The 72,089-nt window shown below is 35.7% G+C and overlaps 3 protein-coding genes across 3 annotated transcripts; all 3 read left to right on the top strand.

Annotated features, from left to right (window-relative positions):
* Positions 1-6,469: 6,469 nt before the first annotated feature.
* LOC122754946 (olfactory receptor 2B11-like) lies at positions 6,470-33,081 on the top strand. The gene is given in 5 exon segments (XM_044003374.1): positions 6,470-6,520; positions 10,488-10,599; positions 32,098-32,635; positions 32,637-32,768; positions 32,770-33,081. Coding segments are annotated over 3 exon segments (963 nt in total). The 5' UTR covers positions 6,470-6,520; positions 10,488-10,599; positions 32,098-32,116.
* An 18,569-nt stretch (positions 33,082-51,650) lies between these two features.
* Positions 51,651-52,589, top strand: LOC122755889 (putative olfactory receptor 2W6). Its single transcript, XM_044004817.1, has one exon. The coding sequence runs from the start codon at positions 51,651-51,653 to the stop codon at positions 52,587-52,589; it is 939 nt and encodes a 312-aa protein (XP_043860752.1).
* A 13,829-nt stretch (positions 52,590-66,418) lies between these two features.
* LOC122754947 (olfactory receptor 2W1-like) lies at positions 66,419-67,348 on the top strand. Its single transcript, XM_044003375.1, has one exon. It carries the CDS (start codon positions 66,419-66,421, stop codon positions 67,346-67,348), a length of 930 nt encoding a protein of 309 aa, XP_043859310.1.
* Positions 67,349-72,089: the final 4,741 nt, after the last annotated feature.

Below are 72,089 nucleotides of genomic sequence, written 5' to 3' on the forward strand. Positions count from 1 at the left end.
TCAGGTCTTTTCATCACAAATGCCTGAAAGTCCTCTTTTTCATTGAATTCCCATTTTTCCCCTGAAGCATTATACCCATTTTTACTGGGTAGGTGATTCTTGGTTGTAATCCCAGTTCATTTGCCCACCAGAATATCATCTTCCATGCCCTCTGAACCTTTAATATAGAAGCTGCTAGATATTGTGTTATCCTGACTGAGGCTCCACAATACTTGAATTGTTTATTTCTGGCTGCTTGCAATATTTTCTCCTTGACCTGGGAACTCTGGAATTTGGCTATAATATTCCTGGAAATTTTCATTTTGGGACCTCTTTCAGGAGGTGATGGTTAGATTCTTTCAATTTCTATTTTACCTTCTGCTTCTAGAATATCAGGGCAATTTTCCCTGACACTTTGTAGTCCAATAATTTTCAAATTCTCCCTCCTGAATCTATTTTCCAGGTTAGTTGTTTTTCCAAGTAGATATTTCACATTGCCTTCTATTTTTTCATTCTTTTGGTTTTTCTTTACCGTGTCTTGGTTTCTCATAAGGTCACTAATTTCCATTTGTTCAATCCTAATTCTTAGGCAATTATTTTCCTCAGAGAGCTTTTGTACTTCCCTTTCCATTTAGCCAATTTGACTTTTTTCTCATGTCTTTCCTGCATCCCCCTCATTTCTCTTTCCATTTTTTCCTCTACCTCTCTAACTTTATCTTCAAAGTCCTTTTTGAGTGTTTCTATAGCCTGAGACCAATTCATATTTTTCTTGGAAGCTTTAGATATAGGGGCCCTGATGTTGACATCTTCCTCTGAGGGTACACCTTGATATTCCTTGTCACTAAAGAAACTTTCTATGGTCCTTACCTTTCTCTGTCTGCTCATCTTACCTTTCTTTTAATTGACTTTTAGCTCTTTAAAGTGGGGCACTATTTCCAGGCTGCAGTATCCCAAGCTTCAGAAGTCCCAGGTGGTATGATTTAAGGAGGAGCAGGTTCTTCACTTGCCTGGCCTGTTCCCTAGTCCATAGTAGATGACCCCAGACCAACTTGCTAATCAACCAGCTTTGTGTGTTGTGGTTGTCAGCTCTAATGAGCTTGTGCTCCTCCCAGACCTGGGCCACTGCTACTGAAGCGTACCTCCTGATTCCCAGCAGGGGTGAAAACCCCATGTTCTGCCTTAGCATCATCAGAGACCCCTGTCATCTCCCCCTTGCCAAGAGCTCAGCCCTCTCACCAGACTGTGAGTAATCTCACAGACGACACTGGCACTACAGCTGATTCACAGGCTCTGGGTGTCTCTTCTTCTTTTGAGGCCTTCCTGGGACTGGATCTGTATCAGGATGACTGTGGGGTTGGGCTCCACTCCTCCCTCCTTATGACCTTCCAAGCTGCCCTTGGTTGGAAAATGATCTCAGCACATTTTCTCTTGGTTTTACTGCTCCAGGAATTGTCCTATGGCATTATTTGGATGGTTTTTGGAGCGATCATGTCATGAGTTCAAGAGCTCACTTCTCATTTTATTTTTTAAATCCTTTTTGAGATCTTCCAAGAAGGCTTTTTGGTCTTGAGACAAATTCATCTCCTCCCTTGAGGCTTTACATGTAGGCATTTTGTCAGTGTTGTCCTCATCTGAGTTTGTGTTTTGGTCTTCTCTGTTGCCACAGAAGCTCTCAATAGTAAGGGCCCTTTTCTGTTTCTTACTCCTACAGTAGCCTATTTTTTGACTTTTAAAGTTAAGGTCTCTTCCTGTGACACAGGCGCCACTATTGCAAGCTTCTTGTGCTGGGTAACAGGGGCCTAGTTACTGGCTTTCTACTCTGAGGCCTCTTTGGCTTGCAGATTCCTCACCACCCGAGGCTTGCTCCTTGGATTGGCTTGGCCTAGTTGTACCTGTTCTATGGTGGTTCTCTAGGTGGCAGTTTGCCCTCTCAGTAGGGGCTGGCAGGTCTCCCAACTGGTCTGCTGTAACACCAGCCTGATGAGCCAGGACCAAGTAACCTCAGCTGCTGATCTGTGCTGTGTCCAGGAGCCTCCTGCTGAATTGCCCAGACACCCTTTGAGTTGTGCTGCTCTTCCCTGTAGCCCAAGTGAGACAGATCTTTCCTGAAGTCTTCTAAATTATCTCAAGTTGGAAGATTGTTTCTCTCTGTCTTTTTCTAGGTTCTGTAGCTCCAGAATCCATTTAGAAGCTTGATTTAATATTATTTCTGAGAGAAACTCAGAAGAGCACAGGCAACTTCCTGGTTTCTCTCTGCCATCTTGGCTTTGCCTCCTGAGATCAATTTTTTCCCTGCCAAATTTATTTGTAATAAAATATTTTAGATTGCAATTCCCTTGAGTAATCCATGCCCTGGTTGGGAGAAGAGATATTTCTTATTTCATTATGCAATGAATCTTTGTCCCTTGCTATGGCACCATCAATCCAAAACCGAGTTCATGTTGACTTCAGGTTACAAATGTCTGAAATCCTACAGACTTCTTACCTTCATGTGTATAGAGCATTTAAAGCTATCTTATTTTTCATTCTTGGACAAGCTAGTCTAGTAGATGATGCCATCTACCTTTTTCTTTCCATATTTTATACCTATCAGTCCCTTTTTCAAAGTTGATGGAAAGATAAGCTTGGGAACCAAGGTTAGCACAGATTGCCATGGTACCTTTTCCTATGTCTTTTGAACCTTCCTCCATTCTAAGTATGGTTAAAAGGCCTCTTACATATATATCAGAAATGAAGACAGTTCTTCAGATAGGTAACAACATGGATAGCAATGACTCATATTAAATGATACGAAGATATTTGCCACTACCAAGGAAGATGTCCAACAGAGAATCCAGATAGATGCAAGATTTTCTATTTATGATAAAGTCCTGAATTTGTTTCTGTTTATAGATGACATTGTGATGACTGAAGCCCCAAACATAACATGTTATGAATATATACAAAGTATATAAATGTAAATCAAAGTATATTTGGAGGAGAGAGAGACACTAATGTTCTAATACTTGATATAAATAAATTGCTCTAAGGGGTCTAATATTCAAGACAAAGGGGAAATTTAAAAGATCAAGTGTTATTCCCAAATGAATATGGTCAAAATAAATAATTCTTCAAAGAAGAATTGCAACTTATTAATGACAATTTGGAAGGAGATAAGATAGAGGAGAAAAAGGAAGAAGCACATCCCAGTTTTCCCTTTCTAATATTACTCCAGAAACAACCAAAAAGGCATCATATTGAGTAGCAATCTTGGAAATCTAAGGACAAATCACTGTGGTTCATTTTTCTAATCCCCATTGGCTTTGAGGAAGTTGTCTTCACGAACAAAGATCTGTGGATATGTGGGGTCTAGTCTAGCCAGCAAAGTGCTACGTAGAAACTTCAAACACAAGAAATTAACTGGAACTTATAATTGTGCATAAGGGCAAGAAGAAGTGATGAATCCAGCATTGAGGAGTAGGATAGCGAAGCAAACAGGAACAGGTGACAATTGGCAGCTGTCACTCACACTTGAGATATGACTCTTATGTCCAGTGTAGAATGAGGAGGGGACCTACAATTTGGGGAAGGCAACTAGTACGAAAAGCAACTTCAGGCTTTTGACTGTGTACTGGGCAAGGAGTAGGGACAGAAAAAAATCGCATATGTGTGTCTCTGACCTTGGAGCTACACATCTGGCATATCTCAAGATCTAGTTCCCAGCCTGGTCTGAAACTTGTAACTGAATAACCAGGGCAGAGAGGAAGAAAACTACAGTTTGTATCTCTGGACCTGCAGAGCCTTCCAGTTAGTAGACAATGGCTGAGGCCAAGTAATTTTCTCCTAGGTGGTCTAGTAGATAGGGTGCTGGACCTAGAGTCAGGGAGACCTGAGTTCAATTCAGCCTCAGATACTAGCTGTATGACCCTAGGAAAGTCACTTAACCCTGTTTGCCTCAGTTTCCTCATCTATAAAATGATCTAGAAAAGGAAATGGAAGAACATTTTAGTATCTTTGCTAAGAAAACCCCAAATGAGGTCATGAAAAGTTGCACATTACTGAAAAATGACTAAACAACAATGTATACATATATATACATTATACCCATATATGTATACATAATATGTAGGCATGGGATTTGTTTTACTTAACTGTATATTTGCTATAATCTTTTCAAGATTTTTGTTTTCTCAATGGGGTAAGAAACAGGACAATAAAATAATTAAAACAACTAAACTAAAATGCACCAAAATATCAAAGTTTTGTAAAGTCTATTTGAATTAGATTCATTTTTTAAAAAAGTACTCTCATCTAAAAAAAGGAGTTCCCAAGTTGAAAAGTAAGGGATTTATACTGAAGTATTAGTTTGGGAAAAAAATCATCCTGAAAAACAATGGAATATTTCACCAAATTATTCACAGTAAGCCAAATGCTAATTAAAATATCCTGAACTTTCAGTTCTCACTTGTAATATTCATAAAAATGACTGAAGTTGGACATAGTCAATGTTTTAAGGGTTTTGGAGCATTGACCTACCAATATACTGTCAATAGAGAATATTGGACTATGGATTGATTGTGAAAGCAAATTGGAATAATTCTTTTTATTTCGTTTGTTTTGTTTTGTTTTGTTTGTTTTTTGCGGGGCAATGGGGGTTAAGTGACTTGCCCAGGGTCACACACAGCTAGTAAGTGTCAAATGTCTGAGGCCGGATTTGAACTCAGGTCCTCCTGAATCCAGGGCCAGTGCTTTATCCACTGCGCCACCTAGCTGCCACTCGGAAAAATTCTTTAAAAGGAATTAAATATCCATATTAGAGATTCTTCTACTTGGCATGTGTGAAATCAAAAACAGAAAAAATGGACCTGTAAATATATTATATAATACAATATACATTGTAGCAGTATTTTGTGGTAGAAAAATCCTGCAAATAAAAGTGCCCATTGATCAGGGAATGGCTAAATAAATTGTGATATGTGAATGCAATATTGTTTTACCAAAATAAATAGTAAATATGAAGAATAAAGAGAGGCATAAGGATATATACTTACCTTATAATTTATTGTCGTGGAAGAAAGAACTAGCACAAAATCATACACAAGTACAATTATATAAATGAAGATAATAAAAGTGCAGAAATGAAAGCTATGTAGTTATAATGCACAAACTTGGTCTTGGAGAAGAGTTGATAAAATGCATATGCCCCAGTTTATTGCAAAGGTGGGAAACTATGACTGAAATAATGTATAATATTTGATGTGGTTTGTATGGCAATTGGTTAGGTTGAACCACTTTTTTTTTAATAGAATTTTATTTTCCAAAATATTTATAATAACAAAATTTTAACATCAATTTAAAAAAAACTTTGTGTTCCAACTTCTCTTTCCCCCTCCATTCCCACTCCCCACCCACAAGAACTCAAGAAATTCAAAATAAGTTATACATGAGTAGTCATGGAAAAATTCCCATATTAGCTAGTTGTGAGAGAAAACAATCAAAAAACCCCAAAACTTCAGATTAAGGAATTGTCAGAGAGGAAATGAAAAAAAGATTTTAAAATGTGTTTCCATCTGTTTTCAGATACTATCAGTTCTTTCTCTGCAGATGAGCTGCAATCTTCATAAGTCTTTCAGGGTTATATTGGGTCAATGACCCAATATAACTCTAGTCCACTTCTTAACCTAGGGTTCTAACGGGGTCCATGGATAGATAACAGGGGATCTTTGAGCTCTTCATGGGAAATGGTTTTAAATGAATACAGTCAAATCATAGGATTACAAAGGAAACGAAAGATTAGTGAAAATAAAGATGTTATCTTTTCCCATTAGGAGGAAATATGCATTTATTAAACACCTACAATGTGCTAACCACTCTGCTATACTCTTTCAAATATGATCTCCTCTGATCTTCACAACAACTGGGGGTGAGGGTGAGTGGGTGGTATTATTATCCCCATTTTATGGCTGTGGAAACTGAGGCAGATAGAGGTTAAATGACTTACTGTGGGTCACACAGCTAATAATCTGGATTTGAACTCGGGTTTTCCTAACTCCAGGTCCAGCGTTACATCCACTGTGGCACCAGCTGCCTCTAAAGGAATCCATAGGCTTTCCTAGACTGCCCAAGGGGTCCACGACACATGAAAGGTTAAGAACTCCTGTTCTAGTTCAACATCTTCATTTTATGAATGAGGAAACTGAGCCCCAGAGAGGGACAGGGATTTGTCCAAGGTCACATGGATAATAAGTGATAGAATCAAAAGTAAAATTCAAGATTAGCAATATTATAAGATGATCTGCTGCGAATGACTTAGTTATTTTCTTTCTTTCTTTCTCTCTTTGTTTTAAGTAAGGCAACTGGTGTTGAACCACTTTTTATAAAACAAAAACATCTTTGTTTCAAGGGTAGGCTTGCTGGTTGGGAAGTTGAAAGGAAATATTCAGAATTGAATGTGTTGTAAAAAATCAGAGGCACTGATCGTAAAAGAAAACAATCTGTGCAACAGTCAAAGAAGAGATCATAACATTTACCATGGAGTGGAGCAAGGAAAAGACTTCATCAGGTAATATTTTATCTATGATATAAATAATGAAAAGGAATGTGATAAGTGGAATGATAGGAGACTGCATAGGTAGGGTAAAGAGACTAAGGGAAGATGTGTAAATAAAAGCCTCAAGCATGTTTGTGGATTTCTGAGCAATCTAATTTGTCTACAAAACAAGGAATACATGAGTAAATTTAAGTGAGCTTAGAGGTGAGGTAGTTTTGATGACAAAATGCAAGGGAAAGATCTTTATAATTCTATGTGACATATAGTGATTTGTGCTCAAATGTTATGAGAGCTCATATATATATACATATACATATACACACACACACATCTACACACATACATACATACACGTATGCCATAGCCATAGTCACCACTTTATGGCTATAACTCATATTCTCTCAGAATTCTTTGGGTAACTTTACATGGCAGGTATTCACTGCAATGACCTACCACTATAACCTCTGTGTTCTGCCTGGTATGTTTTCCATCTATAAAATTAATCTCATTTACTCTTCAATATGAACTATTTGCCAAATAATAAGGCATTAGAAGAGAAAAGCAGGGATAATCATAACTATTACTCAATAGAAGACACGAAATACTGAAAATCAGCTCACTCATAACCCACTAATGCACACATAATCTGTGGGGGATAAGTGGGCAAAAACTTAAAGAAATCTTAGCAGGGAGACATATTAGAGGGAAAACCCATGCCTCTGAAGCAAGTTATATCTCTTGACAATATGGCTTGAATCCCTTGTTTTTTGTGGGGTTGAGTGTTTAGGGATGGGGAGTGGAAAATAGAATGTATTCTGTCACCTACTGGACAAAAATGTTTTTTTCCTGGGCATCCGAAGTTTTTTTGTTTGTTTGTTTTTTTCAGCAGGTTCCTGAGAAAGTGTTATTATCCCTCTCTTTCAAGTAGTTTCCTTTAATTGAAAACTTGCCACAATCTTCAATTTGCTTTGGGGCTCTGAGGAATTTTTCCCTTCTTCTTGAGCTGTAGGTGGAAGTAGGGAGCAATTATACCAGCCAGCTTTCCATAGTGCCAAAGGATTTAGCTCCCTATTAGTGAGCCTCTAGCACTGCAGAGACCATTAGGGCTCAGTCAGTCCTCAGCTAACTGAGGCCCTATTAGCTTGCTATATCTGTTATCTATAAGTAGCTTGTTTCTTGTGTCTTGTTTCTCACTCCTTCTGTACTCAATTTTCTTTTTCTGCCTCTATTTTCATCTATTTATCTCCTGTCAGTCTGATATTCATATTTTTCTTATAGTTTCTAATGTCTCAAATGAATACTTCCTCATAAGCAGTGATGGTACTATAATTTACAAAATGATAAGGCAAAGGAAAAATAATCATAACATTTACTCAGAAGGGAAAAGTAGATCATGCTAGATACCTGCTCTCCCCATGGAGTGTGTGCAAAGGGAAAGGTTCTATTTTTTTTAGGGGGGGTTGTAACAACTGTCCTATATAGTAAATACCTATGCTAAAATCTAAGTAAAGTTTTCTGAATAATAATCACTGGGCATACATTCTATGCAAACTTTTGAGGTCCTAGAAACCTCAGCTCTTCAGAGTTGCCCCTAAAATTCTGATAGAAGTAGTTGGCTAGCCTCTAGGGACCAAAACAATCAGTGTTTTTAAACATTCAGGATACATTATATGATTTTAAATACTCTCACAATCCTAGCCCCTACACTTTAAATGAATTCTAGCTTGTCATGGTCATCTCTAAAATGAGTTATCTGAAATTGAAAGTCATATTCCAGATGAATTTTTATTTGTTGGAATCGCAATCCATTGTAATGTTGCACAGTATCTCAGGGACAGTTTTAAGCATGCAAGACAGCTCTGTTACTCACTACCTCATTCTGGATTCTAGTTCAGGGAAGACTAAAGGGGGAACCCAAGCCTGAGGAGTTGTATTCCATCATGAAGAGTTGTGGCATGCTTTAGGTTATGTACTGAACAAGGAACAATTTCAGAAGTAGTCATTGATGGCTTGGGCCCTAGGAAAAGAACAGAGTCTTAGTTTCTAGACTAATCTGAAGTCTACAGTGAAGTAACCAGGGTAAAAATCTCAGTCAATAAAGATTTCTACAGCTTTGTCAGCTAAATAAATATAGCATTCTAGTGGTGGCTAATTCTAGCAGCTATCTACTGAAACCCAAGGGGGCAGGTAGGTAGTGCAGTGAATAGAGCATTGGTTCTGGATTCAGGAGGACCTGAGTTCAAATCTGACCTCAGACACTTGACACTTAGTAGCTGTGTGATCCTGGGCAAGTTACTTAAACCCAATACGTCAAACATTCAAGGCTATTGCAGTCATATTAATGTATATCTTGTCACTGGATGGCTCTGGAGGAGGCAGTGAGGCTGGTGACTTTGCATAGCCCTTCCTCACTTAAATCCATTTCATTGCAAGTCATGACGTCTGTCATAATCTTCTTTGAGAATGAAGAACAAACAATAACAACAACAACTGAAACCCTAAATAGGCGGGACTGTTGCTTAACCCCAAATAGGTCAGGTACTTACGGAACTCAGAACAGGGTGGACAGAAATGTGGGAGTACTGAAAACTTACAGATCTCAAGTCCCTGAAATACTGTAATAACACAACAGTTAATGCCAAAGAAAACAGCAGCAGGGCCAGCCTAGATATTTTTTCTACATGTGTGCAGAGTCCTCCATGAAAATAAATTCTAAAGTCAAGAAGTAGGCTAGAAGAATGGGCAAATAATAAAAGAATCGTATCACATAAAGCTACTATTTGAATTCCTAGAAAAGATGAAGCAAGAGGTCTTTTTTAAAAAAGAATTCAAAATATTTTATAAATGAAACAAGAATTCTAGAAAGAAAAATACAAAAAGAAATGAAAGCTATGGGGGAAAGGTGGAAAGGAAATTAACTGCTTAGCATAATAGATACAAATAATAACCCAAGGAACTTCCAGGTTTGCCTATATTTAAGAGGAAGTTTCACCTAAAATTATTTCATTTTCACATATAAAATGTACAAAATTATTTCTTAAATTAATAGGGGTTATTATGATATGAATAATTTAATTGCTTCATTCAATTAATTGTGGTAATTTGGAGTTTATTCTGGTACTTAGGATATTTTTAGCCAACCTGTCAAACTATCAATTTAAAGAAAAGAATTGAAGAAACATCTGTCAGTTTAGAGGTTTCCATCTATATTACTTCACTGGGTTCTAATAACTGCCTTTTAAAATCAGGATAAATTTTAAGGTGTTTTTAAGAAAGAGAAATACTTTTATAAAGGAATGTCCAAGTACTAGTGGATATCTGTCCCTGGGAATAAGATCACCTTAGAAAGGCTAAGGTTGGACTCTTAATTCATTTTCATTTTGATTGGACTCTCTTAATTCATTTTCCCATACAAGAAATCTACCCACCTGGTTCCATGTATTAGGCTATTAATAGTGGTATAGGGTTTTAGGTCCAGAATTGATGTGTTAAATTCATGTCCTAACTATGCCTTAAGGGCAATCAATCTGTGCATACCTTTTGGTAGCAATACCACCACTTGGTCCCAAAGAGATCATGAAAAGAAAAAAATGATGTACATGTACAAAAATATTTATAATAACTCTTTTTTTGTGGTGCTAATGAATTAGAAGTTAAGGGGATGTCGATCAATTGGAGAATAAATGAACAAGTTCTCTTAACAGTTGCCATATTCACTACAATTTTAACAGAAGGTATTGGGTGGAATGTATAAATACATTGAGTAATCAACTTCAAAAGTATCTATTAAAGACGTCGCTTATAATAAAATCTTTTTTAACTACTAGCCAATATGATTGTTATGGAATACTATTTGCTATAATAAATGATGAGCAGTTGGATTTCTCATATGCAAATCCACCCAAAGCTATGAGTAGAACTTGCTATTTAAAACCTCATGGGACTGTAACTGATATTATTATTCTGTGTCTGATTTCAGGACTGATCATCATGGAATGGTATTAAACCAATGATCCTATAGAGTTGACATCCATGAACTCAGGTGGAGTTCTAATAGGAAAGGCTGGGAGAATGACTCAGCATGAGCTAAGGTAAGATTCTCCTGACCCAATTATGCCAATATTACATTTCCTTTTTCTTTTTTTAAGTATTTTATTATTTTCCAGTTACAAATAAGGATAGTTTTCAACATTTGTTTTCACAGGATTTTTAGTTCCAATTTTTTTCTCCCACTCTTCCTTTCTTCACTCCTCCCCAAGACAGAAAGCAGTCTGATATAGGTTGTATACTTACAGTCACACTGAGCATATTTCTACTTTAGTCATCTTGTGAAAGAAGAATCAGAGCACAAGGGAAAAACCTCAAAAAAGAAGGAAAAAACCAGTCCAAAAGTAGAAACAGTATGGTTCAATCTGCATTCATAATTCACAATTCTTTTTTCTGGATGTTGAGAACATTTCCTATCATAAGTTCTTTGAAACTGTTTTGGATCATTGCACTGCTGAGAAGAGCCAAGTCTATTGCCATTGTTCATCACATAATTTTGCTGTTACTATATACACTGTTCTTCTGGTTCTGCTCCTCTCAGTCAGCATCAGTTCATGTAAGTACTTCCAGATTTCTCTGAACTCCTCCTGCTCATTGTTTCTTACAGCACAATACTATTCCGTTACATTCATATACTACAATTTGTTTAGCCATTCCCCTATTGATGGGCATCCCCTTGATTTCCAATTCTTTGCCACCACAAAGAGAGCTGCTATAAATATTTTTGTACATGTGGATTCTTTTACCTTTTCTATGGTCTCTTTGGGATACAGAACTAGCAGTCTTACCACTGGGTCAAAGGGTATGAACAGTCCCATAGTCCTTTGGGCATAGTTCCAAACTGCTCTCCAGAATGGTTGGATCAGTTTATAGCTCCACCAACAATGCATTAGTGTTACAATTTTTCTACAGCTTCTCCAACATTGATTATTCCTTTTTTGTCATATTAGCCAATCTGATAGATGTGAGGTGGTACCTCAGAGTTGTTTTAATTTGTATTTCTCTGATCGATAGTGATTTAGAGAATTTTTTCTTATAGCTTTGACTTCTTCATAAGAAAAGTGCTTGTTCATATTCTTTGACCATTTCTCAATTGGGAAATGACTTGGATTCATATAAATTTGATTTAGTTCCCTATATATTTTAGAAATGGGGCCTTTATCAGAAGTGCTGGCCATAAAAAATGTTTCCCAGATGTCTGCATCCCTACTAATTTTGGATGCATTGCTTCTGTTTGTAAATGGAAAATATCTCACCTGGCTGACTTTAAGCTTGGCTAGGCTACCTATATGACTCTTGTATGGGATTTCCATGAAATAGGGAAAATACTATTTCCTTACAATGGTTATGTACCTGCATCGCCTTTTATGACAAATTTCTATAATCATATTAGGTGATCAGTATAAATACATCATTTTTATTTATTTATTTATTTTTAGTGAGGCAATTGGGGTTAAGTGACTTGCCCAGGGTCACACAGCTAGTTAAGTATTAAGTGTCTGAGGCCGGATTTGAACTCAGGTACTCCTGACTTCAGGGCCGGTGCTCTATCCACTGCGCCATCTAGCTGCCCCATAAATACATTATTAAATGTTTATCTTATAACCTTATACTTGAGTATATCTCAATCAGTATAGTAGGACTCAGCTTACTGAGCTATTTAGTCTAGAATTTTAGTCCTTCATATATTCTGAATAACTAAGTATTTAACCTTGTCATCTGCTGTTATTAGTTATAAATTCCTGTGTAAGATAAGATCTTTTAATCCCTAACAATGGTATAGGGATAATTAGGCAATGATGTAAAGACTTGTGAAACCAGGATATAAGTCTGTTATTTAATGAGGTTAATATCAGAACTGTTCTCTATGTCATTAATGAAAATGACTTCAGCACAATTAGTTATCTCAAAATAATAATGACTTATGGTCTATGTTGCCTTAAAAGATAGCTACTTAAAAACATACCCACTTTTATATGGTGTTATTGGCTAGTAATTAAAATGTTTTATTATAAATATCTTTAAAAGATACTTTTGTAATTTATTACTCAATGTATTTATACATTCCACCCAATACCTTTTGTCAAGATTGTCATTAATATGGCAACTGTTAAGAGAACTCATTCTTTTATCTTACTGAAAAGTATTCTTATTGAAAAATCATCTTATTAAGTTTTCTGTTATTAATTCCTTAGCAGAATCTCATACTCTTAATGAGGAAATGAACAATGCCAGGTATAAAAATTGGGTTCAGAGTTTTCTAACTTTTTAGTTTTATTCGAATTTCTTGTATATATCTTGACATCAAATTTTAAAACTTTGTGTTCCAAATTCTCTTCCTCCCTCCCTCCCCCTAGCCCCCAAGAATATAGAAATTGAATATAAGCTATAAATTGGAAGTCATGCAAAACATTTCCACATTAGTTAGGTTGTGAAAGAAAATAGACAAAAACAAAACTTTGATAAAGGAACTAACAAAAAAATATGCTTCAATCTATATTCAGATACCATCATTTCTCTCTCTATTAGATGGATTGCATTTTTCATAAGACCTTCAAAGTTATCCTGGATCATTGTATTGCTAAAAATAACTGAGTCATTCACAGCAGATCATCTTATAATCATGCTGTTATTTTGTATACAGTACATTTCACTTTGCATCAGCTCATGTAGGTCTTTCCAGGTTTTTGTGATAGCATCCTGCTCATTATTTTTTATAGTACTTTATATATAGTATTTTATATAGTACTTTAAAGAGATATTTCCTTAAAATAAACCCATGAGATTGATTATTGCAACAACAGTAATAGATAACATTTATATAGTACCTTATACCTGACAAAGAATTTTCTTCACAATACCCCAGCAAATTAAGTACCATATATTTTCTCATCATCATCAATCATATTCCATCAATAGTCATCATCCTCAATCAGTCCTCCTCATCAATCAATCCTCATCTTCCTCTTTCAGTTTTCCTCCTCATCAATCAATCCTCATCAATTGATCCTTATTTTCCTCCAATCATCATCAATCAGTCATCATCATCTTACATTACTCTTGCCTCTGCTTTAAATTTTTTTTCACAGTTACTATTCTTAACTATTTCCCTCCATCCTATTCCCTTCCAATGGTATTTACTCTGTTTCTTGTATATATCAACATGACAACAGGCTAACCTAAAAAATGTAAATTATCTGGTCTAAAAGATTCCTCATTTTGATTTTCTCATAATAGATATATAAGGTTTGAGCCGTTTTTCACTATTTGACCTAGTTATTGGCAAAGTAAATTTAAATCTATGTTAAGACAGTTTTTGTAAGAGGTTGGTTTTTTTTAATCAAAGAAGAGTATCTTTACAAGTGACCTGAAATAGAGAATCTACTCAGTGGGAAACTCCTCTGAGACCACACCCAGACCAGAAAGATGCATCTAGAGATGTGTCCAGAGAACAAGAGTGCTGTAATGAGATGAGACCTCTGAGCCTTAAGATATGAGGTACCTATGAAATGGATTTTTTTTTTACTATTTACTTTTTTCATATGTGTGTTTTATCTGAAAGATCTGTCAATCAAAAGTGACTGCCCCTAATGGGTCATGTGTCAATCAATCTCTCTTCCTTTTCCCTTCACATTGTTTTCCATCATTAGAAATCTTTAGGGAGCCAATATGGCATAGTAAAGGCAGTAAGCTCTCGTAGCTCCTGATACAAACACTCCAAAAAACTCCAAATAAAGCCATAAGACAATTCCTGGAGCAATAGAAGCCAAAAAGGACAGGATGATACAATTTTCCAGACAAAGATGGCTTAGAAGTTCAATGGGAGGGGTCTGCTGTACCAGGGTGGGAGTGAAGCTCAACTCCATGGTCGTGCCAACATAGATCCAGCCTTAGGCAGGCTGCACCAGAGAAATTTATCCCCAGAGCCTCTGAATCAGCTACAGCACTAGCTTCATCTGGAACTAAGCTTACAGTCTGGTGAGTGGTTTGAGCTGTTGGCTGTGGGGAGAATAGAGGGATTTCTCCTGGAGCTGAGGTAGAATTCAGTTGTTCTACCCCAGTGGGGATCCAGGAAGAAATCTTGAGTGGCTGCCCTGTTGGAGAAGGGGCACAGGCTCACCAGGGGCTATCAACCCAGCAAAACTTTTTTTTTTTTGCCTGGTTAATTAGCAAGCAGGCCTGGGGTTATTTACAGACCTGCCTCTCCTTAAATAGTACCACTTTGGGTCCCCTGAAGCTTGGGACAGTCCAGCTTGGAAACAGTGCCCCACTTTAAGGAGGAGTTAAAAGTCAAGAAATAGTCAGGTCAGATGAGCAGACAAAGAAAGATGCGGACCATAGAAAGTTTCTATAGTGACAAGGAAGATCAAGGTGCACCCTCAGAAGAGGAATGCAATGTCCACAGCTTCCAAGAAAAATATGAATTGGTCTCAGACCATAGAGGCACTTAAAAAGGACTTTGAAGATAAACTAATAGAGGTAAAGGAAAAAATGGAAAGAGAAATGAGAGTGACACAGGAAAGTCATCAGAAAAACAGTCAACAGCTTGAAAAGCCAAATAGAAAAGCTCTCTGAAGAAAATAATTGCCTAAGAATTAGGATTGAAAAAATGGAAGCTAGTGACATTATAAGAAACCAAGACACAATAAAGCAAATCCAAATGAATAAAAAAAATAGAAGGCAATGTGAAATACCTTCTTGGAAAAACAGCTGACCTGGAAAATAGATCTAGGAGAGATAATTTGAAAATTATTGGATCAAAATAAGAGCTTAGACATCATCTTCCAAGAGATTGTCAGGGAAAATTCCTCTGATGTTCTAGAAGCAGAAAGTAAAATAGAAATTGAAAGAATCTACCCATTACCTCCTGATATAGTTACCAAAATGGAAACTGCCAGGAATATGATATCCAAATTCCAGAGCTCTCAGGTCAAGGAGAAAATATTGTAAGCAGCCAGAAAGAAACAATTCAATTACTGTGGAGCCACAGTTCGGATAGCACAGGATCTAACAGCTTCTACATTAAAGGACTGGAGGGCATGGAATATGATATTCCAGAGGACAAAGGAATTGGGAAGGCAACCAAAAATCACCTACCCAGAAAAACTGTGTATAATCTTTCAGGGGAAAAACTGGGACTTCAATGAAAAAGAGGACTTTCAGGTATTTGTGATGAAAAGACCTGAAATGAATAGAAAATTTGACATTCAAATGCAAGACCCTAGAGTAGCATAAAAAGGTAAATGGGAAAAAGAAATCATGAGGGATGCTAAAAGGTTAAACTTTTTATATTCCTACAGGGGAAGATGATATGTTTAACTGATAAGAACTTTCTCAGTATTAGGGCAGGTGTTAGGAATAAATTTAGACAGAGGGCACAGGTAGGAATTGATTATGAAGGGATGATAACTGCAAAGCATTTATTTTTTGTTTATCTTTATTTTGTGGTGGCATGCCTGGGGTCATAGGGTTGGTGAGTGTCTTGTATCTTAGGTTGGAATTGGGCTTGGATCTTCCTGAGTCCAGGGCAGGTGCTTTGTCCACTGTGTTACCTAGCTGCTCCATGATGACATCTTTAGGGTAAAATTGAGGAGTTACAGGATTGCACTGGGGGAGGGGCAAGGTGAGAGGTAGAATGGAATAAAATCTCACATGAAAGAAGCAGGAAAGGGCTTATGGAGTTGGAGGAGAGATAGGGGAGGAGTTGGGTAGTGAATGATCCTTACACTCATCAGAACTGTCTCAAAGACTTTCATGTCATCAGAGTTGGCTCAAGGAGAGAAGAACATACACACTCAATTGGGTGAAGTAATCTATCTAATCCTGCAGGAAGGTATGAGGGAAAGGAGATAAGGAGGGAGAGGTGAAAGAAAGGAGTGCAGAGCAGGGGAGGGGGCAGTCAGAAGCAAAACACTTTTGAAGAGTGATAGGGTAAAAGAAGATAGAAAATAAAGTAAATATCATGGGGAGGGAAAAGAATGGAGCAAAACAGTTAACAATAGTAATTGTGAAAAATTTTGAATCAGAGGCAAGAGTAATGTAAGATGATGACAATGATGGTGGTGGTGGTGATGGTGGTTTGATGGATTGATGATGATTGGAAGGAGATGAGGACTGATTGATGAGGTCTGATTGATGATGATGAAGACAATTGAGGATTATGATGAGTCTTGATGGATGATGGTTGATTCATTGATGATGATGATGGCAAAAAGTATGGTACTTTGCTGGGCTATTGTGAGAAACATTCTTTGTCAGGTATTAGGTACTATATAAATGTTATCTATTACTGTTATTGCAATAATCAACACCGTGGGTTTATTGTAAGGAAATATGTCTATAAAGTACTATAAAAATGTAGTTTAATATTAAAAAAATAATGAACATGATGCTAACAGAAAGACCTGGAAGGGCCTGTACAAGTTGATGCAAAGTGAAATGTATTGTATACAAAATAACGGCAGTATTTTGAGATGATCTGCTGTGAGTGACTCAGCAATGCAATGATCCAAGACAACTTTGAAGGTCTTATGAAAAATGCAATCCATCTGCAGGGAGAGAACTAATGGTATTTGGATACAGATTGAAACATAATTTTTTGTTAGTTCCTTTATCTGAAGATTTGTTTTTGTTTATTTTCTTTCACAACCTGGCTAATGTGGAAATGTTTTGCATGACTGCTCATGTATAGCTTATATTGAATTACTTGAGTTCTTGGTGAGGTCAGGGCAAGGGAGGGAGGAAGAGAGGTTGGAACACAAAGTTTAAAAAAATTGATGTCAAAATTTGTATTTTACTTGTGTTTTGTGAAAATAAAATTCTAAATTAAAAAAAAAACAAACCTTTAATGAAGCATTTGCCATATCAGTTAATGATTCTTTGAGGAGACTGTGTCTTTCAATAGAATTAAATGGGAGAATGAGAGAAATGATTATTTCTCATCATTTCTCTCATATTATAACCGATTATTAAATTAAGATTTAAGATTTCCAATTACTATTTCCTCATTCCATAACCACCCTTGTAGGTTATTTAATCAGTCTTTGAAAGACATTGATGATGGATGAGATTACCCAAATCCTCTGGGTATATGCTTCTCAATCTTGGGTAGGACTCCAACTTACTAGAAGATATAATAAACAGAATCTTATCTAGCCAAGATCTTGCTATTAGGAAAGAAGTCCCTGTCTTTGGAACCTTCTGTTATAATTTAAAGTGGCAGAGCTTATAAAGGGAAAAACCAGCCAGAGTAGTATGGATAGAGATGGATTTTTTGTCCACATAGCTGTAGGTAGATGAGTCTCATGATCAGGTTATATTCTCAGAAGCAGGAGCTGAGGACTTTTTCCCTACCTCCTCATTAATATGTTCACCCCCTCATTGATTGTTAACTGATCAGAGTTGATTTACACCATTAGGTGCACCCCCAACACCTTTCCCAAAGACTTTTTTATTTTAGTGAGGCAATTGGGGTTAAGTGAAATGTCCAGGGTCATACAGCTAGTAAGGGTCAAGTGTCTGAGGCCAGATTTAAACTCAGGTCCTCCTGATTCCAGGACTGGTACTCTATCCACTGCACCTCCTAGCTGCCCCACCCTCCCAAAGACTTGTAAAGCATTCTATGTGCTCCAGGGGGCATCTCTGGTTTAGAAGAGAACCAATGATCTATTTGCCAGGAATAGTTAATAAATTGATTATTAATTACACAGAAACTATGTCTTTTGGACTTTTTATTCATAATAAGACTCAGAGTAAAAAGTGAGCCTTTTATTGGGGGCTAGAAAATATGTAAATTTATTTTACTTAACTATACATGTTTGTAATAGGAGTTTTGTATTTCTCAGTTACAGAAAAGAAGAGGTGGGAGGGAAAGTTTATTTTTTGATGATTGGAGGAAAATTTAATTTAAATAAGAGCCATATTTTAAAATGATGCTCCAGTTACTAAGGGCATGTTCTAAATTCATACTTCTGATTCAGTTCTCTTTTTTAAACTGCCTGTAATGGATGCTTAAATTTGTACTAGCATAGATCTAACTATATAAAGTTGTCACCAATACTGATGCAATCTGATGCAAAGGGGGTAATTGCACCACAGAGGCATATACTTTCTCCAGGGAACTGTCACCAAAAAAAAAAAAAAAAAAAAAAAAAAAAGCTCCCTTATGAATTGTGTTGAGGCTACAAAAATTCTGTTTGAAAACAAGACTTCTTACTCTCTTAGGACTGGAGCAAAAGTGAAGAATTAGCAACCCCTGTCTTATACCATTAACAAGCCATGTTTTTGTGCCCCATTTTCTTACTTCCCCATAATTTTCTTCAGGTATATCAACTTTGGAATACATGCTTGATAACAATCCTTAAGGAACCCACTTCTAAATGAATTCTTAATTCTTTTTTAAACTTTCTTGACATCTTTTGATTCCATTTTCCTCCTTCATATTGTATTTAAAAGGCTTTCATCCTGAGTGGGTGAGTACAAAGACATTTATCTTTTTCATTTATTCATAGCACTAGAAAGAACTTTTAGGGATATATTATCTATTCCCTCAGTTTTGACTCCATTATGATCAATATGAGTCAAATGTGGCAGCCAAAAGTTGCTAAAACAATCATTTGAAATCTTAATAAATGCACTGTATCTAACCTAGGTAGGTAATAGTCCAGCTATGTTCTGCTCCGGTCAAATCACACCTGTAAAATATTTTTAGTGACTTTTCATATAAAGTCTTTATTTATTTATTTTTTGCAGGGCCATGGAGGTTAAGTGACTTGCCCAGGGTCACACAGCTAGTAAGTGTCAAGTGTCTGAGGCCAGATTTGAACTCAGGTCCTCCTGAATCCAGGGCTGGTGCTTTATCCACTGCACCACCTAGCTGCCCCCCAAAGTCTTTACTGTTAATAAGTTATTGATTTCCCTCAATCAACATATGCCCTTCCATTAAATTTTAGGTTACTTGCAAAAAAAGTAATTAATAATTTCCATTTCTACAATATTTTATGGGTAATAAAACACTTTATATGCATTAGCTAATTTAATCTTCCCAAAAAACCTTATGAGATAGGTTGTGCAAATATTGTTATTTGAATCATCAGTAATATTATTGAAGGGTCTTTGGGTTGTTGAAAGCTATTCCAAGGGAAAACAAGAACCAAGCTGCAAAGGCCTATTGCTTGTGTGACTGGTTTCTTAGAATTAGATTAGTTAAGTTTGGAAAAATTTATTATGAAGTTGATCAATATTTCTGCCACAGCAACTCATGATGATAATTTTTGCTTCTGATATATGTTTGAAATGCTTTTGTGGCATCTATTTCAAAGCATGCAGTAAGCAGTTGGTCATATAGAATTGGAGCCCAAGACAGACAGAAAGACTGATCCTTTAAAAGGGGTAATAATTTGCAAAAATGGAAATTGAAATCATGGGAGCTGAAACACTTCATAAGGAAAACAAAGAAAGAACTAAAGAAGCCTTAGGGTATAGCTTTGGGGGTTATCCAGTTATGGGGAAGGTTTTTTTTTTTTTATAGTGGTACAGCAAAAGATAATAAGAAAGGAAGTTGAAGGGTCAGAGAAATAAGAGAATTGAAGCTCCAATATCCAAAGCTTCCCAGAAAAGTATGAATTGGTCTCAGGCTACGGAAGCTCTCAAAAGGGACTTTGAAGAGAAAGTAGGAGAAATAGAAAGAAGATGTAGAGAGAAGGGAAAAAGAATGGAAAGGGAAATGAGAGTGATGCAGGAGAGTCATGAGAAAAAAGTCAACAGTTTGAAAAGCCAAATGGAAAAGGAGATTAAAAAACTGTCTGATGAAAATAACTGCCTAAGAATTAGGATTGAACAAATGGAAGCTAGTGACCTTAAGGGAAACCAAGACACAGTAAAGCAAATCCAATTGAATGAAAAAATGGAGGGCAACGTGAAATATCTCCTTTGAAAAACAGCTGACCTGGAAAATAAATCTAGGAGAGATAATTTGAAAATCATTGGGCTACCTGAAAACCATGACCAAAACAAAAGCTTAGACACCATCCTCCAAGAGATTGTGAGGGAAAATTGCCCTGATATTCTAGAAGCAGAAGCTAAAATAGAAATTTTAAGAATCCACCGATCACCTCCTGAAAGAGATCCCAAAAGGAAAACCTCCAGGAATATTGTAGCCAAATTCCAGTACTCCCAGGTCAAGGAGAAAATACTGCAAGCAGCTAGAAAAATGGAATTGAAATACTGTGGAGCTCCAATAAGGATAAAGCAAGATTTAGCAGCTTCTACATTAAAGGACCAAAGGGCATGGAATATATTCCAGAGGGCAAAGGACCTGAGACTACAGCCAAAAATCACATACCCAGCAAAACCAAGTATGATCTTTCAGAGGCAAAAATGGGATTTTAATGAGAAAGAGGTCTTTCGAGCATTTGTGATGAAAAGACCTGAACTGAATAGAAAATTTGACTTTCAAATACAAGACCCTCGAGAAGCATAAAACGGTAAGCAGGAAAAAGACTTTATGAGGGATATTAAAAGATCAAACTGTTTACATTCCTACATGGGAAGATAATACTTGAAAATCATAAGAACTATCTCAGTAAGAAACTCACAGAAGACACAGGTCTGAACTGAATATGAAGGCATGATATTTGTAAAGCATGTATGTTTTGTTCTTTGTGGGGCAGACAGGGTGGGGTGTCTTATGTCTGGGGCTGGATTTGGGCTTGGGGCCTCCTGGGTCCAGGGCTGGTGCTTTGTCCACTGTGCCACCTAACTAATCCATGATGACATCATTAAAATAGGGTTGAGGTGTAGGAGGAATAAACTGGGGGAGGGAGAAGGGGAGAGGTGGTCTGGGGAGAGGTAGTTCACATGAAGGAAACAAGAAAAAAGCTTATGGAGGAGAGTAGAAGAGGGGGAAGGAGTTGGGGAGTGAGTGAACGTTAATATCATCAGAATTGGCTCAAAGAAGGACTAACACATACTCAAGTAGGTATAGTAATATATTTTTGCCCTGAGGGGATGGGGGAGGGAGAAAAGGGGAGTGGGGAAGAAGGGAAGGAGGAAAGGGCAGATTGGGGGAGAGAGCAGTAAAAAGCAAAACACTTTCAAGGAAGATGAAGATGTTCTGCATTACTGCACAAGTATGACAAATTGAATTGCTTGATCTCATAGGGAGGGTTGAGGAGGGAGGGAGGGAGAAAAATTTAGAACACAGAATTAGCTCAGGGACCCTGATCTCATTGGAGTGGGCTCATGGAGGGAATAGATTTCATACCCAATTGGGAAGAGTAATCTATTTAACCCTGCAGGAAAGTAGGAGGGGAAGAAGATAACGAAGGAAGGGTGAAAAAAGGGGGTGCAGAGTGAGGGAGAGGATAGTCAGAAGTAAAACAGTTTTGAGGAGGAATAGGTAAAAAGAAGATAGAGTAAATGTCATGGGAAGGGAGTGGGATGGAGGGAAATAGTTACGGTGATTGATTATAATGGCAAAACGTATGGTACCTACTTTGCTGGGAATAAAATAAAGAAAAAAAAGCTTAAAAAAGGAATATCTAGAAAAATAGAGTGCAGCAGTATCAAATGTTATAAACAAGTCACTAAGAATGATAGCCAAGATGGATCTATTGGATTTAGTGATCAATGGGGGTAACTTTGGAATGACCAGTTTCAGTTAATTGATGACATTATACGCCAAATTTCTAAGTGTTGAGAAGTGAATGAGAGAAGAACAAGTAGAAGTAATGAATACAACTTTTTCGAGTACTTTTTTTCAATTTGGATGAAAAAGAGGTGAGATAGAATTATATAGTTTGAGAAGCTGATTGATTTAAGTGAGAGTCCTTTTAAGGACAAAGGGGACATGAGTGTGTGCAGGAGAAAAGAAGACAACAGATAAGGAGAAATTGAAAATTAGGAGGCAGAAGCATTTTGGTGGTAATACTGAATGAAACAGGCAAAAATGGAACCAAAGGTACATGAATATGATTGGCTTTGGCAAGGTGAATGGTCATTTCTTCATCAGACTTTAGTAGAGAAGGAAAGAATGGGAGATTGTTTTTAAGATTTTTGAGGTAGAGATGATAATTTCACACTGCTGACAGTGTGAAGGGAAGAGGTAGTTGCAGAAGCTAGAGGAGAAAAAAGAATGTTCGAAATAGCCACTATGACATGTGAGTGTTAAATACTCTTTTTTTTAAGGGACTAAAAGTGTTGCTTTATTTTCTTGATGAGTCAGTCAAAATTAAATAAATACATTTTTAGCCAAACCAGTCATTATGGTTGCATAGTTTATTTCCTCAAGCACAATTAGGCAAGAAATGAGTAGGAAAAGCAAAGAAAAATGTTGGAAGTAATACAACGTTTGGGTTTGGAAAAATAGGAACAACTATAATTCAAGAGGGATTTGAGAGTAGAGATCAACCTAACATTAAGTTGGTTATCTATAGTGTCAAAATGTGGAAAGGAAGAAAGTAAAGTTAGGTTAAGGAGTGATTGGGGGAGTACTAGTGATGAAAGAACTAGAGGGCATAGTAAAGGTGAAGAAGAGCCTTATGAACAGTGAGCCTTTTAGGGAGTAGTGAAATTATAGGAAATTGGAAAGGAATATCACAATTTGTTTTATCATAGAAGCTGAACATCCTTGGGTTATGATCAAGATTCTGATCATTCCTGTCCATTACTTAAGTAGGGTGGAATAGGTCAATGGATTTGAAAAGATTTAGGAAATGATAGGTCAGGGTGTTTAAAGGAACATTTTTATGTATTTAAAAGTCCCTCAGTACAGTAACAGTGGTAAATAGGTAGAGAAAGATGATAGCCAGGTATTGAAACCCTTGGGGAAAAGGGAAGACTAACCTAAAGGACAGTAGATAACTACCATAAGATCTGAATTGGGAGATATGTTTTAATAGATTAAACTTTAAAGGAAGATAAGTTGTTGGGTGATGGTGGAAGGAGAGAGAACAAGGAATAAGCCAGATTGTGTTCTTTACAACCAGTGGGTCAAGAGATATGAGGGAAACTGTTATAAATACTGGCAGAGTTTTGGAGAACTAAACTGCTTTCTTGGGGAGGCCAGATGTTGAAAAACTGCCAAGGAGATGGGATAAAGAATGATAGGAAGAGGTTTAGGATCAAAGAAAGTGTATTATGGATAGTAGAGACATTCCAGAGAGCACAATGGAAAGGGCACGAGGCTCTAGATTGGGAAACGGAAAGGGTAAGGCTTAGATAGATGGAGATGAGAGAATGGGAAGTGGATGGCTATTTTTTATTAAGCAAATGATAATTCTATATAACAGTGATTGGAATAGTATTATAGGGAATTTGCCAGGCACAGGCGAAACAATGCCTTTTATTTAGGACTTCCTACACTTAAGAGGACTTTGAAAGTAGAAAAGAAGAGGGATTGTATGTTTTGTCATTGTTGTTGTTGTTAGTGACTCATCCTGTAGATTAAGTCATTTTAGCCAGAAGGATGGAATCTGAGTTTTTACTCTCGGGCTGAAGCCTTGAGATGAGAGGCAGTTGTTGGAAGCTCTGGACCTATGGGCAAGGGGCTTAGTGCCAGGCTATAAACCTTAAAGGTGAAAGGTCTACTATCTAAGGCACAGGGGATGCATCGACTCCTGGAAATATTGGCCTGCTATTTGAGGTAGACATTTAAATGGTGAATCTTGGTTTCTTGCAAAGATAGAAAATGGAGCATAGGATTTGATATGCCTCAGGCAGATCAGGCCTATATTCATACATTTGAGAATTGCCTACACAATTCAATATACAAGTCTTCATGATGGAACGTAGGGATACAAAGTAAAAAAATTAAATAACCTAGGTGTCAAGTAACTTAAATTCTACTGTATCATGGAAATCAAACCAAAAGGATTAGTGGCATCACTACAGGAAACACACACACACAAAAAAAGAAATGGGTCTTGGTGGTCACCCAGCTGGAAATTCCACACCCTAATGGGGAGGGGGGGAATTATAGAGGTCACCCAGTCTTAGTAGTCAGAAGATGTAACAGGCCACCTTGGATAGGAGAGGGCTCCAACAAGGTTGTGGCTGTATAAAAACTCTACTATAGAGGGAAAGAGTCATCTCTTAAGAATACCAATTACAAGGTTTTCATACAAAAACAATGGCAGTAGCAGAGGCTGATAAAGTAGGAAAATCAAGCATATAATTTATAAAAGGAGTCAATGTATTGAATAAAGCATGATGGATTAAAGGAAACAGTCTGAAAAATCCTCAAGAAAGGGAAAAATATAAAGAAATGACAATGGACAACTGCAAGGACTTTCAAACTATTTCAGAAGAACAATAAAAGAAGCTATGAAAGAAATAAGGGTAGACTTAAGGATAGAAATTAGAGCACTCAGAGAAGTTTAAAAATGCAAAAGGCAAAGTAATATGTATTTCCAACCAGAATTTGATAATAAATACATATATAAAGATTAACAAAAAGCGAAAGGAAGTAAATAATTTGATTCATTCCTCCTAAACAAACTCTCTAGATCCTTTTTGAATATTGTCTTCCCCTTATTATAGTCACAGTGGACTGGGACTCTGTTCATAGTTCCAGAGCAGTTACAAACACCTTTTTGAAAATTAAATACAGGCCTAAATAATTGTTTAAGATATTACTTGCTCATAGGTAGAATGAATCAATTTAATAAAAGTGAAAGCCCTGCAGAAAAGCGGGTCTATGGATGTTTGCAGAAGAGAGCACAAGCAAAGAGAGTAGTATATATACCTCTCCTTAAATCATACAATGTTGGAAGAACTAAAATCTTACAAATTTTTAGAGGTATCTTTGAAAACAGCAGCAGAAACCCAATGAATCTTTGGACAATGTACTCTCCACCCTGGAAGCAGTGACCCAATCTAACAAAGAGTTAAAAGTCAAGAAATAGGCTGGGATAATGAGCAAACAGGAAAAATTTCTAACCATATAAAGTTTCTATGGTGACAAGGAAGATCAAAATAAACCTTCAGAAGAAGGTAACAAAGTCAAAGCTCCTACATCCAAAGCTTCCAAGAAAAATACGAACTAGCCTTAGGCCATAGAAGTGCTCAAAAAGGATTTTGAAAATAAAGTAAGAGAGGTAGAGGAAAAAATGGAAAGAGAAATGAGAGTGATATAAGAAAATCATGAAAAAAAAGTCAACAGCTTTTGTAAAGGAGACATAAAAATATACTGAAGAAAACAGCACCTTAAAAAGCAGACTAGGCCAAATGGTAAAAGAGGTATAAAAAGCCAATGAGGAAAAGAATACCTTGAAAAGACAAATTGGCCAAATGGAAAAGGAGATACAAAAGCTGTCTGAAGCAAACAACTTCCTAAAAACTAGTACTGAGCAAATGGAAGCTAATGACTTCATGAGAAATCAAAAGGAGGAGAAGATGGGGGAGGTGCTGGGGAGTGAGTGAACCCTACTCTCATCAGAATTGGCTCAAAGAGGGAATAATAGAAATTTATCTTACTCGATAGGGAAGTAGGAGAGGAAGGAGATGAGGAAGTGTGTGACAGAAGGGAGGGAAGATTGGGGGAGGAGGCAGCAGAATCAGATGCTTGAGGGACAGGGTGAAGATGATAGAGACTAGAGTAAATGTCATGGGGAGGGAATAGGATCAAGGGAAATTCACTTAGCAATAGTAACTGTGAAAAATATTTCGAAGTAAGTTTGTTTGCTAAGGACCTTATTTTTCAAACAGAGAAATGAGCCAAATTTGTGAAAATAAGAGCCATTCCCAAACTGATAAAATATTAAAAGATATGAACAGTCTTCCAATCAAATAATCAAAGCTATCTATAGCCATATTTTTAAAATGCTCTATAACAATTGATTGGAGAGATACAGGTCAAAACAATTCTCAGCTACTACCTCATTCCTATTGGATTGGATAATAGGACAGCAAAGGAAAACGACAACTGTTGAAGGGGATATGTGGAAAATGAGACATTAATGCATCGTTGGTGTAGTTGTAAACTGATTCAACCATTTTGTAGAGCAAATTGGAACTATTTTCAAAGGGTCATAAAACCACGCATATGTTTTGACTTAGTAATACCACTACTAGGTCAGTATCCAAAAATGATTAAAAAAAAAACACAAAAAGTTAAAGGACCTATATGCACAAAAATATTTATGGCAGCTCTTTTGTGGTGGCAAAGAATTGGAAATTGAGGGGATGCCCATCAGCTGGGGAATGGTTGAACAAATTGTGAGGTATGATTATGATGGAATACTACTGTGCTATAAGAATGCTATCAGAAAAACCTTGAAAGTCTTAGATGAGCTGATGCAAAGTTGAATGTACTATATACAAAGTAACAACAATATTGAAAGATAATAAGCTGTGAATGATTTTGATATTCTCAAAAATACAATGATCCAAGACAACTCTGAAGGACTTATGATGAAAACTGAGATCCATCTCTGGTATGCTTATGCTACTCCCCTCTCTGGTACTTCTATCCAAGACTATTACCTGGATCTGAATATGGGCAAAACAATAGAGGCCTGTCTTGGTGTTAGCAAAAAGACCCCTGTAATCTCCTTCTCCCAATTATTCAACTCTCTTACCGTCTGTGACCTAAGTGTTCCAGAAGCAGTTGCTGCTGATGATAATTCAGAGTCTCATGAGGCCTGCTCCTGGTTTGCTGGGGATGGGCCTGCACTGGTGTGGTCTGTGCTGGACTGTACTCCATTCTCACCCTGGTACAACAGATCTTTTCTGCTTTTGGCTGGAGAATGATTTTACTGTGTCCTTTTGTGGGTTCTGCTGCTCCAGGAATTTTCTTGAGACATTTGGAGGGTTCTTTGGGAGAACTCAGGTGAGTTAGGGGCAGCTAGGTGGCACAGTAGATCAAGTACTAGCCGTGGATTCAGGAGGACCTGAGTTCAAATCCAGCCTCAGACACTTGACACTAGTTGTGTGACCCTGGGCATTGCCCAGCAAAAAAAAAAAAAAAAAAAAAGAACTCAGGTGAGTCACTGCATTTCCTCTATCATCTTGGCTCTGCCCCTGTTTATGTAATTTTTGAAAAAAATTATGTAAGGAAAATTATCTATCTTGTCTTCTGTGATCCCCTCTTGTTCCCTGTTTTATCATAAACTTTTCTTCTATACATAGATCTGATAGTTAATTTCCCTCTCATTTCTCTAATTTGTTTATGATATGATTTTTTAATATCTAAGTAATAAATTCATTTGCCGTTTATCTTGGTCAAAGGTGTGAGGTATTGGTCTAAATTTAATTTTTTCCATATTGCCATCCAATTTTCCAAGCAGTTTTTGTCAAAAAGCGAGTGCTCCAATTCCTAGTGTTTGTGTTTATTGAAACATAAAGTTTTAAATATATTTGTTTTTATATGTTGTACCTAATCTGCTGCACTGATGGCTCTTTTTTAATCAACACTAAATTGTTTTTTTCTTTTCTAATTATTTCTATGGACATTCTTAATGTTTTTCCTCCCTCCACATGGATTTCATTTTTATTTGTTCTAATTTTGTAAAGTAATCCTTTGGTAGTTTGATATATCATTGAAAAAGTAAAATAATTTTGGCAGTATTTCAATTTTTATTAAATTGGTTCATCCCACCTATGAACAAGTAATATTTTAAACTGTGATGTTTAAAATCTAAATTGTGGTCGCCTTAAATCAGAAGCTTCAGCTCCAGTCTAGTCTAGAGTTCCAGCTTGGTTGGGTTCTTCCTGAAGTCCTCCTCCACGAGCCTGCTTTAATCAGGAACACCCTCCAAGCTGTTTGTGGAAGCTTTTTTATAGATCTGGAACAGAGGCGGTCCTTACACACTGCTTCAAGGTGATTGGTTGGCATCATCCAAATCCATTGGCTTTGAAGGTGTTCTCAAGTTGAGTTCAAAGTCTAGTTTCTGAGAACAATACCTTCTTAAGGGTTAGCCAGGTGTGATTACAATCCAATTAAGTTGAAGTAGGCTTAATCAGCAGTCAATCACTCTCACTTGATTCAATCAGTATAGATTAATCTCCAGGTGGGTCTTTAAGTATCTGCTAAATCCCATTATTTCATCACAAAACAATTATTTAGGTCTGTATTTAATTTGTGACTGCATCTATATAAATCTTGTGCCTGTATCTTAGAAGGAAGAAAGCCTAAGCATTTTATATACTCTATGATAATTTTATTTTATTTTATTTTTTAATCATTTATTTATTTTTTGTTTGTTTATTTATTTGTTTGTTTGTTTGTTTGTTTGTTTATTTATTTATTTTTCGCAGGCAATGGGGGTTAAGTGACTTGCCCAGGGTAACACAGCTAGTATGTGTCAAGTGTCTGAGGCTGGATTTTGAACTCAGGTACTCCTAAATCCAGGGCTGGTGTTTTAACCACTGCACCATCTAGCTGCCCCTCTATGATAATTTTTAAAGAAAATGTTTTTCTTTATATTTCTTCCTGATGTGCTGATAAATAATCCAAGTGTATTCATCTTACATCCTGCAAATTTGCTGGTATTTAATTGTTTCAATTAATTTACAGTTGACATTTTAGTGTTCTTCAAGTATACTATCATGTAACCTACAAGGAGTCATAATTTCCTGTGTTGTTTTTTTCTTTACAATGTAATCACTGGTAAATTTCTTTTTTAAAAATCTTATTGCTATAGCTAGCATTACATTATTTTCACTTGGAGCAGCTAGGTGATACAGTGGGTAGAGTGCTGGACCTGGAGTCTGGAAGACTCATCATCCTGAGTTCAAATCTCACCTCAGACACTTACTAACTGTGTGACCCTGGGCAAGTCACATACTCCTGTTTGCCTAAGTTATTTATCTCTACAATGAACTAGAGTAGGAAATGACAAGATCTTTGCCAAGAAAACCCCAAATAGGGTCACAAAGAGTCAGAAATGATTGAACAATAATTTATCATTTTAATGATAGGCTAATTTATTCCTGTGTTCTATTTTGTTTTGAAAAGAAATGTGTATTATAGTTTGTAAAAATATTTTTCTGCATCTATTGATATAATCATATAATTTTTATTATTAACAAGCTTACTTAAGTTTATAGTTTTCCTCTTATTAAACTATTCATTCCTGATGTAAATCTAGCTCCTTCTTTTAAATTTTTTTTTTTTTTATTGTGGGGCAATGAGGGTTAAGTGACTTGCCCAGGGTCACATGGCTAGTAAGTGTCAAGTATCTGAGGCCGCATTTGAACTCAAATCCTTCTGAATCCAGGGCCAGTGCTTTATCCACTGTGCCACCTAGCTGCCCCACCTGATATAAATCTAACTACATCAGTATAGAACCTATTTGATAGTTTTCTTTTTCTGTTTTTATTATGCCTATATTCCTTAATATATCAAGACCATTCCTGTATGATTGAAGGAATCTTATAACTTCTTTGGTATTTTTAAAACCTCTTTTTTCAATATTGAAATTTATTTATCTTTGGATATTTGAAAGAATTCATTTGTTAATTCATCTGGTCACAGAAGTCTGTCCCCCCTTTCCTGATTAGAAATTCATTTGCAGTTTATTCAGTTTGTTCCTTTGAAGTTAGGTTTTTAACAATATTTAATTTCTTGTTCTGTTAATCTAGATATATTACTTTTTTGGTAAATTTTATTTAATTGATCTGATTTCTCTTTTTTATTAATAAAAGCATTTAAGATATACATTTTCCTGTCAAGATTTCTTTGTTTGCATCTCTAAAATTTGAAAGGTTGGCTGATTGTTGTTTTTTTAATGAAAATATCTATCATTTCAATTATTTGTTGTTTGACATCACAATTCTTTAGAACTAGGTTATTCAGTCTCCAGTTGATTTTATTTTAATTATTTTATTAATATTTCTTGTTTTTTTTGCAGGGCAATGAGGGTTAAGTGATTTGGCCAGGGTCACATAGCTAGTAAGTGTCAAGTGTCTGAGGCCAGATTTGAACTCAGGTGCTCCTGCATCCAGGGCCGGTGCTTTATCCATTGCACCACCTAGCTGCCCTTCCAGTTGATTTTAAATGATTCTATCTCCTCCCACCCAGTGGTCCTTTATATAATATGATTTTATTGTAATAATGTTGTAAGTAATAAATTTACTCATCAGTAAAATGTGTTTATGCTTCTATCTTTCTCCATTTGTTAGGTTTTTATGTCCTAAAACATGATTAATGTTAAAGGTAATATGGTCAGCTGAGAAATATGTGTGTGTGTTTAACTTTACATTTCCATTTAATAATTACCAGAGATCTTCCATATACAATTTTTCTAAAATTCTAATCAGGTGCTTACCTTATTTCTTTTGTATTTTTGGCTAGATTTATCTAATGCTTATAGTGAAAAATTAAGATACCCAAATACTATAGCTTTACTGTCTATTTCTTCTTATAATTAATTTGATTTTTCCAGGAAGATCTCTAAGCCATTGGGTTTATATATATTTAGTATCAAGATAATTTAATCATTTATGTTGTCTTTCAGGACATGTAGTTTCCTTGTTTATCTCTTTTAAAAATAATTTAATATCTTTTAAATTGTCTATATTTTGCTCTTGCCTTATCTGAAATAATAATTGTTACCTATGCTTTTTGTTTGTTTGTTTTAAGCTAAGACATAATAGATTTTTTCCAACCTCTGTCTCCATGCTAGTTTTAATGTTTCAAATGTGTTTCTTGTAAATAACATATTGTTGAATTTTGTTTTCTAATTTATTTTGCTAAGATCTTCTGTTTAGATGATTGAGTTCATTTTGTGTACGTATAAAAGTTACAAGTTTTATCTTTATTTCCCTCTATTCTGTTCTTATACTTTTTTACGTATATTCCTCTCTCCCAGTAATTTTAATTATTACTTTTTCCCCTTTTAACTATCTCTTCACTGCCCCCTCTCTAAGCTTTTGGTTTATTTTGCTCCTGATTAATTATTTCCTGAAGGTTTCAGGTCTCAACTCTACTTGATAACTGTTTTATTTTAGTTAACACACTTTATTTTTCTCAACCAATTTCTCACATATGAACTCATAAGAATGGAGTGATTTATCTCTAAAGTTCCTTTCATCTCTAAATGCCGTGGCTGTAAGATGTCTGTTGCTACCCCCATCTCATATGGGCATCCAGGTCTTGCACTTATCTTTTATTCTAAAATTTCTTAGGGTTCTCATATCATGGACAGTAATGATAGATGCCTTGTGTTATCTACAATTTGTATTTAAGCTAACACCTATCATAGTACATATTGCAGGTACTTGAATGAAGGAGTCTAGATAGTCCCTCTGATTCCATTAAAGATATATTTTAAAAATCTTAACTATTGGGGCAGCCAGGTGGTGCAGTGGATAGAGCACTGGCCCCAGAGGACCTAAGTACAAATCTGACCTCAAACACTTGACACTTACTAGCTGTATGACCCTGGACAAGTCACTTGCAAGTCACATCCCTGATTGACTTGCAAAAAAACCACCAAAAAGCAAAAAAGAAATCCTATTTGATATCTATGTTGACCATGAAACATTTTTTTAAAAATTCTGACATTACTTTGATCTGATTCTGCTTCTGTTGATTCCCACAGGTGAAGTCTATTGAAGATCATGCCAGTGAGCAACGAAAGTCTTCCAGATGTGTTTATCTTATTAGGTTTCTCAGACCATGCATGGCTGGAGCTTCCTCTGTTCCTCATTCTCCTTTTTAGCTACCCCTTGGCTATGTTGGGCAACATCTCCATCATTCTGGTCTGTAAGCTAGACCGCCACCTCCACAGCCCCATGTATTTTTTCCTTACTAATCTCTCCTTCCTGGACATCTGTTATACCACAAGCATTGTTCCCCAGATGTTGTTCAACTTGGGGAGCTCAAAGAAGACAATCAGTTATATGGGATGTGCCATTCAGCTTTACTTCTTCCATTTTATGGGGGCCTCAGAGTGTCTTCTCCTAGCTGTCATGTCTTTGGATCGCTATGTGGCTATCTGTAAACCACTTTGTTACACCCTTATCATGAAACATCAGATATGTATCTTACTTGTGTCCATTGTATGGTTAAGTGGCCTGACTTATGCTGTGTCAGAGGCTACTTTGACGTTGCAGCTTCCACTGTGTGGACACAATGAATTTAGACCATTTGGTGTGTGAGATTCCTGTATTGATCAAGGCTGCCTGTGGTGATAAGAGTTCCAATGAACTTGGACTTTTTGTGGTCTGTGTATTTTTCCTTGCTGTACCTTTGGCTTTGGTTATTGCCTCTTAATGCGTACATTGGACGGGCTTTTAAGAAAATTAAGTCTGCTGAGGGAAGGAAGAAAGCCTTTGGAACCTGTTCTTCCCATCTTATTGTTGTCTTATTGTTCTATGGCCCTGCAATTAGTATGTACCTTCAGCCCCCTTCTTCCATGTCCAGGGATCAGCCTAAATTTATGGCCCTTTTCTATGGTGTTGTGACCCCTACACTCAATCCCTTCATCTACACTTTGAGAAATAAGGATGTGAAAGGGGCTCTAGGCAATCTATTGAGGAAAATATTCAGATACAAGGGAGGATTAATATTCAGTGTCAAGTAACTCTGACAAAGGTCTGTTCATATTCTCCAAAGGTATAATTAATTACTGTAAATTATTCTTAAAATGGAGTAGCAAAGAAAACCCTGAATTTGAAGTTACATGACTTGGGGCCAACTCTCAACTCTACCTAAATCTTGATACCTGTTTAATTTTAATTAAGACTTTATTTTTTAAGGCCCAGTTTTCTCACATATTAAATCATGAGGATGGACTGATTTATCTCTAAAGTTCCTTTCATCTCTAGATGAAACTCTAAGATGCCTATTGCTACTGCCATCACATATGGGTTTCCAAGTCTTGTCCTTATCTTTTATCCTAAAATGTCCTAGGGTTTTCATGTCATGGACAGTAGTGATGGTTGCCTTGTGTTGTCTACAATTTGTATCTAAGATAATACCTACCATAGTACATATTGCAGGTACCTGAATGAGTGAATCAACCAAATCTATCAGATCTGAAGCCATCTTCTCAAATTTAAAAGCTCATATATAAAATAGTGTATTGCTTAGCATAATATTAAATTGAGAACTATATTGAAAAGCAGGATTAGAAGAAATATAATAGAAATAAAACCTGAAATATGTGGATAAACTTTAACTTAATAGGAAATAGTTTCCTTGGAGGAAAAGTGAAATTATTTGCATAAAGAAAGACATTTTCGAAATGCCTGAGATGGACAGATTTAAATACACTATTGTAATAACCAAAATTCATCTTCATATATATCTAAACTAATCTAAGTATTGTAAGAATGAAAGGAGAATGTCTCAAAAATATATGTTATAATTATTACATTTTGTTTATGACCAGACCTGACACTCAGTCACAGAAGTGTATTTAGAAAGAAAAACTAGTAAATATATTATGGTTTCCTCTACCTAACAAAGATCTATTATTTGAAATAAGTTTGAAATTGTTTACGTGGAAATTCCTCTTTTACCTGGTTTGTCTTGCATATAGGAACAATGATAACCTGTACATTATAAAATAAATCACAGCAATATTTTTTATTAAAAATTATAGGCTATGAATGTTTATAACATAAACCAATTTTGAAGAAAAACAGATCAGGAGAGAGACAGAACTTAAAATAGGGGAATTGGGAAAGACTTCATGTGACCCATGAACTGAACCTTAAAATAAACCAAGGATTAGAAGAGATGAACCTGAGGGAAGATTACATTCCAGGTTGGTGTTAAGGGGGCTAGGTACCAGGTACTATTATGGTGGACCTGGAATCATGAAGACTTGAGTTCAAATCTGGTCTCATACAAGTAAGCCTTGGAAAGTCACTTAACTTCTGTTTACCTCAATTTCCTCATCTGTAAAAGTCACCTAATAATAGTACCTATCTCCCAGGGTTTTATGAAGATAAAATGACATCATATTTATAAAGTGCTTTGTAAACCTTAAAGGGCCATTTAAATGCTAGATATCATTATGTATGTGCATCTCAAGGTCAACAGAAGTAAGAAATAGAATAAGAAGTTCCAGGAATAGCAGGTAGATTAGTTTGGCTGGAACATATGGTTCCTGAAGCAGTATAATACATAATAAACACATAAAAATAGTCTGGAGTCATATTATAAAAGAATTTATATATCCTAGAGACTATGGAGAGCCAATAAAGGTTCCCAACCCTCCTTTTTGGTTTTGCTGGGTGACTGGGGAGGTAACGATCTGAGAAAGTGATTTGTACTAAGACGTGAATGGTTGAGAAAGGTGAGTAATGATTGCATTGTCACACCTCACAAAAAATTTCTATTTTAATAGGAACAATAATAAATATTTATTTAGCTTTGTAATAACAAACAATCATAAACATTTTTCTCATATGAGGTAAGTATAGTAGGTATTATTATCTCCATTTTATAGATGAGGAAATATGTTCAGAGAAGAATTAATTCTTCAAGGTCAAAGAGGCAGTAAAACATAAATACATACAAGGCTCAAAATCAAGGTTTTCGGATTCTAAGTCCAATGTATTCTCCATTCTACCATCCCGTTTTACAGATGAGGAAACTGAAGCTAACATAGTTAGAAAGTGCCTGATATAGGATGTGAATTCAGATCTTCCTGACTTCCAGTTCTGCACTCTATACATATCCTCACTTAGCTGCCCAAATTTTTTAGCCCAAACAAGTGAGAAATGTGAGAAATAAGAATCCCATAAACTTTTTTGGAAGAACAAATAAAATAATGTATGTAAAGTACTTAGCTAATCTTCAAGTATCATATTAAAATGTAATTTTAAAAAGTCAAAGTAAAATATATAAAATAAGGGAAACACTTAAATATGAAAAAACAAACTTATATGAGGGAATCACTTTGTAAAAAAAAACAAACCCAAAACCAAATAAACCTGTTTTGGGGGGCACCTGAAAATAAAGTAGGATCTACTCATTTATGATTGCATTTTGTGCAAGAAATGGATTTCCATGGGGAACCATTAGCAGGTATGAATGTCAGGTACAGGCTGGGACATTAAGTTCAGAAAGAGCATGGTTGGGGTAAAGCAGGGTGGTCTGGAGGAAAACAAGTAAAACAACTAGCTTGGAGATTTTCTCCTGAGTATGAGGCATCCCCAGATACCTCATTAACAATTTATTGAACTAAGTTTCATACAATGAAGTCACTAACCCAGGGGGACTCATTATCACAGATTGCAAACTTTTTTGTAGCAATCAAACCTCTAGGTATTGCTTTTTCATTTCCTTGGGAAGCTTCAGTGGTGTAGAAAGTAATGACTAAATTCACCTAAGTGATGAAAGGTAATTGTATTAAGGGACAGGGACCTAAATGATGGTACTAAAAACTTTGTTATCATTATTAGCCCTCATGAAATAGTTTTAACTGTCTATTTACATCATTGACTGTTGAGAGAGATGATTAGCTGAAAAATTTTTTATTTGTTTCTAGCTAATATATCCATTAGATCTTAATACTTTCATATAAAAGCATATCATATGATTGCAATAATTGTAACAATGAAAATAAATTGTATTAGGCATGGAAGTAAGAGATCAGATGTTTTCCTTTTCCATTTGGCATAAAAACATGAGAAAAGTTTGTTTAATTAGTGCCATCTGAAGCCTAACACAGAACTTCCTGACTTAGGAAAGCAAAATCTTTATGCCTTTATGAATGCCTTTATGCCTTTTTGCCTTTATGAATCTTTAGAGTAGGAAAGACAGATGAAAATTTGAGCTTTTATACTTTAATGGATAATAATAATGTTAAAAAGATTATTCATTATCTAATAATATTAGTGACATACTTAAATTTGCTTTAAAATCCTTTAAATGTAATGCTTGATAATTTTTTCTGAAGTTCACAGATTTTTGGAGTTGTAAAAGACCTTAATTACTTTTTTTTATAACCCATGCTTGAAAAATAGTAGCCACAATTTCACATATGATGTGTAATCTTTGTTTGGAGACCTCCCATAAACTGGAATGCCTACATCCCAAGAAAGCGCATTTCATTTTAGGAGAGTTATAATTGTGTTGAAAAGAGTTTTTTGTTTGTTTGAACATCAAATAACATTTTGCCTATTAACAACTTCCATCCATTGCTTGTAATTTTGCTTTTGGAGCCAAACAGAATAAGCCTAATTCCTCTTCTGTATTATAGGGTTCCCCTCCAAATTTCAATAAAACCATCATTGTCTCCCATAAATCTTTTTCTCCAGTTAAATATTAACATTTCCTTAATGTATCATCATATAACTTGGAAATGAGACCTTTCACCATTCTAATTCATTTCTCCTGGGCAAAATATAGCTTATCAACCTATTTCCTAATATGTGGTAACTATAACAGAATATATTACTTCAGATATAGTCTTATTAGTTTAATAGAACTATCATCTATCAAGTTCACTATGACTCAATGCAACATAATGCAAATTAACTTTCTAAACTGGTATATTGCACTGTTAAACACATATTGACTTTACAAATCATGACAAACCTCATATACTTTTTTTCAAACCGCTGTTTAGTAATATGCCCTCCCCCCAACCATTTCATACTAGTGAAGTTGATTTTTTAACCCAAGTATACAACTTTATATTTATTCCTATTAAATTTCATATTATTAGTTATAGCCAAATGTCCTTTTCCTTTAAAAGATTTAAGTTCCTAACTCTATCATCAGTGTGTTAGCTATTGTTTCAAGGTTTGTGGCACTTAGAAATTTGATAACTTGCTATGCATGTATGCCTTTATACTAGTCATTGATGAAAATAGTGGCTCTGGTCCAAGGATATATCCCAAGGACACTCCACAGGAAGCATTCTTCCAAGTTAGATAATAATAATATTTTTATTATTACTATTGCATTTTATACTGAAATAAGGTTTTCAAGGTTTTTTATAAATGTTATCTCATTTGATTCTCACAACAATATTATAAAGTGCTAGTTGATCACCCCATTTTCCAGATGAGGAAACTGAGGCTGAGAAAAGTTAAGTACTTTTTTCAGAATCATCCAGCTAGTAAATATCTGAAGCAGAATTTGACCTCAGGTTTTCATGAACCCAGGTACAAAACGATATAAGCTGTCTTTCACTTTTGTCTTTATATTACTTAATATATTATATTACATTATATTATGTATGGCATATAGCAGATAATTAATAAATATTTATGGATTGACTAATTAATGTCAAGAGGGGAGGGGGTCTTCAGTGAATACAACAGAGATCTGTGCTTGGTCCTCTGTTTTTTTGTTTTGTTTTTTTTTAGTGAGGCAATTGGGGTTAAGTGACTTGCCCAGGGTCACACAGCTAGTAAGTGTTTAAGTGTCTGAGGCCGGATTTGAACTCAGGTACTCCTGACTCCAGGGCCAGTGCTCTATCCACTGCACCATCTAGCTGCCCCCCGGTCCTCTGTTTTTTAACCTTTTTGCCAATGACTTTCATAAAATCTTACTATAGATAGCACATTCACTATTTTTCAAATAACATAAAGCTGGACAGATAACTAACATATTGCAATACAGAGCCAGGATCTAAAGAGATCTTGACAGGCTAGAATATTTGTCTAAATTTAATATAATGAAATCCATTAGAGATAAATGTAAAGTTATGAAGATTCAGTTTCACAAGAAAAAGGAGAGAGAATCCTGGATAGACAATAGTTGTTTTGAAAAAGATCTGGGACTTTTAGTGGACTTCAAGCTCAGTAAAAGTCACCAGTGTGATGTCTTAGCCAACAAGCTAATGGAGTGTTGTGTAGCATAGTTTCCAGGAAGAGAAAAGTGAAAGTGCTATTATATTCTTCCAGGTCTGTCAGACCTCATCTAGGATATTATGTTCAGTTATAGGTACCACAGGTTTAAGAGGTCATTAATAAGTTAGAGAGTACTCAGAGTAGAGCAACCATTTGAAAGAACTGGTCATGTTTAACCTAGAGAAGAGAAGATTTAAGAGAGAGGGTACATAATACCTGCCATTCAATGAGATCATAATCCAGATAATTTTACTATTCTCTGGGCCACATATCTCCATATTTTTCTTCCTTCCTTCCTTCCTTCCTTCCTTCCTTCCTTCCTTCCTTCCTTCCTTCCTTCCTTCCTTCCTTCCTTCCTTCCTTCCTTCCTTCCTTCCTCTCTTTCTTTCTTTCTTTCTTTCTTTCTTTCTTTCTTTCTTTCTTTCTTTCTTTCTTTCTTTCTTTCTTTCTTTCTTTTATTTTTGGTGAGACAATTTGGTTAAGTGACTTGCCCAGGGTCACACAGCTAGTAAGTTTTCAATTGTCTGAGGCTGGCTTTGAACTCAGGTCCTCCTAAATCCAGGGCCAGTGCTTTATCCACTGTGCCACCTAGCTGCCCCTATTCTTATGAAAATTATGAGGGCAGCTAGGTGGTGCAGTGGATATAGCACCAGCCCTGGAGTGAGGTGGACCTGAGTTCAAAGCCAGCCTCAGACACTTGACACTTACTAGCTGTATGACCCTGGGCAAGTCACTTAACCCCCATGCCCCGCCAAAAAAACAAAAACAAAAAACAAAAAACAAAATTCATAAGAATAGACTAAGACACTTTATCAAATAATTTTTTCCAACATCTAGGTAAAGAAGAGCTGCAAAATTAACCTCATTTAATTATTTAATATGTGGTAAACAAGGAAATAGGATTTTCCTGGCATTGCTTATTCTGTGTGAAGTCATCTACACACTCTCTCTCTCTCTCTCTCTCTCTCACACACACACATACACACCACTGCTTCTTTTTCCATATTCTTTTAACCATCATTTAAATAATATATCATAACAATAGAACCGTGACTGGCCCAGGGTGTTGAAGTAGTCCTCTCCCTTGAATATGCTGTTTCCTCCTTTTAGTTATCTCTGCCCAAAGGCCTGGTCTTTTGATTGGTGACCTCCTGGCTGGTAAGAACAACTATTTCATTATAGGCCCCAGTTATACTCACCTTACTCACAGCTCAATTCACTCTCTGGACTGTTCTGTCTCTGTACCAACAGTTTTATACTAATATAGGTATCTTCATTCTCCCTTCCCCCATCTGCCTTCCAAGGTGCTTTCTCTAACCACCCCCTCCATTTTCCATTTATGTTTTAAATACCCATATTAGGACATAAGCTTCTTGAGAATAGGGACCATCATGTCTTCTTTATTTGTATCCTGGTGCTCAGCACAGTGACTGGAACACAGTCAATGATTAATAAATGTTTTCTGTATATAGTATGTAAGATCCTTTAGTGAAGAGACTGGCTCTCCTTTACACCATTATCCTCAGCTCTTCGCACATATCCTGACATGTAATAATAATTTATTAAGTTTTTTTATGTATTCATTATAGGATGTTTTAAAGATCAATGATAGTAATTCACATTAACCAGCTCTTTTAGAACCTGAGAATATACTTCCTTTGGTGTATTTGATATGCTTTTTAAAAATAAAAGCATTTTATTATTTTCCAGTTACATGTAAGGATAGTTTTCAACATTTATTTTCATAGGATTTTTAGTTCCAAATTTCTCTTCCCCCCTCCCTTCCCTTCCCCCTCCCCAAGATGGAAAGCAATCTTATTTGGTTATGTATGTACAATCATATTAAACATTTCTGCATTAGTCATATTGTAAAAGAAGAATAAAAGCACAAGGGGAAAACCTCAAAAAAGAAGAGAAAAAACATCAAGAAGTAGAAACAGTATGGTTCAATCTGCATTCAGAGTCCACAGTACTTTTTTCTGGATGTGGAGAACATTTTCTATCATAAGGTCTTTCAAATTGTTTTGGATTGTTGCACAGTCATTCACCTCTAGATTGTGTTCAGGCATATTTTAAGATGTAGGTAGTTCTAACCAATAGAAATATCTGGTAGGCAACATATATAGGTATGTGCCAGTTTTCCTCTCTCCCAGAAACATGTCCCCAAGTGTCTCCCATGTGGGTGACCCCATCTTAGGTAAACTAGCCAAACCCCAATCCATCAAACCATGTGCAACATGTTTTCTCTATCATAAACTCTATGGTAGAATGGTCACTTCTCCCCCCTTCCCATATTCCTAACTGATCAATATACTACAACAAAGATACTAACATTTCTACATCAGAAGTAAATTCTTCCCTATTGGGGAGTTAAAAAATTTCCAACTTACCATATCAAAAGGAGCCAAAAAATTATTAGCTGCTGGTTTTGCCATAATGATAGCGGTAGCAGATATATCTCACCAGATTTCCAAAGGGGTACATGACACATAAAAAGTTTAAAAACCCCTGTTATAAGGTTACTTTCCATATATTTAGTATGTACCTTACATGTAATGACATATATGTGGTCTTCCCCATTACAAGGTAGGCTCCCCAATGTGAGATTTAAAATTGGATATTAGATCATAAATCTACCCTACTTAACCTTTCCCTTAATTTATCTCCCAGACTAGTAAATGGAAGAAGCTTCTGGTTTTCTAGATAGACCATTTATTGTATGGTAGTCACAAGGTGATGTTGATTAGGATAGGAAAGTAGAAACACAATACAAATCGTCTTAAGTCTAAACTTAGTCTATATTCTGTATAAAACTCACCAAAAGAGAAGGCCACCTTTGGGAGATAGAGACCATGTCAAGCACGTGCTGCTGCTAACCGTGAGCCAGGCCCAGTCGAACTCTCATCAGCATCAGCCTGTGCAGCACAGTCAGGAGACCAGCAGAGCAGGAAAAAAAAGCTCCACTTCTGTTCTCTCCTTGCCTTTTAAGCTCCCACCCCGGAAGTCGAATGCGAATGCGTAGCAGGCAGTCTGACGTGCGCAGCAGGCGGGCTGGCGTGCGTAGCTCATGCCGTTGGGCTCCTCCCCAAAAGGGTGGTCCTTCAAAAACTGGTGTCTTTCAGTTATCCTAACCGACTGTTAAAATACTTTCATATTTTTTTACCACACCAAGGAAGACAGTTTCCCCCCTTTCTTTGTATTCCCAGTGCTTAATGAAGTTTCTGGCCTATAGTAAGCATGTCACTTGATTGATTAATCTAGTCCAATCCCTTAATTTTATGGCAGAGGAAGATGTAGCATAGAGAGGTCAGTCAGTCAAAAAATATTTATGAAGTACTTCCTATGGGCCAGAAATGTGTTAAGCAATGGGAATATCAAGTAAGAAAGAAAAAAAAGTCCCTGCCTTCCTGTATGTTACTGGGGGAGACAACATGTAAAATAATAGGTCCATACTTTCTTGGGGGTAACATTCCTAGAAAATGGCACAAAAGTAAGAAATGCAAATGTTGATACCTTGTACCTATGGAAAATAGGGTGTTAGGTTCCCCTGCCCGCCAAAAACCATAATCTCACTATAGATTGCTAGAAATACACTTTTCTCCCTACAATTCTTTATAACAAAATATTAATTCTGATAAAAAGCACTTTTCCTAATACAGTAAGCATGAAGTAGCCCATAAAATTCAGAACAAAAAAAAAATTGGTAACATGCAAAACATTTTTCTCTCTAGTAATTCCTTAAAATTATGTGAACTTTTGTGCTTAGATCTCAATATAAATATTGATTTTAGACAATGTTCATTTTCATAACACATGAAATCTAAAGTACCATAAATACTTTTCTCCTTTTGTAGATATAATGTATTATCAATTATTTAATACCAAAGTCCCTAGAGACTAGCTGCAGACATTCCAGCATGAAGTTTATGTGATACCTTTATTTTCTCACTAAGCCACATCATTGACTTTGCATGAGTATACTTAGAGCCCCAAAGGGGCTCTACATTTTAGTCGCATAATTGCAACACAATATTTGATTTTCAAAGACAAACAATTAAAATATGCAATGAATGCTTGGGGAACTCTTTACAGTGATAGGGTGAACAAGCTGCTCATATCAATGTGCACATCCCAACTCTTATTTTTTTCTCTACTGCTCATAGCTGCAAAAGATGTGGTTGACAACTCAAAAGTGAAAATGAGATTACTAATAAAATCACGTGAATGTTTGAAGGCATGAAAGTTAAATGTGTGAATGTTGAAGATCAACTCTATAAGTTGTATATAGAGACTACATGAAAGGTAACTTGAGAGGATTTGGCACAAGCAACTGAGGGTACTCAGAAAAGTTTCCTGGACTGATGCTTAAAGGAATTTTATTCTGAATCTTAAAGGAATCTAAGGAAAATTAGGGGTAGATGTGAGGGAGCACAGCATTCCAGGCATGGGGGACAGACAGAATAAAGGCACAAAGGAAGGAGGTCAAGTGTCATGGGTGAGGAGCAGCAAATAGTTCAGTGCATCTGGACAATTGAGTGTATGGAAACAGGGCAAGCTATGAAGATCTCTGAATGTCAAACAAAGGAGTTTCTATTTGATCTTGGAGTTAGTAAGGAGCCACCAGAGCTCACTGAGCAATAGGGTGATATGGACAGACTTAATCTTTAGAAAAATTGCTTTGACAGCTAAATAGAAAATGTGTTGGAGTGTGGTAAGACTTGAGCCAGAGAGAGTGGTTAAGAAACCTATTGAAATAATTCATGTGTAAATTGATAAGGGCAAGTAGCATGATAATAGTTGTATGAATAGAAAAAAGGGACTTGTACACAAGAGATGTTATGAAAGCAAAAATGACAAGATTTGGCAATTGATTAGCTATGTGGGATGAGCAAAGGAGCTAAGTTTGTGAGCTAAGGCTAGTTAACTGGGAGAATGGCGGTGCCCTTAACAGTAAAAGGGAAATTGGGAAGATGAGAAGGTTTTGGAGAAAAGTTAACCAGTTCTTTGAGAGACCTACAGGACATCAAATTAAAATGTTCAAAAGACAGTTGATGATGTGTAGCTCAGGAAAGATACTAAGATGATATAAACATTTGGAAACCATATACAAGATATTGAATTCATAGAAGTGGATGAGCTCACTAAGTGAGATAACATAGAATGAAAAAGAGAAGAGGGAAAGTGTCACATGGGTAGTTAAAGACAGAGGCAGGATTTAAATCCAGGTAGGGGTGTGTGTGTGTGTGTGTGTGTGTGTGTGTGTGTGTGTGTGTGTGTGTGTGTTTTCCCTATATATCTTTGATATCAAATGTTAATTAGGGATATTTGGTACAAGTATTTTTTCAAGAATTGCTGATATTGTTCTATCACCATTGATTTAATTCATGCAAAAGCTTTTAAATCTTACTGAACTGAAATTGTCTTTTTAAAAAATCTTTCCCTTATTTGGTTAAAATTTTTTTGCCTATTCATAGCTATAAAAGATTCTCTCTCTCTCTCTCTCTCTCTCTCTCTCTCTCTCTCTCTCTCTCTTCCCCTCTTCAAACTTTGTATATTCAAGACATAAGGGCATATATCCATTTTGAGCTTATTGTGGTATATATTGGTAAATGATGAAGATTATTTATATATTTTATTACTATCTAAAAGTATTTAATTTTCTTCTATAGGGTCAGTTTGAGTTATTTATATGGTACTTTGAGATTTAAAAGTGCTTTACATATGCTAATTCATCTGATCCTCACAACAACTCTGTGATAGATGCTAATATTGTCTCCATTTTATGGCTGAGGAAACTGAAATTATTAGTTTAACTTATTCATGTCACATAGCCAGTAAATGTCTGAGTCAGGATTTGAAATCAGGTTTCCTGATTTGACATCCTGCATTCTATCCACTATGATACCTAGTTGCATGTTCAATATCCTACTTACCTATGAATTCTTTTGAAGGAGTTACTCGAATTCTTATATTGTGTTGAATGTTTACTTTTTTTCATTAGTGCTTAGATTCAATTTGACAGGATAGAGGTTTTTCTTTATAGGGAGAATGGCAGTAAGGATATTTTTACTTTTCAGAATACTAATTATATTTTTTTCCATTCATTTTTATAAACACTTAACTATCTAGTGTTATTTTTGGAGTGAATTTTTCATTCTTTCTGCCTACAAAAGACATTGGTGTTTCTTAATAAGATAAATGAGGTCTCTTTTTATTGGTGTTCTGCGGATTCTCTTTATAATCTTACTTTATAAACTGCTTTCAAAATTTATGAATGGTTTTCCTGTGATTTCCTAAAGTATAGTTTTCAGTTTTTTCATTATATTTTCTTCAAAGACATAATAGTTATCCCTTCATACTCTATCATCAAGTTCAGTATCCTTGTACTCTCATTGGTTCTTTCAATATTATTATTTTTTTAAAAATTTTGTTTAGTTAACTTTTCCTCTGCCTCTTCATTTTCATATTCAATCTTTCTACTCTCTTTTTAGACCTCTTGTTTTCTTCATTATAAGCTTCAGTTTCTATCCTTATTTCTTTGATATTTTTACCCAACTCATTGATTACTCTTCTGAATAATTCTGTAGATTCATGGAGTTGCTCAATTTTCAGTCCAGGTAATTTTTACAGAATTAATACAATAATTTTATCTTTCTTGGAGGGATTTTTACTTAATTTCCATTAAGCCACTCGAGGTGGCTTTTTTATTTTATTAATTTCCTCTTTAGTCAGCTTTTATCTGTATCATTACTCTTGATTTTTCTGTGGTGTCTTTTATGTGAAACTGACTTTTAGCATCACTTTTTCCTATTTCCCTAATCCTATTTTGTCCTTTCTCCAGAATCTGCTTCAAGTTATAAATATATATATGTATATATATCATCCCTTTATTTTATAAAGAAAAAATAAGTCCCAGAGAGCTTAAATGATTTTTTCCAAAGCCAAATATCAAGTTAGTGATGAAGTTGGAAATAGAAGTCAGTTCTGTTGGTTCCCAGTTCTATGCTTGTTACTTCACATAACAAAGGCCACAATCCCTACCCAGGTTTATTGCCAATGTTCACTGGAGATGTTTTTTTGTTTGTTTGTTTGTTTGTTTGTTTGTTTTGTTTTTAGTGAGGCAATTGGGGTTAAGTGACTTGCCCAGGGTCACACAGCTAGTAAGTGTTAAGTGTCTGAGGCCGGATTTGAACTCAGGTACTCCTGACTCCAGGGCTGGTGCTCTATCCACTACACCACCTAGCTGCCCTTTTTTTAAATTAAAGAACTATATGGTGAAGGATAATCAGCTTTTTCTAAGGCACATATATTATTCATTAATTGGATCTGCCCACCTTGTGAATTAATTATTTTTTGGCCCATGTAGTCTTTTATTTATTCATTTCATTTCATTTCATTTCATTTCATTTCATTTCATTTCATTTCATTTCATTTATTTATTTATTTATTTATTTATTTATTTATTTATTTATTTATTTGTCTGTCTGTCTGTCTGTCTATCTATCTATCTATCTATCTATCTATCTATCTATCTATCTATCTATTTATTTATTTATTTCAGTGAGGCAATTGGGGTTAAGTGACTTGCCCAGGGTCACACAGCTAGTAAGTGTCAAGTGTCTGAGGCTGGATTTGAACTCAGGTACTCCTGAATCCAGGGCCAGTGCTCTAACCACTGGGCCACCTAGCTGCCCCCATTTAATGTTTTATTAATAAAATTCTACTTAATAAAAATCTATCCCATTAATACCTCCCTTTATGAAAAATTTTAAAAGCTTGAACAAAGCCACCTAATAAAGACAGCCTTTGTCACTGCAAATCATATAGCATTCAGCATTCATAGTTGACCATTTCTTTAACAGAGAGGAAGGTATGTTACAACCTTCAGTTAACCCCAATTGCCTTAAACATCCAGGGACATTGCCAATCATCCTGATATTTATCTTGCCACTGGACCCAGATCACTCTGGAGGAGAGAATGAGGTTGGTGACTTCACATGGCCCTCCCTCACTTAAATACAATTCACTGCAAGTCATGACATCTCCCGATATCATGGTCCTCTTCAAAAATGAAGGACAAACAACAGCAAATGTCCAGTAGTGAGACTGGTGGATGGGTCAATGATATAAACATTTTAACAACTTTCCCCACATAATGTCAAATTGGTTTCCAAAACTATTGCACCAATTTATCAATAGTGTATTGGGTCTTTATATTCCCCAAAGTTGCATTAGTGTTAATATGCTAAGGGAATACTAGAGAAGGCTCTCTTAGGTTTTTTTTTGGGGGGGGGATGGGGGATGGTGAGTCTTAGGGGCTGGAGGTGTGGCATTCTACATTGCTGCTAGAACACATAAGAAGCTCTTTTTGGTAGCTTGCACCTCTTGCTCTTAGATAGCTCTCTTTCCTGGGAGAGGTGCCTGCCAGTGTACCTTCCCATCCATTCTCCAAGGTCCCATCTTATCTGGGTCTTGGAGATGGAAGGAAATGATGTCTATTATCTCAAGGTGGCATAGTTAATGTCCTCTCAATCTCTCTCTCTCTCTCTCCTCTCTCTTTCTTTCTTTTTTGAGCCTGAAAGGAATGCTGATTCATCCAACTTCCTGTTCATCTTAAACTTCTCCATTCTCAGAATATTTCTCAGGACATGTCTCTTCTTTCTGTCTCTACTTTGATCATACCTTTAGGACTCCTAATTGATGTCACAAAAATAGAAAAAGTATTGGGACTATTGATGTCATATATGTGAATCTATGGTCAATTTTGGTGAGTTGAATTTGTAATATATGGATTTTCAAATATTGTAAATACTTTCAAAACCAGCTATTGGAAATTACTACATGTTAGAGCATAAACTGAAATATCTATATTTTGTGGAGAGTAAAATCACATGAGTCTTCACTTTTCAATCTAAAATGGGGCTTCTAAAAGTTATATTTACCCATATCTTGACCAAAATAGAAGTAAATATAACCCCATCTGAAAAGGAAATAATTTCATATTCTGAGAGTACAGTGTTTGGAAATAGAGTAAAATCTACAGAATTTATTATAGAGTAGATCTGTAACCTATCTTCACTCCTTAACTATCTATGAGTTTTTAATCTGTAGTGAGATACAAATCTTCTTTCTTTAGAGAAGTCTTGAGCTTAGGAGGTTTTAGAGCTCTTTCCCTAGAGGTGTTGAGGGTTAGGCATCATAACTGTTTCCCTGTAAATATATTGGAGTTCTGCTTAGGAGAAGGCTGACTTTTCAGGGTCATAATATTTTGAATATCAAGAGAGAGTGACTCTATTACAAGAACCTAGAAACTATGTGTATAAAATATGAACTTCAGAATTCATGATCAAGATGATGAAGAATAATAGATGATACTATTTCCTATGAAATTTAAGACTCCATATGCCTCATTGGCTTTATGAAATAGCTAATCTCAGATCTGTGAAACTGTCCACTTCTGCCACTCTGCTGTGACTTGTTATTCTGCTTTCTAAATCTAGGGTATCAAATCCCATTTCATCTCTTTGTTCATTTAGTTAGATAATGGAAAAGGGTTAGGGCAGAATTATGAACTGAAAGTCAAATGAAAATGATTTGTGAAAAATGAGTAGATATTAGGCTAGAACCATAGAGAGATGCCTCCTTGAGGGATAAGTTGTAGAAGGTAAGGAATCTATCTTTAGATTTTTTAAAAAGTAGAAAATTACTTCAGTGCTACAAGAGATAATTGAACTACAATTAATGCTATGTATTACTATTGAATTTTTTGGCAAGGTGATTACTATGTAACTCTAAAACTAAAAGCTACATTTTTATTCATAAGACTAGAGTATAATAGTTTTAAAATTCAAAGGAATCTTAAAGAATTGGTCATGATCATCATTTATGACTGAGGTAACCAAGTCAGAGAATTTAAATTACTTCCTCAAGGTTACATAAATATTAATTAGTAGAATTATTATTTCAAGCCATGTTCTATGAGCCCAAATGTATTTTTCCTTAAAATATTCAGAAAGAGGAAAACAAGTTATAGGTCCCTAAAAATTTCCTAATGTCATTTCAATAGCAAACATTAATTAAATATCTCTATGTGCCAGGCACTGTACTAAGTGCTAGATGTGACTACTGAATCATCAGTGATCTTTAAAAGCCCTTGGATAGTAGAAGAGCAGAAAGATAGCAGAAAGACAAATATCCTGATTTTCAAAGAAAAAAAATAGAAGAGAATCTACAAATTATAATAGGGTGTGCCCAACTTCGATTCCTAGGGAAAAATTAAATGAATGTGTTTGTCACACACACACACATGTATGTATGTATGTATGTATATACATATATATAATGTATTATCAAAATGATGGTAAATAAAAATCTAGCAAATTTTAAAAAAAGATAGGAAATAACCACTATGGCTTCTTCAGGATTAGATCATGTTAGATTAATCCATTATTATTTTTTTTCATTTTCCACTAGGCAGGACCAAGAGAATTATATTGATATAGTTTATGTAGGTGTTGGCAAAGAATTGGATAAAGTCTTATTGATATAGAAATGTGGGTTAGATAACAGTAAGACTAGCTAATGAATATTTGGTTGAATGACTGGATCCAATTTCATTTGATGTCACTTTGGAAATAGCTTTATACTCATTTGTTCCTCAAAGATCGAGAGCTTTAAGGGACCTCAGAAGCCATCTATTTCAACTCCCTTGTTTTTTAGTTGAGGAAATTGAGACACAGGGGAGATTAAATGATGTCACCAATGTCTCATAGGCAGTAAGCAATAGACCCTTGCTATTTAAACATTTCTATCAATCACCTGGACAAAAGCATGGTTGATATGCATGGAAAATTTGCAGATGGCAAAAATCTAGGTGAGACAAAACTAGCCAACACACTGGATGACAGAATCAAGATTCTTAAAAGATCTAAAAAAGATAGAACCATATAACAAGATGAAATTTGTTGATAAATATAGTCTTACACTTGGCTTCCAAAACTCAATTTCATTAATATAAGAAGGGGAGATATGTTTAGACAGCAGTTTGTCTGAATAAAATATCTATGTGTTTTATGAACTTCTCTATTTTGGTCAATAATGTGATGGACCAAAAAAGCTAGTGTGTTTTTCAGCTCCAATAGTTAATCAATCGAAATTTATTAAGGGCATACTGAGGCATTGAACTAATTTTAGAGAATACAAGAAAGAAGCAAAAACACTCCCTATCCTCAAACAAGCTTACATTCTAATGGGGGTGACAATATACATGCAAATTGGTATGTACACAACAAATACTGAAAAGCTAGAAGGAAGCCTAAGGGGGCCAGCAGACCAGAAAATACTTCCTTCAAAAGCAAAGGTTAGGAGGGAGAGTATTCCAGGTATGGGAGATAGCCAGTTTAAAGGAACACTAAGAGCATCATAGGTTCCAGGACAAAGTAGGCAATAGTGCTGTTGTATTATCTTCTGATCAGTCTAAATATAGGGCTGTGTTCATTTCTAGAAACAACATTTTGGGACAGTTGCTGGTGAAATGATTTAGTGGAGAGCATCTGGAATGATGAAGGTTCTCAAATATGCACCCCACAAGAATCTGTTGAAGAAACTAGGGATGTTTGGCTTGAGGAAGAATAGATTTATGGGAGATTTGAAAGTCATTATGTAGGAGAGGGATCATACTTCATCCATTTGGCACCAAACTAGAAGCAATGAATGTAAATTACAAATAAGCAAATTTAGTCTTGATATAAAGAAATATTTCTTAATACTTAGAACCACACTAAAGTAGAATGGGCTTCTTGGAAGGTCCTTTGTCCTCTGTTATTAGAGGTCTTTGAGCAAATGTTGGGTGGCTCCTAGGTCAACATGATATATCTGAAAGAGTATTAACTAGGGAGTCAGAGGATCAAGAATCAAAATCTTGCCTCATATTATTAATACCTCTATTTCTTTGGGTAGTCTCTTAACTTCCCTGTCACCTACAAAATGAGAGTGTCAGTTTAAATTATCTCTTAGATATCTTCTAGTTCTAGATCTGTGATTCTATGTATAGCAGCCGTCCTAGAATCACTGTCTGAAACCATGCAAGACTGGTAGGTTATATTCCCAGAGAACAATGACTTGATACACCCCTCTGGGTTCTAGGGATAACCATGCAAGTAGATAGAGTCAGCCCAAAGGAGGAGTTATATGTGGACATTTGTAAGATATGTCAGGTGTGAGATGACTTTTGAAATCTCTTTTAACTCCAAGATTCTGTGATTTTATGGCAAAGTATCTATTCACTTAATCTCTTTAGTCCTCCTCCTTATCATTTGGAAAACAGAAATAATAATAATGTGAGTTTATCCATTGAGGTATTTGTTTGCTTTAGGACAGTACTTTATAAACTATGAAGTGATAAATAGGTGGCTACTAGACCATGGCTAGAATTCCAGTCTTTAGATTAGAAAATGATCAAGAGTCTTTTGGCCAAAGATGGTCAGGAAATCTGGACATTTAAGTAGGTATCAATTTCCTCTTAGTAGGCACAGGGATAGGAATAGACCTATGATTTCTCTGGTATAAGGGATTTCCTACTGAAGAAATTCTCTCAATTAATGCAAGTAAGTACCTTTTCTGTAACATATAGAGAGTTAACATATAGAGAGCAGTGAGAAATTAACTGAGTTGTCCCCTGGAATAATGGCTTGAGCGCCAGCCATAAGGACAAGGATATTTGATTCAAATCTAATATCTGACATACACTAGCTGCATGCATTTAACTTTTGAGCACTGAGAGGTTAAGTGAGTTTCCTGAAAGTTAACTGGAATCCTATCCTCTCCCATACTAGGTAACACCCTGATAATTAGAGGTATTTAATATAATCAAAGCCACTAACACTATTTATTTGGTGTTAGCCAAGAGAATTAGGGACACAATACTTAATGATTTGATTAATTTGTTCAGATCAGAACAATTGTGTAATGGTGCTTATTTCTCTGACTTACAGATCCTGGCCAACATGTATTTTAGAAAGCCAAAGAGTTTATGTGGGAGTAGGATAATTTAACACTTTTCATCAGTAACAGTAGTCCATTGAAAATCTTTGGATTCACAAGTGTGCAGCTTTGAAGCTTGAATTGTATTCTGTGGACCTGAAAAGGGAACTAAGACTATGAGTTGTAATTGACTGTCAAATGCCTATGTTACAGAACCTCAGAATTGTTTAATCCATTCCTTCTGGAGCTACTGAATAAATGCCCTGTGCCTTCTAAGAATGGACTTATTCTAACCTTTTTTCATGACTTTCAGAGATACTTGTATTCCCCAATAGGTGATGTTTTGTCATAGGCTATGGAAAGAAGCAACAACAGCTTCTTAGAAGGATTTATCCTGGTGGGCTTCTCAGACAGACCCCATCTGGAGATGATTCTTTTTGTGGTTGTCCTATTCTTCTACCTCTTGACCATCCTGGGGAACATGACAATCATCTTCCTGTCTGCCCTAGATTCACGGCTTCATACCCCAATGTACTTCTTTTTAGCCAACCTCTCCTTCCTTGACATGTGCTTCACAACAGGCTCCATCCCACAGATGCTCTACAATCTCTGGGGTCCAGATAAAAGCATCACTTACCTAGGTTGTGCCATTCAACTCTACTTTGTCCTGGCATTGGGTGGGGTAGAATGTGTACTTTTGGCTGTTATGTCCTTTGATCGCTATGCTGCTGTATGCAAACCATTGCACTACACTGTCATTATGCACCCAAGACTTTGTGGACAGCTGGCCTCAGTGGCGTGGTTGAGTGGCTTTGGCAATGCACTTATCATGGTGCCCCAAACTCTTATGCTCCCCCGTTGTGGGCATCAGCGGATAGACCACTTTCTCTGTGAAATGCCAGCACTGATTGGCATGGCCTGTGTGGACACTATGGACCTTGAGGCTTTGGCATTTGCATTGGCTATTTTTATTATCCTAGCCCCCCTTATTCTCATTCTCATCTCCTATGGAAATATTGCTCGGGCAGTGCTAAGGATCAAATCAGCTGCTGGGCGGAGAAAGGCTTTTAACACTTGCAGCTCCCATCTCATTGTGGTCTCACTATTCTATGGGACTATTATCTACATGTACCTCCAGCCAGCCAACACTTACTCTCAGGATCAAGGCAAATTCCTCACCCTTTTCTATACCATTGTCACCCCTAGTGTCAATCCACTCATATATACACTGAGGAACAAGGATGTCAAAGAGGCTGTGAAGAAGGTGCTAGGGAAGGGCTATGACAAGGGTTAGTCAGGGTTAGGGATGATCTCCAAGTCCAAATTTTAACTCTATATACAGAAATAGTAATATAAAAGAAGGTTCAAGAACAAATGGATTAGGAGCAGCTAGATGGCACAGTGGATAAAGCACTGGCCTTGGATTCAGGTGGACCTGAGTTCAAATCCAGCCTCAGACACTTGACACTTATTAGCTGTGTGACCCTGGGCAAGTCACTTAACCCTCATTGCCCTGCAAAAAAACAAAACAAAACAAAAAGAACAAATGGATTAAATAAATCTGTAAAGGAAATGTCAATGGTCTAGAACTCTAGATGGTTCTTCCTGCCTCCTTTTACTGGTTCTGAGCACCACCAGTTCTGGAGACCCTCAATATGCTGCAGTGTGAGGATTTGTCAATGGGTGTATCACCACCTTCTTCTGCTCTTTGCATACATTCCTTTAGATATATTCTGGAGGAATGTATATTTAAGTCACTTGTGGGAGGGTCAGGAAAAGGAATAGGAATGCACAGAACTAAAATCAACATGCTTATCCATCTCAAAGACATATGCTGAAATCTCTTTTTATCCTCATCCTTCCAGAGCCTATTCCTTTCCCCCTTCTGGCACTCTTGATACTTGACTCCATAGATAGCTATGCATAAGCAAGGTGTTATATGATTCATGAGCATATACATCTCAGGATCAGGAGGAATGTTGAAAGGAACTCTAGGTAACACAACATTTGACCTTTTGTGATTGAAATGTCTTTGGTTTCTTCACACTTAAAACAGTAATAGCAAACTACTTCACTGGGTTGTTGCAAAGGTGACTTCATTAAAGGGAATGTGGTAAACTGAAGCTCCAAGGTTCTTTCAGTGTTTTACAAATTATTTCTTATGGGCTGGATACAGTTCCATTATGCCAGGCCATGAAATTATGATCCTGAGCTTAAGAAGTCTGTAGGTGAAGCTTCCAGTAAAAAGGACATTTCTACAACTTCACTTGGGAGTAGTGATATAAGTAGGATGTACCTTGAACTCAGCACACACTGCTATTCTCCACAACCCCCTGCAAAATATGAAGGAATACCAAGACCATGGAGTAAGTGTCCAGATGCTTAGGGGATGCCACGTTACACAACTATCCTGACAAAATGAAGATGCCCTTCCCATCTCTATACATATGACAGTGAATCTCCAATGGATGACAATTAGGCTATAGAATCATAGAACCTCAGATACTGGAAGGGGCTATATGTTTAAACTTCTCCCTGATACAGAAAATTCCTTTGCAATATTCCTGATAAGTTTCCTAAGGCTTAAGTGGACTGATGCTGAGTGAAGTGAGCAGAACCAACATTGTGTGATGATCAACTGTGATAGACTTGGCTCTTCTCAGCACTGCAATGATACAAAACAGTTCCAAGGGACTCATAATGGTAAATGTTCTTCACATCCAGAAAAAAGGACTGTGGATTCTGAATGCAGATTGAACCATACTGTTTCTACTTTTTGTTTTTTTCCTTTTTGATGTTTTTCCCTTGTGTTCTGATTCTTCTTTCACAACATGACTAATACAGAAAAAAAGAAGTTTCCTGGCCTCTACATGAATAACCCAAGTAACTTGATACTCCATAAGAGAGCTCATGTCATTCCTGGACATTTCTAATTATTAATAATTGCTTCCTTAATAACCAATACTGAATTCACTGTATCTACTACTCTCTGGTACCTTTTCTGCATTCCAGAGCAAATAGAACTATTTGTTTGTCCATGTGAAAAACCTTTATAAAGAGCAATTGGATTCTTGATAGATTTTCTCTCTCCAGATTTCAACATGGAGACAAATATACATTGTTCCAATGGCTCTAATAACTCAAGGGAAGACAAATGTGAATGACTTGTTGTGTTCCATTACTTGGTTTTTGGGAGGGGGCGGGGAGGAAGGGGAATCTAAACCTATGATTTCAAAAGTGGTGGTGTTACATAGCAGAGAACCTCTTCAACCAATGAAGGTTGTCAATTTTTCTGAAATTTGAGAGTTGTCTGGAGCTCTGAGAGTTTAAGTGATTTCTCCAGGGTCACACGGCAGATGTCAGAAGAAGACTTGAAATCAGGAATCTGTAGATTTCTCCAAAATTCAGATCATACCCACATTTTACAAGAGACTTTTCTTGAACTCCTCATGTGCTAGTACAACCTCTCAATTACCTTACACCTATTTTGTAGATTCTTAAATATGATATGTTTATCTCCACCAATAGAATCCAAACTCCCTGAGGACAGGAACTGTTCCTTTTTTTCCCTTTGTATCTACAATGCCTAGCCCCCACACTAGGAATATATCCAAGAGAGTTGGATCCAACCCTAAATCATAGCAGTCATTCAGAGACTAGCTTATAGAAAGCCAATGCTGGTCCAACCAAAGTTGCTTCCAAAAACCCTCAGTGTTGGTTAGAAGAAATCTATTCAATCCTCTAAATTATATCTCATTTCCTTCCTTTTTCTTTTGCATTTCAGGCCCAGAGTTCTGCCCTGGAATATTCCCTTTCCCCCTTTTCAATCAGTCAACAAGTATTTAAGTGCTTAATATATAACTGGCTCATAACTAAAAGCAAAGTATAAAAATAAAGCAAAGCAAAAATGTAACTCATTCAATGTGACCTGTGAGTATGTTGGTAAGTTTGAAAAAATACTCAACAAAGTGCTGGACAAGAGGGAAATCAGTGGTAGCTACTTTGCAATTTTATTATTTTTAATAAATAAACCATGTGGCCAAGAAAGGTTGATTACCCTTGTATTATAAGCATAAAGGATGAGTATTGAGTTAGGAAATTTCCCAAAAAGTACGGGTGGAACCTCTAGAGTTAAAAATTACTCTATCTATTTTGAGCAATATATGGAATTTGACACTATTGATTACCTTCTCCCATTAGGTGTTTTATGGCACTGTTTTCTCTTGATTATACTCCTTCCTTTGAGTTGCCTCCTTCTCAGTCTCCTTGGCTGGATAAAATCTATATCACACACCACCACCCCCTTACCTATTGTTGTAGTCCAAAGCTCTGTCCTTGGCTTCTCTATATGATCTTGCTGAATTCCATGGGTTCATCTGACACTTCTAGACAAAAGATGACCATCTCTTTGGTGTTGGCCACAGTCTCTCTCCTGAACTCCAGTCCAATACCACCAGCTGTACCTATCACAATATCAGGTATACAACAGTTACTTAATAAGTGCTTGTTGATTGATTGGTCCTGAACAATAATTTTATATCATACCCTAGATTCCTTTATAACCCAGGTCAATGACGGTTTAATAGATAATGAAGTAATATCAATATTAAACATGTATGAGCCAAGAGGTATAGCATCCAAATTCTTAGGGGAGAAGTTAAATGAGTTACAAGAGGAAATAGACTGCAAAACTATACTAGTGGGGGATCTCAATCTTCCTCTCTCTGAATTAGATAAATCTGGCTACAAAATAAATAAGACAGAACTTAAAGAGATGAATAGAATGTTAGAAAATGTAGATATGATTGATGTCTAGAGAAAATTGAATGGAGATAGAAAGGAATATGCCTTCCTCTCAGCAGGACATGGCACATATTCAAAAATTGACCATGTATTAGGGCACAAAAACCTCATAGTCAAATGTAGAAAGACAGAAATAGTGAATGCATCCTTCTCAGATGATGATGCAATAAAAATTACATGTACCAAAGAGCCATGGAAAGGTATTCTCAAAATTAATTGGAAACTAAATAATCTCATTCTAAAGAATGAATGGGTCAAACAAAATATCAAAGAAGCAATGAATAACTTCATCCACAAGAATGACAATAATGACACAACATACCAAACTTATGGGATGCAGCCAAAGCAGTGTTTAGGGGAAATTGTATATCTCTAAATGCTTACATGAATAAAAAAGAAAAAAGAGGAGATCAATGAATTGGTCATGCAACTAAAAAAACTAGGGAAAGAACAAATTAAAAATCCCCAACTAAATGGTAGTCAGGTATAAAAAATAAACAATAAACATTTACTAAGCACATTCTATATAACTAAGGCACTGTACTTAGTGTTGTAATTACCTGGGGCAGTGGACAATGCATTCACTTATAGGTAATATGTGATACCTGGACACTAAATGTACACTACATTTCCCAGAATGGTATAAGCTACATGAGGTCAGGAAGGAAGTTACAATATTACAATCGATAATGCCTAGAAAGGTGACCTGCCAATTGTACGTGCATATATTGTTCACTTTGATTTATTTATTTATGTATTTTTTCAAGATTAAAGTTTTATTTATATTTTCTGTCTCTTACATCACCATACATCATCATATATCCCTCTCCCTAGCCCTTCCAGAAAACCACTTCATATGCTAGTGTACATATTTTTTAGAAAAGAGAAAAAGTCAGTACAACTGACCAATACATTTTTTAAGTTTCTTTCTACTTTTTTATTTTCCCAAAAACTATTTCATTATTTTCCAGTTACATGTAGAGATAGTTTGCAACATTTGTTGTCATAAAGTTTCTAGTTTAAATTTTTTCTCTCCCTTCCACTTCCTTCCTCCTCCCCAAGACTGCTAGCAATACAATATAGTTTATATATGTACAATCACATTAAACATATTTATTCATTAGTAATGCTGTGGAAGAAGAATCAGAGCAAAAAGGAAAAACCTGAAAAAGAAAAACAAAAAAAAAAATAGAAATATTATGGTTCAATCTACATTGAGATTCCATAGATTTTTGTTTTGTTTTGTTTTTCCTGGATTTGGAGAGCATTTTCTATCATGAGTACCTTGGAACTATCTTGGACCATTGCATTGCTGAAAACAGTCAAGTCTGTCACAGTTGATCAACACACAATTTTGTTGATACTGTGTATAATGTTCTCCTGGTTCTGCTCATCTCAATCATCATCAGTTCATGTAAGTCCTTCCAGGTTTTTCTGATATCTGCCTGCTCATCGTTTCTTACAGTACAATAGTATTCCATTCCATTTATATACCACAACTTGTTCAGCCATTCCCCAATTGATAGCAATTCCCTCAATTTCCAGTTCCTTGCCACCAAAAAAAGCACAGCTATAAATATTTTTGTACATGTGGGTCCTTTTCCCTTTTTTATGATCTCTTTGGGAAAAAGACCTAAAAGTGGTATTGCTGGGTCAAAGGGTACTAACAACTTTATAGCCCTTTGGGCATAATTCTAAACTGCTCTCCAGAATGGTTGGATCAGTTCACAGCTCCACCAACAATGCATTAGTGTTCCATTTTTTCCACAGCTTCTCCAACATTTATTATTTTCCTTTTTTGTCATATTAGCCAATCTGATAGATGTGAGGTGGTACCTCAGAGTTGTTTTAATTTGCATTTCTCTAATCAATAGTGATTTAGAGCATTAGTGATTTAAAGCATAGATAGCTTTGATTTCTTTATCAGAAAACTGCCTGTTCATATCCTTTGACCATTTCTCAATTGTGAAATGAGTTGGATTCTTATAAATTTGATTTAGTTCCCATTATATTTTAGAAATGAGGCCTTTGTCAGAAACATTGGCTATACAAATTGTTTCTCAGTTTTCTGCCTCCCTTCTAATTTTGGATATATTTCTTCTGTTTGTAAAAAAACTTTTTTAATTTAATGTAATCAAAATCATCCATTTTGCATTTCATAACATTCTCTCTCTTGTTTGGTCATGAACTGTTATCTTTTCTATAAATCTGAGAGGTAAACTCTTCCTTCCTCTCCTAATTTACTTATTTTATCACCTTTTATGTCTAAATCAAGTACTCATTTTGACCTTATTTTAGTATGAGGTGTAAGATGTTGGTATATGCCTAATTTCTGCCATACTATCCTCCAGTTTTCCCATCAGTTTTTGTCAAATATTGAGTTCCTATCCCAGAGGTCTTTCTGTTTATCAAACAGTAGATTACTAAAATCATTTACTACTGTGTCTCCTGTGCCTAACCTATTATATTGATCCTCCACTCTATTTCTTAGCCAGTATCAAATAGTTTTGATGACTGCCACTTTATAGTAAAGCTTCAGATTTGGTACAGCTAGCTCACCTTCCTGTGAATTTTTTTCATTAGTTCCCTTGATATTCTTGAAATTTTGTGTTTCCATATGAATTTTGTTACTATTTTTTGGTAGTATGATTGGTATGGCAATGATTAAGTAAATTAATTTAGGTAGAACTGTCATTTTATACAAAAGTTGAGAACTATCTTTACATGTAAAGGAAAAAAAATAAAATACTTTATTAATTAAAAAAATAAAAATTAAAATTAAAAAAAGATATAAGAACAGAAAAACTGATTATCTTCAAAACTGGAATGAGAATAATAAGTCAAGCATTAATCTGAGCAATGGAAGTTTGATGTGGTTGTAGAATAATACAAGCAACTGATGTTCACATAGTATACACTTAAGAGTCCTTATCCCATAAAACTTACTGAAAGTAATAGTTTATAAAATACTGTTACATAGGAATTTCTCAAAAACCTTCAAAGCTTTACCTGTTCTAAAGTTTGCTACCTATGATTTGTACCATATTGATATTTCAGAAAAATATTCGTCTCAAAAGAAAAAAAAAGGTCTACTTTGTTCCACCAAAAAAAAAAAAAAACCTGTCATTTTATTATATTAGCTCAGCCTATCCATGGGCAATTGACATTCTTCCAATTATTTAGATTTGATTTGATTGGTGTGTAAAGTGTTGTATAATTGTGTTCATAGAGTTCCTGGGCTTGTCTTGGCAAGTAGACTCCCAAGTATTTTATATTGTCTACCATTACTTTACATGGAATTTCTCTTTCTATCCCTTGCTGCTGGACTTTGTTGGTCATGAATAGAAATGACGATGATTTATGTGGATTTATTTTATATCCTGTTACTTTGCTAAAGTTGTTAATTGTTTCAAGTAATTTTTGAGTTGATTCTCTAGGATTCTCTAAGTATACCATCATATCATCTGCAAAGAGTGGTAGTTTTGTTTCCTCCTTGCCTATTCTGATTCCTTTAATTCCTTTTTCTTCTCTGATTGCTAAAGCTATCATTTCCAGTACAATATTAAATAATAGAGGTGATAATGGACATCCCTGTTTCACCACTGATCTTACTGGGAAGGCCTCTAACTTATCTCCATTACATATAATGCTTGCTGATGGTTTTAGGTAGATGCTGCTTATTATTTTAAGGAAAGCTCCACCTATTTCTGAGCTCTCTAGTGTTTTTATTAGGAATGGATGCTGTATTTTATCAAAAGATTTCTCTGCATCTATTGAGATAATCATATGATTTTGGTTAGTTTTCTTACTGATGTGGTTGATTATGTTAGTAGTTTTCCTAATGTTGAACCAGCCCTGCATTCCTGGTATAAATCCCACCTGGTCATAGTGTATTATCCTGGTGATCAATTGCTGTAATCTCCTTGCTAACATCTTATTTAAGATTGTAGCATCAATATTATTAGGGAAATTGGTCTATAATTTTCTTTCTTTGTTTTGGTTCTTCCTGGTTTTGGTATCAACACCATATTTATGTCATAAAAGGAATTTGGTAGAACTCCTTCACCCATTTTCCCAAATAATTTGTATAGTATTGGAACTAATTGTTCTTTGAATGTTTGGTAGAATTCACTTGTAAACCTATCTGGCCTGGAGATTTTTTCTTAGGGAATTCATTAATTTCTTTTTCAATTACTTTTTTCTAATATCGGCTTATTTAAGGATTTTATTTCCTCTTCAGTTAACCTGGGCAATTTGTATTTTTGTAAATATTTATCCACTTCATTTAGATTGTCAAATTTATTGGCATACAGTTGGGCAAAATAGTTCCTAATGATTACTTTAATTTCCACTTCATTAGTTGTGAATTCACCCCTTTCATTTTTGATACTGGTAATTTGGTTTTCTTTTTTCTTTTTTTTTAATCAAATAAACCAAAGATTTATCTATTGTATTGGTTTTTTCATAAAACCAGCTCTTCATTTTATTGATTAATTGTATAGTTTTCTTGCTTTCAATTTTATTAATTTCTCCTTTGATTTTCAGGATTTACAATTGGAATTGGATTTACAAATGGAAGAAACCAAGATGCCAATCATATCTCTGGGAAATAACTCATGATAAATAAGTCTCTTAGTAATTAACTCAGGCAACTCCCCGAGATCCTGAATTCCACAGTTGCCAAAATAGTTTCCATACCAGGAGTTCACATCACCAATGTAATAATCACTGATCCAGAAGAAACTAAGTATCTTATATAGTAGATCTCCTTATGTTTTTTGAATCTTTCTCATCAAATTTTATGTTCAGCCAGCCAAAACTATGCTTCAGAAGTTTGACCAGAGTCTCTACTACCAAAAGTCCTTCATATATTTTATTTGAGTCTTATTGGAATAAACACAAAATCTAATGCTTGACCTGCATATGCTACAAAAGAGCTATTCTTATAGGTTGCAGAGTTATTATGTTTTTATTTTACATTACTCAGTGATGATGATGGTTATGATGGTGGTGGTGGTGTTGATGATTTCTCCCTAACTCTCTAACCAGTTGCATCATTTCTCTTTCCTGAAAGGAAAAGTCAGAGCCAAAGGTGGATACCCAAAGACGTCTAGATCCTGAACAAAAGCATAACAAATAAAGGAAACAAAGGATATGTATGTATGTATGTATGTATGTATGTATGTATGTATGTATGTATGTATGTATTTGTGATGATTTACATTACTCAGAGAAACAGTTTAAGGTAACATTTTTTCTATTTTTCCTTTTCAAATACCTTGAGATGAAGAACCAGCCACCTTTGGGTCCAGATAATCTGGTGGAGAAGTTACACCAGAATACTTCATATTAATGCTGTGAATGCTTTATACGTACTCATTGTTTCCTTCATTAAAATGTAAACTTGTTAAGAATAGAGATTGTTTCATTTTTTTTTATTCACATTCCCAGATCTTAGCATTCATAGGAGGCTCTTCAAAAATACATATAGATTAATTGATTGGATATAACAAATGTCAAATAGACTAGCCTCTGATCCCAATACATAGTAAATAGTATTTTTTATTTTAACATGAAACTGATCATACGGGGTAGGGTGGGGGAATAGTTAAAATTTTGCATTGCTCATATGAAGTCCAGCATTTACATTTGTTTCATTACCATTCCATTTGTTTCATTTCTATAAAACCCCACAAATATTTATTAAATTTCTAATATGTATTGCAAGGCCTTGGGTATTACATGAATTCTTAGCTTCCTGAAATCTCTAAGAGTTTATGGTAGTTTGGTTACAGGTACCATGGATATGATATGGGACTTAGAGTCAGGAAGACCTGAGTTTAAATTCTGCTTCAGACACTTCCTGGTTTTGTAACTCTGGGAAAATCATATAGTCTCTCTGCATCTCAAATTCTTCATGGGTAAATTAGGAATAATAATAGCATTTACTTCACAGGATTATGAGCCAAAAATGAATTAATATATACGAAGTATTTTGCAAACCTTAAAATACCATATAATTCTAATTTTATTTTTATCCCATAATTATTCTACAGTGATGCTCACACACAAACTCTTCATTATAATCATGGTACTGATATTAATCCCCAACTTAAAGTGATGTCATATCTTTGGGGATCATGTCTGGTGTGTCTCACTTGCTGAGCAAATTTTTAGTAAACTATGATTACTACTGAGACCTCAGATTCCCTGAGGACTCCTTGGAATTAACAAATCTCATACCTGACATTTGCTTAAATCAATAAATTCTCTTTTGAATCATGGTGATGCATATTTTGAAAACAAATGCCAGGGAAGGAAATGAGCCATGTATTGCATTTTATTAATAGTAATATCATTTAATATATGAACTGAAAAAGTCAGTGCCAGGTGCATTTATTTCCCATTTATTGAAGTCTTGTGCAATAAGCTGGAAGAAATCAGTCACAAAATCTTCATACTTAGCCTTGTTCAAGTACAGTGAAGAAGTGGAATCTGCCATCCTTGTGTGTGTGTGTGTGTGTGTGTGTGTGTGTGTGTGTGTGTGTGTGTGTGGTGGGGGGAAGGGGGCAGTGTCTTTCATTTCCAGGACTTTCCCTGGTATAATCATCTGTAAAGAAATTTTCAAAGAACTGAGCTGGGGTAAGTCTGGACAAATTAGAACCACTATGAGTTTTGTATCATTAAGCTTTCCAATTTTAAAGAGGGAGATTCACATAAGTGTGATGTAGGAGAAAATTCTGGGCTAGGAATGATGAGACCTTAGTTTTAGTGTTGAGATAAATCTCAACTTCTAAGAAAATGTTCCTAAGCTTTATGTGTCCAGGATTCTTTTACAATTTGGAGAAGATCATCAAACCCTTCTCAGAATAATGTTTTTAAATTCATAAAATAAACTACATAGGATTAGTAAGGAAACTAATTATATTGAAATATAGTTACGAAACTCTTTTTGTTTAAGTTCATGGACCCCATGTTAAGAGAAATTTAGGAATTATCCCTCTGAAACTATTACACTGGGTATAATACTCTTTGGCCCATGGTAAGGACTCTTATATTGTCAATAGGCTTCAGTTTTCTTATCTGTAAAATTAATATGTTAGAACTGATAACCTCTAAAATTATATGGTTCTAAGTCCTTGATCTTAAATCTGTTTTTATAGTGGCTATATTTGTAGTTATCTTCTGGGTCCTGATTGTCCTCAATGAAGTGGAAAAGTGAATGAAATTGGAAATTATTCTCCATTAATTTTTTTCTTTTCTCTGTCTACAATGCAGTGTTGTTGTGAATATCACAAGACATCACAAAATAATGTGATCATAGACTTAAAGCTGGAAGGGACCTTAGAAGACAAATCCCATTATTTTTTGGATAAGAAACTGAGAATCAGAGAGGTTAAGTGACTTGCCCAAGGTCATCTAGATATTAAATGACTGAGGTGGGATTTGAACTGTGATCTTGTATTCATTACACCATAAAATACTATTTCAAGGCCAAATCCATCATAAATATACCAAAGTACAAATGACAGTGATTTATTATTTTTTATTTTCTAGTTCTTCCATCACATTTCACTTTTTTCCCTTTCTAATTGCTATCTGTCTACCAACTAGCCCATGTTCCCATTTCTATAATTAATTTGAAAAAAATTTCTATAATATTTTCTATAAGTTTCAAAGTTATTCACCAATATGATTGAATCAGTGGAAATCACATCCATGTATTTCAAAATTAATTAAGTCAATTAAATACTATACCTTTATAGTATTTATATACCTTTATGCCTTTCTCTCACTAAATTATATGGTTAATTAAAGCTGTGTCAAAAGTCAAAAAGTTGATATAGAATGGTTAGACCATAACTTCATTTGAACTCATTGATAAAAGCTCATTTAAATAATATTTCCCTTGGTTGAGAAAGAAGTACTTATATAATTATCACATTACTAGAAATAATACTGTAGCTCAACTGAAAGCCAATGTTAAATCAGTACCATAGGTGGAATTGTGTCATTAACATTTAAGCAGTCTCTTCTATACCTAAAGAAATCGAAAAGGTGGACCTATAGGATTAATAACATCTTGGGGAGCAGTTCAGGAGGGAAGGATCTATCAAGTTACTGAAACTACTAGCTGCTAGCTATGATCTTGAAGCCTCTGGTACAGAATACGAAAAAACTCAGAATGTGTCAAAAATATTGACAAGTCCTTTTGCAAGTTCTAGCTGAATCCCTGCTGGGGATACCAATATTAGTTGAGACAGGGTAACCCTTCTCAAACCAAAAAGAAAATAGGAAAGGATGGACTATGGAGGCTGTATGCTGTTGCCATGATTAAGGGTTCAGGTAAGTTGATGTTTATAGAAGAAAAGCAGCAGCAGCTGAAGATTGTACTTATTCATGCACAAGTACAAAGACCTTTAATTTCTGAGCTGGTGTTAGACTATCCTTAACACTATAAGTATAGAATGGAATGGTTTGGAAGGAAGGAAAACAAAAGAAACAAAAGAGACCTCTTTGTAACAGGGAAGCATAACTGGTTAACTGAGTTGTTTTTCCTGGGAATCTTTGGTCTTTCATACCAGAAGTGTATCCCTTGGGAAAACTATATACCTTTTTAAGTAGCCAAGCTACTAGAGGTCTGATACATATGATGATGAGGAGGAACAGGAGGAGGATGCACCATCTCATTTGAACCTCAAGGAATCATTGTGTGAGAGATACTCTAGGTATATTTATATTCATTTTACAAATGAAATTCAATCTCAGGGAGTGTAAGTGATATTCACTGTCAATGTGTTTTATTTTACATTACAAATATTTACACATTACTCTTACTATGTGAGTTATCATAACAAAGTAAAACAATTAAGTAAAACTATCAATACAGTAACCTCATTTGACATTGTATACATTCCACATTTGCAGAACCCCCTATCCAAAATATCTATTTTTAAAAAATTTTTGCTGTAAGAAATTTGTCTTTCTTTTGTTTTTACTACAGCTAGTAATTAACAGATTCAGAATTTGAACCCAGGTCTTTACGACTCTAAAGCTCACCTGTAATCAAGCTGTAATAGCTTAAAACTCAGTGTGAAACTTAAATAGTTTAAAACTGCACTAAGACTTTTGCTATGCCCTATATTCACAGGTTTTGCATACTGCTTTTTTCATATACCTGTGTCTTAATTACACTATCTTTGATAAACCTGAATGATTAGCCTGCTCTAGACTTTTGGTATAGGTTATACTACAAGACCCAATGGGCATTCTGAGGTTTTGAAAGAAGGATAGCAAGGGAATTTTCCAAAAGAATGCTGAAGCAAAAACTATGGTTTATCTCCATTTTTCAATGGACTGTTCAATTGCAGAGCTTGAAGGAATCATAAGATGATCTATAGAACATGTGGGCTGTTTACCTGTTAGCTGTTACCCCTCACCCTCCCATTGTGACAAACCAATCTTCCTTTTAATTCACACATCTACCATTAAACATTATTTTCTGAGTTCCTTTTGCAATATTCCTCATTTTGGATTACTCAAACACCTCATGAGACATTTCACTGCCCTATATGCTTTTAGGTTATTCCAATATCGCAGAAGCAAAGGCCTACTGTTTTAATATCATTATTCTCCTAGTATGGTTGTATGCCAGCAAAATATAGAATACAAAAATCTCTCTGAAGGATTAAAAATGAGCATTACACTCAAGGCCATAACAGCAAGATAAACTAATTTTAGTTGACTGAAATAGCAGGTAGAGTAGATGGACCATGTCCAGCCATTCTTCAATGTTGCAAGAATATCAAATGCATATAAAGGGAAAAGGAACAAAAATTTTGTTGTTATAGTTGTTTTTCTAAGGGGGTGGGGGGTTGGTTGCTAGCCATTTCTTTTTTCTTTTTTTGCAGGGCAATGAAGGTTAAGTGACTTGCCCAGAGTCACACAGCCAGTGAATGCCAAATGTCTGATGCCGGATTTGAACTCAGGTCCTCCTGAATCCAGAGCCGGTGTTTTATCCACTGCCCACTTAGCTGCCCCTTAGCCATTTCTAAGAAATTGAAAAATCGGAGCACCTTTCCTACTTTTCTTTCCTCTTATCTCTTCCTTCTTTCCTCCCTTCCTCTACTGTTCCTCTCCTCCTTCCCTTTCCTATTGGAAACCTAAAATAATGGGAGATTGCATCAATATTAGTGAAGGAATACAATCACAACTTTATCATTATAAATAGATATAATCTAATTGTTCACTAAATTTGTTGTGTTTTTGATAGAGTGATTATTCTATCTTCACAGTGACTATTCAAAAAAGAAGATAAAGATGAACAATTATAGCTACTTAAATGGATTTATTCTCCTTGGTTTCACAGATCAGCCCCAGCTAGAGAAGACCATCTCTGGGGTTGTCTCTTTCTTTTATATGATTGCCTTAATGGGTAACATAGCCATCATCCTGGTGTCACTTCTGGACATCCATCTCCAAACACCTATGTACTTTTTCCTCAGAAATTTGTCCATCTTGGATCTTTGTTATACCACTAATATTGTCCCTCAAATGTTGGTCAACATCTGGAGTCAGAACAAAAGAATAACTTTTAGTGGATGTATAATTCAGCTTTTCATTGATATGATTCTTTGCTCAGTTGAGTGTATGCTACTAGCTGTGATGTCCTATGACCGCTACAATGCTGTTTGCAAGCCCCTGCATTATATGGTGGTCATGAATCCCAAACTCTGCCAAGGTCTATTGGCAATGGCCTGGCTCATTGGCATTATGAACTGCATGATCCTCTCTCCTTATGCAATAAGCCTGCCTAGATGTGGGAACCACCACTTGGATCACTTCTTTTGTGAGATGTCAGCCATGATAAAAATAGCCTGTGTGGACACCACAGCTATGGAGGTAACTACATTTGGCATGTGTCTGGTTATTGTTCTAGTTCCACTTCTTCTCATCCTTATCTCCTATGGCTTCATTGTTGTGGCTGTGTTGAGGATCAAGTCTGCCATAGGACGAAAGAAAGCATTTGGTACCTGCTCTTCTCATCTCATTGTGGTGTCCATCTTCTATGGAACTGTCATCTATATGTATATACAGCCAGGAAATAGTCCATCCCAATATGAAGGAAAACTGCTTAGCATTTTTTATTCGATCATCACCCCTAGCATAAATCCCTTGATCTATACACTAAGAAATAAGGAAGTTAAAGAAGCCATGAAAAGACTAGCCAGGAAAGAGAAAGGATCTTAGGATACAACAGGACATTGACTCATTTTTCCAGAAATGCTACCATGAAATATGTGGTGCAAAGAAATCCACCAAGAATTTGATTATTGTACATTTTATATTGTCTTCTGATTTTACATCCCACGAAATAAAAACTCTAAATAGTTATTCCAGCTAACTACCCATTTCCATAGTTTCTTTTTTTGGGGGGAAAGGATTAACTTTTTAGATTTTCCAACAAGAATCCTTAATCATGCCATGTATAGTATGTACTAAGGATCAGGAAGACCCAGGTTTGAATTCTATGTCTGAAAATTACAAGTTGTGTGTCCACAGGCAAGTCATTTAAATTATCTGATCTTCCTTATTTTTAAAATAAGGATGACAAAGCATCTTCTTCCCAGGGTTGCTGTGAGACAAATTCTGAAATGTACATAAGTACTAAGAAAACGTTGCAATACTATATAAATGCCAACTGCATTTTCTATTTCTTTTTTAAATAAAGTATTTATTTATTTATTTATTCCTGTTGCATGTAAAAATAGTTCTCAACTTTTGTTTATACAAGCTTTCCAATTTCAGATTTTTCTCCCTCCCTCCCCTCCCTCTCCCCTCCCCTAGACAGCAGGTAAATATATATATATATATATAAACATATTTCTGCATTAGTCATGTTATAAGAGAAAAATCCGAGCAATGAGGAAAAACCTCAAAATAGAAAAACAACAGCACCAAAAACAAAAGAAACAGTATGGTTCATTCAGCATCTATACTCCACTGTTCTTTTTTTTTTTTTCCTGGATTTGGAGATTCTCCTCCATCATGAATTCCCTGGAACCCTTCTATACCATTGCATTGGTGAGAAGAATATAGTCCATCACAGTAGATCAGCACTCAATGCTGATGATACTGTGTACAATGTTCTTCTGGTTCTGCTCATCTCACTCATCATCAGCCCATGCAAGACCCTCCAGGTTTCTCTGAACTACTCCTGCTCATCGTTTCTTACAGCACAATAGTGTTCCATTGTATTCATATACCACAATTTGTCCAGCCATTCCCCAGTTGATGGACATCACCTCAACTTCCAATTCCTTGCCACCACGTAAAGAGCAGCTATAAATATTTTTGTACATGTGGGTTCTTTTCCCCTTTCCATTATCTCTTTGGGAAAAAAGACCCAAAAGTGGTATTGCTGGGTCAAAGGGTATGCACAGCTTTATAGCCCTTTGGGCATAATTCCAAATTGCTCTCCAGAATTGTTGGATAAGTTCACAGCTCTACCAACAATGCATTAGTGTTCCACAGCTTCTCCAACATCCATTATTCTCCTCTCCTGTCATCCTAGGCAATCTGATAGGTGTCAGGTGGCACCTCAGAGCTGTTTCAATTTGCATCTCTCCAATCACTAGTGATTCAGAGCACCTTCTCATATGGGAATAGATAGCCTTGATTTCTTCATCAGAAAACCGCCTGTCCACATCCCTTGACCAATTCTCAACTGGGGAATGACTTGGATTCTTATAAGTTTGATTTAGTTCCCTATATATTTTAGAAGCGAATCCTTTATCAGAAGTACTGGCCATAAAATTTGTTTCCCAGCCCTCTGCATCCCCTCTAACCCCGGATGCATTGCTTCTGTTTGCACAAAACCTTTTTAATTTAATGTAATCAAAATCATCCATTTTGGATTTCATAACATTCTCTCTCTCTTGTTTGGTCATAAACTGTTTTCCCCTCCAAAGATCTGAAAGGTAGACCATTCCTTTCTCTCCTAATTTACCTATGGTATCACCTCTTATGTCTAAATCATGTATGCATTTTGACCTTATTTAGTACAAGGTGTAAGATGTTGGTCCATGCCCAATCTCTGCCATACTATCTTCCAGTTTTCCCAGCAGTCCTTGTCAAATACTTATCAAACACTACATTACTAGTGCCATTTACCACTGTGTTTCCTGTGCCCAGCCTACTCCATTGATCCTCCACTCCATTTCCTAGCCAGCACCAGATAGCCTCAATGACTACCACTTTATAGCAAAGATCCAGATTTGGTACTGCTAACCCACCTCCCTGTGCATTTTTTTTCATTATTTCCCTTGATATTCCTGATTTTTTGTTTTTCCAGATGACTTTTGTTATTATTTTTTCTAGCTCTATAAAATAATCTTTAAGTAGTCTGACTGCCATGGCACCGAATAAGTAAATCAATTTAGGTAGAATTGTCATTTCTACTATATTAGATCTGCCTATCCATGAGCAATTGATATCCTTGCAATTATTTAGATCTACTTTGCTTTGTGTGAAGAGTGCTTGGCAATTGTGTTCATAGAGTTCCTGGGTGTGTCTTGGCAAATAGACTCCCAAGTATTTTATACCATCTATCGTTACTTTAAATGGGATTTCTCTTTCCATCTCTTGCTGCTGGACTTTGTTGGTCATGCACAGAAATGCTGATGATCTATGTGGATTTATTTTACATTCTGATACTTTCCCAAAGTTGTTAATTGTTTCGAGTGATTTTTGAGTTGATTCTCCAGGATTCTCTAAGTATACCATCATATCATCTGCAAAGAGTGATAGTTTTGTTTCCTCCTTGCCCATTCCAATTCCTTCAATTCCCTTCTCTTCTCTCATTGCCAAAGCAAACATTTCCAGTACAATATTAAATAATAGGGCTGATAATAGACATCCCCGTTTCACCCCTGATCTCATTGGGAAGGCCTCCAACTTATCTTCACTGCATATGCACTTGCTGATGGTCTTAGGTAGATACTGTTTATTATTTTAAGGAAAGCTCCACCCATTCCTAAACTCTCTAGTGTTTTTATTAGGAATGGGTGCTATATTTTGTCAAAGCTTTCTCTGCATCTATTGAGATAATCATATGATTTTGGTTAGTTTTCTTATTGATGTGGTTGATTATGTTAATAGTCCTCCCAATATTGAACCAGCCCTGCACTCCTGGTATAAATCCCACCTGGTCATAGTGTACCATCCTGGTGATCACTTGCTGTAATCTCCCCGCCAATATCTTATTTAAGATTTTAGTATCAATATTCATTAGGGGAATTGGTCTATAATTTTCTTTCTCTGTTTTTGCTTTGCCTGGTTTTGGTATCACCACCATATTTGTATCATAAAACGAATTTGGTAGAACTCCCTCTTCACCTATTTTTCCAAATAATTTGTACAATATTGGAATCAATTGTTCCTCAAATGTTTGGTAAAATTCACCTGCAAACCCATCTGGCACTGGGGATCCTTTCCTAGGGAGTTCATTAATGGCTTGTTCAATTTCTTTTTCCAATATGGATTTATTTAAGGATTCTATTTCCTCCTCAGTCAGCCTGGGCAGTTTGTATTTTTGTACATATTCATCCATTTCATTTAGATTGTCAAATTCATTGGCATACAGTTGGGCAAAATAATTCCTAATCGTTGATTTAATTTCCACTTCATTGGTGGTAACATCACCCCTTTCATTTTTGACACTGGTAACCTGGCTTTCCCCTTTCTTTTTTTAAATCAAATGAACCAATATTTTATCTATTTTATTGGTTTTTTCACAAAACCAGCTCCTAGCTTTATTGATTAATTCCATAGTTTTCTTGCCTTCAATCTCATTAATTTCTCCTTTAATTTTCAGGATCTCTAGTTTAGTATCTAATTGGGGATTTCTAATTTGTTCCTCCTCTAGCCTTCTAAGCTGCATGCCCAATTCATTAATCTCCTCTTTTTCTTTTTTTATTCATGTAAACATTTAGAGCTATAAATTTTCCCCTACGCACTGCACTGGCTGCATCCCATAGATTTTGGTATGTTGTCTCATTATTGTCATTCTCTTCGATATAGTTATTGATTGTTTCTATGATTTGTTGTTTGACCCATTCATTCTTTAGAATGAAATTATTTAGTTTCCAATTGATTTTCATTCTACTTTTCCCTGGCTCTTTCTTACATGTAATTTTTATTGCATCATGATCTCAGAAGAATGCATTTACTATTTCTGCCTTTCTACATTTGACTATGATGTTTTTGTGCCCTAATACATGGTCAATTTTTGAAAATGTGCCATGTACTGCTGAGAAAAAGGTATATTCCTTTCTATCCCCATTCAGTTTTCTCCAGACATCTATCATGTCTAACTTTTCTAGTAATCTATTCACCTCTTTCACTTCTTTCTTATTTATTTTTTGGCTAGATTTATCTAATTCTGAGAGGGGGAGATTCAGATCCTCCACTAGTATAGTATTACTGTCTAATTCCTTTTGTAACTCATTTAACTTCTCCTCTAAGAACTTGGATGCTATACTACTTGGCACATACACATTTAATATTGATATTACTTCATTATCTATAGTACCTTTTAGCAAAATGTAGTTTCCTTCCTCATCTCTTTTAATGGGATCTACTTTTGCCTGTTCTTTATCTGAGATATGGATTGCTACCCCTGCTTTTTTTACTTTAGCTGAAGCATAACATATTCTGCTCCAGCCTTTTACCTTTACTCTGTGTGTATCTCTCTGCTTCAAATGTTTTGCTTGTAAACAACATATTGTAGGATTCTGTTTTTTAATCCACTCTGCAATTCGCTTCTGTTTTATTGCAGAGTTCATCCCATTCACATTCACAGTTATTATTACTGTCTATTCCCCTCCATTCTATTTACCCCCTTTGTACTTTTCCCCCCTTCTTTCACCCTATTCCTCCTCACTGACATTTTACTTCTTACCCTTGCCTCCCCCGATCTGCCCTCCCTTTT

This window comes from Dromiciops gliroides, chromosome 4 (assembly GCF_019393635.1).
Source record: "Dromiciops gliroides isolate mDroGli1 chromosome 4, mDroGli1.pri, whole genome shotgun sequence".
In the NCBI taxonomy this organism is placed as follows: Eukaryota; Metazoa; Chordata; class Mammalia; order Microbiotheria; family Microbiotheriidae; genus Dromiciops; species Dromiciops gliroides.

Bases quoted from the DNA above. Each gene is read 5' to 3' on its own strand.
- LOC122755889 (XM_044004817.1), top strand. From the start codon at position 51,651: ATGGAAAGAAGCAACAACAGCTTCTTAGAAGGATTTATCCTGGTGGGC.
- LOC122754947 (XM_044003375.1), top strand. From the start codon at position 66,419: ATGAACAATTATAGCTACTTAAATGGATTTATTCTCCTTGGTTTCACA.